At 42.7% G+C, this 72,089-nt stretch overlaps 1 protein-coding gene across 1 annotated transcript; it reads right to left on the bottom strand.

Moving 5' to 3' along the window:
• Nucleotides 1-16,746: 16,746 nt before the first annotated feature.
• Nucleotides 16,747-67,900, bottom strand: LOC147450798 (D-xylose-proton symporter-like 3, chloroplastic). The gene is made up of 14 exons (XM_086519832.1): nucleotides 67,653-67,900; nucleotides 67,400-67,500; nucleotides 67,122-67,200; nucleotides 62,778-62,837; nucleotides 62,589-62,655; nucleotides 62,385-62,509; nucleotides 62,158-62,259; nucleotides 61,713-62,084; nucleotides 61,577-61,624; nucleotides 61,414-61,476; nucleotides 60,475-60,555; nucleotides 18,683-18,781; nucleotides 17,319-17,456; nucleotides 16,747-17,222 (listed from the first exon to the last, which is right to left on the bottom strand). The coding sequence occupies exons 1-14, from the start codon at nucleotides 67,854-67,856 to the stop codon at nucleotides 17,085-17,087; spliced, it is 1,677 nt and encodes a 558-aa protein (XP_086375958.1). The 5' UTR covers nucleotides 67,857-67,900; the 3' UTR covers nucleotides 16,747-17,084.
• Nucleotides 67,901-72,089: the final 4,189 nt, after the last annotated feature.

The following is a 72,089-nucleotide window of genomic DNA, read 5'->3' as shown; positions in this document are numbered from 1 at the left end:
CTTTTCATCACCGATTGAGGGAGCACATTGATAAAGCTTTTGTGGAGCTTTGTAGTAAGATCAACACAAAAGAGTCGGATGAAAAAATTCCAGAGCTTATGGAATCTTCGAGGAGAGTGTTATTCAGGTAATACAATTGATATCTTTATGGTTGTTATTCTATTTTGTACTTAGAGTTTGTATAATAAATAAGTCACTTCGTAAAGGAGCTCAAATAAAGTTAACTACATTTTATGTAGATGGCTAATTCAACTTTACGATCAAACTTTGTTGGAGAAGTTTTCAGTTGTTGTTGAAAGTTGGAGGGACCTCTCTTGTGAGGAGTGTATGTATCCACTATGGATGAGAGATTATGGTTTGATTGCTTGGTAAATTGAGTATTGCCCTTGGTGGATAGATTACACTCGAGGCACCTACCCACGTGAAGAAGGGAACTTATATAAAGGTTATTTTTTGGCATTCATAAAAACTACAAAATTGTTAAAGTTCTCATACTATTTAGACTATGTTTGTGAGAAACATTTTTTTGTTTGCTTTAGAGCACGTTCTTGAAAGAAATGAAAATGGTATTGAGGAGAAATGGTACAATCTCCTCTAAAGAAGCGATTGGATTTTGTAAAATCCAAGAAGTCCAAGAAGTCTCCCAAAAAGAACAAAAAAGGTGTTGAAGGCTCCACAAGTAAACTTGCTTGTAAAGATAGATATCTACCTGTCACTTTTTGTCTACTCAACAATTCTTAATGTAATATTTTATTTTTTGATTATGCAGTGCCTTCCATAGATTATGATGTGACCATTATTGGCAACATGCTAGATGTTTACAAAATTTCTCTCGATGATGAGAAATGGTAAACACATGTGAGAAGAAAGACTGACTATGTGTGGTGTGTATTGTGAATGTTTGAAATACATGTATTTGATCGTATGCAGGATCTTGGATTTTCTTCATTCAGTTCATGTTGATGGGGAAAAGAGAAGTGAAGTGGCCTCTCTTTTGTTTGCGGAATTTCCAACAAATTTTAAAGTTGAAATTTTTTTGGAGAACGAGGTATGCATTCTTCAAAACCACAATGGGAAGTCTATGATAGTTTTGGAACTTTGATTAAATTAACAATGCGTAATATGTAGGTCCCTCCATGGAATCAATTCTCTCGAAAATTAAGTAAGAAAGTGGCCATAATATCTTCTAAGTATGTGGCAGACAATGGGTGGTACATCACCTTAAGCTCCATTGATCACTTTGGCATTGTGTCTAGCCATGCCATTGAGATGGGATTCAAAAGGATGCACACCATCCTTATTTTGATCCCTGATGGTTATGTGCGAAAGACCATTGAGATTGAGAGAGTAAGTAAATTTATTTGTTGATTGAAAATCATGCTCGTAGTTTTCTTCAATTAGATCACATTCTAACTGTACTTTTTAGGGGTCGATGTGAATCGTATTAAGGCGTTGATTTACATGCCGTTGTTTAAAGAGTGCTGAGGAATCAAAAAACTCTATCCATGCAACAAGAGAGGTAGCTTTGCTTTCTACAAGTTTTAGAATTTCATCTACGCTATTCACAAGACCATCGAAAATATCAATATTCCCACCACATATCTCAATATTCATTCTTGTTTTAAGCTCCAAGGTTGAGGCCAAGCCTGCATTGTTTTGTGGATTGTTTGGCACGACAAGTTTTTTTAAGCAAGTTTTATGGTGGTTGTCCCTCCCGTGGATGGTGTATGCGTGAGTAGGCAATTTGTCAAAAGCAAGGCAGTTATGTGTGTCTTTCAAGTTATTGGTGAAGTATAAATGGGGTGTTGTCAATTTGTCAAAGAATTTATTGTTATGGTTGGTATTCAAGAGCGACAAGTCCTCGTTTGTGTGTTTTTCTTTGTGTATTCTATTGAGAATAGCAATGAAGTCATTGTCTGATTGACGTATTTTTTTGGTAAGTTCATGACATTTTATATGGGTGTGCCAAAACGAAGGAGCAATTGTAGAGAATCTTGTGGCTCGCTAAATATCCAACGATCATGAACCGGTCTTGCTTGACATAAGTCACCGCCGCAAAAGATAACATCCAAACCACCGAATGGCTCTACGTGATTGTGCTTAATTGATCAAATCCTTTTTTCTATGACATGCGAGAGTCTATTTCCAATCAAAGATGCTTCATCAACACAACTAGCTTGAGGTTTTTATAGAGTTGTGACATTTGGTTAGAGGACAAGGGGCAAGTGCAATGGTGAGTGAATTGTTGTGCCTTCACGGTTGAAAGCTGCTTTTCCCGTGTATACCATCAATAATGTTGAGGGAAGATCAACATCTAATTCCAAAGAGTCATTGTAGTGGTGGATCAAGCCTTGCACAATTGCTTGTAAAGTGAATTTTTTTCCTGTTCCCGCACCCTCAGTCAAAAAGAGATGGATTGGTTGAGTTGGTTGCAAGCGTTTTCTAGTCATCAAAAAGGGAGCGTTGCTCGATGTTCAACTTGGATACAAGTGAGTGGTACTCCTCTCGTTACACAGCGTCAACTTTTGAAATGTTGGCAAGGATGTTGTGGTGGTCTTGCTTGGTTGAATATCAAGGGACAACTCATATTTGTAAGACTCATTATGTTCAGATCTTTAGGATGAGGGCAATGAGAGTGTTTTAGTGCTTGTTGCACCAAGTTCCAACTCGCAATATTTTTGGCAATTCTCATCTATAATTGCAAATTTTGTGGCATATTTGTCTTTCCAAAAATCCACACTTCTCTCAAAGGTTTTCTCCATTTCCAATAAATGGAAGGAATAGCAAACAAATCTCATGGTAATGCTTCTCTCCATCTCTCTCTACAATGAAGTTAGCATACCAAATCATTCGAGGCTTCTTAGATTTACGAGTAGAACTACGTACACATTGATAGTTACTTGCATAATCAGCCAAGCATAAGTGTGCAAGATTATCTAGACGACGAGTGTATTTGGTGACAAGATCATCAAAAAAATTACTTGTATCATTACGATTCAAAGTATCCAATGTAGCTCTTCTTTTCAACAATATTGTGCGTTGGCTTTTGAAGTCTGCATTGATAAACACAAATTGTCTACTCGCACTATGCAAGGGCAATGAAAGAGAAATAATGTGGCTTGTTATGATGTCATCTCTTGTGTATTGATCAAAGCATGGCCAATTTTTCTCAGCCGATCCAATGTTGGCATATTTTTTTTCTTGCAATCTTGTAGTATGTGCTTGATTGTGTTGCTTGCAAGTGAGTCACTCTTAGTCATGTATCATGTGAAATATGCAGCAGCGCCATGGCCATTGAATATAAATTGAATGTCAATGTTTGCATCCCATAGACTACAGAGCTCTTTGTTGAAGTTGTTTGTGTAAATGTCCTCTGGATCTCTTTTTAAGAGAAGTGTTGGCGGCTCTATGATGATTACAAAAAGGGACCGAATGTATACTTCAAACATATCCAAAGAGGTCAACCATTCATCATATGTTGCATTTGAATCATGCCCAAGAGCAAGCAATCCTTCGTCAATGCATTTTTTATTGGCCAAAAGTGTTTCCTTCTCTATTTGGGGTAACGTGATTTGATATAGCACCAATGTTTATCACGAGGATGGTCGTGGAAAACCAAAGCGACAAAAACTTTTTTGCTTTCTACATGTCTTGCAATGGTAGTGGTACTAGTGAGTTTTCACACCTCTTAGATACTCATTTAACAAATTCTTGTCAATAGTAATATGTGTGTTTATAAAACGTATCGTATCATAATCCAGTGCAACCTCAAAGAGAGGTGCATCTTTTACCCAAACCAATCCATGATCATGCTAAATTCCTCTATTTTGAAATCCCGTCACAAAACAATATCCATGTGAAGCATTGTCTGCTGCTTGCAAGGAATTAGCAGTCACATTTGGAACTTTGTTTGCATCATTAGCTTGGTCTATTGGGAAATTCCTTTCCACATAGTCTCCTTGACATTTGAAAATAGGTCCTAGGGTTCCTTGTTGTCTCAATTGATGGATAGACGATACCTAGGGATATACGTTTTGTTTAGCCTCTCCTTGATTGGCTATGAACATTAGTGTTCTGTGGCTCTATGTAAGTCCTTTGATTAGAGATAGGCTTTCTATTCTTGACAGAGGATGAAGCGACATTCTCATGGTCATATGACTCCATAAACATTGGTGGGTTAGGAGTTGTCGTAATACCTTTAGGTCAAGCTTACTCTAACATCTATAGAGCATTTCTTGCAAGCTACATTTTGATTTTTTAAAAAATCAAGTCAAGTCCGCATGTAAAAGTTATGGTCGTTTATGTGAAAACTAGTTTTCACTTGCAACACAAAACTGCTTGTAGCTTGAGCTCTCCTAGGTATCTCTGGCCTAAACTTGATCACTACAATTTAGAGGTCATGCACAACAAGGTCACCAAATCTTGTCAAGCTCTAACCCCTAGCGCGGATGGACACGAAAAATTCCAATTTTTTTCTCAAAATATTTTTTTTGCAACTTTTTTCAATTTTGTTGAGTTCGCTGGGTTCCCCACTCTCAATAAACCATGTGTATCAAGTTTTGTCTAAATCTGATATTTTCTTGTTAAGGAAAACATAGGAAATTACAGTTTTAGCATGTCTTGGTAGACTATTTTGCTTGTATCTTCCACTCCCAATGTCCAAATGACACCAAATTTTGATTCTGCACTTGTCACATCATGCACTACAAGCACACCAAATTTGAGCTCAATCTAAAAACTTTTTGGGATACTTGGAAAAAAAATTACGACTTTTTTCTCAAGATGCTCTCTCTTCAACTTTTTCAAAGTTTTTCACTTTGGCTGGGTTCCTCAGCTTATGAATAGCCTACTCACCAATTTTGGTCCAATTTGGAGTTTTAAAAGATCCACTAACCCTGTTTTGGTAGTTTCACACTCCATTTCTGACTATTTTGAGCTTAACTTATGATTTGAGTGTCCAAATTTGACTTTGGAAAGATCAATGAGGTCCTCACATCAAGGCCTACAACACACCAAGTTTCAGTTGTTTTTGACGTTTAGCAAAAAAATATGATATTCTTCCTAAGATCAACACAAAGTTGTCCAAATGAAGAATTTTTAGTTTTGTTGGGTTCCCCACTCTCTGTAGATCTTACCTGCCAATTTTGGTTTAGTTTTGACCTCTTTTGAGCGTTCCAAGCCAATTTTAGTGTTTTTGGTACTTTTTGACTAGGGTTTTGTCTAACCTCATGTGCAAATGTCCAATTTCAATTTTTTCTTGATGAGTGTGATCCTTGCATCAAGATCCCCGTCTGGTCCAAAGCTTGTAAAAAAATTATTCTTCAAGCAGGTAGCTGGTGCAAAAATTCTCTCTTCCCTACTTTTGACAAATTTTTTTAGATTTGACTTAACAGGGGTGATCCTTGCATCAAAGCCTACCACTAAACCAAATCTTGGCCAAAAAAAAAAAAAATTGTTTGGCAGATAGTTGGTGCAAAAACCGTGATTTCCTTCTCACCTTCTGCTTTGGGGCATCCTTTTTCAACTTTTTCCAATTCTCAAGTGTTTTACCCTCTTTCAAGAGTACACTCACCAAATTTCATAGTATTTGGTCGATTAATTTGAGTTTAATCCCAATTTTAGCAAACCTCACTCTCACACTATGGGTTCAAATTCAGTTTTGATTTGATGGCTTGCTTTCTTAGGTCAAGTAAAACATTTGTCCCAACCCTTGTCAAGTTTTGAATCCTATAGCTGGTAGTTGAGAAAAAAATGCGATTTTCTTCCTCTGATGCTATTTCTCGCAACTTTTTTCAACTTTGACTTGATAGGGGTGGGCCTTGCATCAAGGCCTACCACTGACCCAAGTCTTGGCCAAAACAAGACTTGTTTTTCTAGTTGGTAGCTGGTGCGAAAATCGTGATTTTCTCCTGTAAGTCAACATAATCACAATGTTTTCTAGATTTCACTTTTCCACAAGTTCTTGCTATCACTTTAGATCCAATGTGTCACAAGAAATCAAAATTTTCACAAAAAGATGAACTCTCTGGGTGAAATTCCCTCTTCCCTCACTGCTTTCTACTGATTTTTACTTGAAGCACATGCTAACACAAAAACTCAACCAAAATGCAGATAAAATCTCATCCAGAGATGCATCTACTTACCCTACTCCTAAACAAGAGAAAAGAACGCTAAAAAACAACAACTTACTACCAAAACTCTAAAATTTACATTTTTTAGAAAAGCCTAGTGCAAACTTCATTGCTCTAATAGCCAACAAAGCCACACACCAAGCTCTACTTCTAATCTCAACACTTTACTCTATCTGCCAACTACTTTTATGGCAAGAAACTCACCACTTAGACAACACAAAGACCAAGGATGCCTCAATCTCCACTTCTACTCTGCTTTATCTAACTAGTCTATCTAAGGTAACTCTGCCAGATTTGAATGTGTTCACACTAGTTTAGGTACTCGATCCCCGACAATGGCGCCAATGTCTGAGGGTGGCTTTCACAACATCTGTCACATCTCACAAAGAGACGGTCCCAAGAGTAAAATGTAAATCCAAGGGAGAAAGTGACTCGACTAGGGCATGGAGGCATGCCAAAAGGTTGTCAATCTCTTGTTGAACACAATACACTCTGTGGAAACCATCTGTAAACTCTCTAACTGTGAAAAACCTAACATCTACCTCTCCAATCCAATCATACAATCACATGCAAAACCAATAGCAAATCAACTCCAATCAACGCTAAACTTGGTAGGCGCATTCCTTATTAGGTCAGAAACACTTCTTGATCAGAAAACCTAAAATCTGCACACTGAAAAAAATCACAATTTTCTCCAGCAACAAAATTTCAAGTCACCAAATCTGATGTCGGACACGCCTACTAGGTACTCCTAAGCATTGGGAATCATATGCAAATGACGAAATCTCAAAACAATGCTCGAATAGTGAGATATGTCACCTGGAATGTCGTGGGAGTGGGAGTTGATGCTTGGATCTCGCCAAACACTTGCAATGTAGATATCGACGTGAACGCTCCTTGAGGCTAATGCGTTGATGATCTCAGCTTGTTGATACAATTTTCGTGCGGTGTGGTGCAAAGAGATGAAATCCTGACAGTAAGAGGGAGCTCACGACGTTCAGAGAAACCTTATCTCTTTATTATGAATAGTGAACTGTGTCCTTCAAAATCTTTAAAAATTGCCTTTTATACCCATGCTAAGGGTTTTATATATACAAGGGCAAAATTGCTTCAAAATGAAGTAACCTATCGGGGAAACTTGTCTAAATTATGATACAGCTTGGAAGCTCATAGCCTTGGATTTCACATAAATGAAAAGTGAACAAAGATCTAAGGGTAAAAGACCTTTTGAGCGTTTCCTTCTCTTGAAAAAGCATTTGTTTTTGAAATCTTCCAACGCTCATAAAGTCATTTGTAGTTAACATGTTATCTTCAACGAGTCAAAGATGCACAAGGAGCATATCAAAGAGGTTGAGGATAGAAATGTCGCATTCAAGGATATTGCCTCAAATTCATTGAAAACATAGAAGATTGACTAGTGATACACATTCCACTAGCAACCCTCCAAATGAAAGAATAGAGAACAATAGTATCATCTAGTAGATCCTTGCATCCACTTGAGCAATCACAGGTAGAGTTGAACTATGTCATGCTAATTAACTATTGAACCATATTGTTACAAAGAAACCATGCAGATGGATGACAAGGTCAAGTGGGAGCAGGCCATGCAATCAGAGTATCATGAAATTGTCAAAAATGAGACATGGAACTTAGTTGGCTTGCAAAAAGGTAAGCAAGCCTTACCTTGCACACGCTTTTACAAAAATAATTTTACATCGAAGAATCCTAAGCCTACATTTACAAGGTTAGATTGGTTGAGAAGGTGTTCAAGTAGTAGAAGGAAGTTGATTTTGATGAAATCTTCTCGTCTGTGATAAAGATGACTAAACACATGCAATGCTTGGACTACTAGCCATTGAGGACAAGAAGCTTGTCCAAATGGATTTGAAGACCGCTTTTCTTCACAGGAATCTTGAGGAGGATGTTTACATAAAGTAACCCAAACATTTTGAGCACCCTAGTAGGGAGGGGCTTGTATATAAACTCAAGGAAGTACTTTATGGATTTATGCACGTTTCAAGGCAATCATATCAAAACTTTAATAAGTGTATTAGGTCCGAGGGGTTTAGAAGGAGTCAAGAGGATCAATGCTTATATACACATAAACTCAGCAATGGTTCGCTGCTCATTCTCATTGTATATGTAGATGACAAGCTAATTGAAAGAAAACCCATTGAGAAGATTTCCAAATTGAAGCAAATGTTGAGGAGAAACTTTGTTATAAAGAATTTGAGAAGAAAAAAAATCATTTTCTTGGTATGTGTATCAAGAGAGGCAGGAAAAATGATATTCTTGCTTTGTCTCAAAAATGTTATATTTACAAGGTCTTGCCAATATACAGAGGGGTAAGGAAGTGAGTACCCCACTATCTTCATATTTGAAACTAAGTAAAGAAGACTCCCAAGTCAAATGTTGAGCAAGTAGAAATGGAAAATGTGCCATATTGTTTAGTCGTAGATAGTCTCATGTATGCTATGGTAGTTATGAGGCCAGACATTGCTTTTGCAGTAGGAGTAGTTAGTTGAGATATGGTTGATCCTAGAAAAGTAGCATTGGATAGTAGTGAAACATGTCATCGGGTACTTTGAAGATTACAGCAAACAAGTACTTACGCTTTAGTAATAGGGATGCATCTATTGTTGGTTACAAAGAGAGCAGGAGATCGACATCTAGCTACGTATTCATATTTGCAAGATAAGCCTTTTCTTGGAGGTCGTCTCTCCAACATTGTCGGTTACATAATGTGTATTATGCAGGTTACAAAGAGAGCACGGGATCTACACCTAGCTATGTATTCATATTTTTAAGAGGAGACATTTCTTAGAGGTCGTCTCTCAAAGATTGTAGGTCTTCTTCCACTATAGAGATTGAGTACGTTGCACTATCAGATGCCAACAAGGAAGCTATATGGTTTGAACATCTAGTGGGAGACTTAAGACTTTTAGCGGGTTCCAATTTTGCATTGTGATAAGGCCTAGTGTCATTGCTTTGGCAAGGAATCTCGTGTTTCACTCCAAGTCAAAGCACACTGAGGTGAGGTATCATCTCACTCGCGATATGTTGATGGATAAGCAGTTGGAGCTTATCAAGGTCCACATTGATGACAACCCAATGGATGCTCTTACTAAGAGCCTAGCTACTGAGTGATTTGCATATTCATCAAGTTAATGGGTGTAGGGTGAACACAATTGTACAAGGGTGGAGCACGATAGCCACTTACGGCCACATTGGCAAAGATTTTTGGGGTAAAGTGCCATATTGGTCGTCTATCCTCACCATGACCAACCCCCACGCGAGTTCTACCAAACATCGAGCGAACTTATCCGAGCAAACTCAAAACCGAGCAAAGTTATTAAGTGAGTTGCTCAAGTTTTTGTCTCCTCAAGATTGATAAGGTGGTATAGAAATCTTGATATAGAAAGGGAGAAAGGGCCAATTTCTCTCTCTCTCTCTCTCTCTCTCTCTCTCTCTCTCTCTCTCTCTCTCTCTCTCTCTCTCTCTATAAAAAAAGAGAAACAATATCACTATCACCGGGGCAATAAGCAATATGTTTTCAACAGATACAAAATGTCTTTACAAGAAAATGTCCAACTTGGAGAATCTCCATGAAAAAGTCTTTGCACTTTGAGAGACATAGCTAACTCAATCTCTCTCTTATCTTTCTTCGCTTTCTCTTCGACTTGCGCATTCTCCGCTTCATAGGATTCTCTCTCTCTCTCTCTCTCTCTCTCTCTCTCTCTCTCTCTCTCTCTCTCTCTCTCTAGAAAAACTCTCTAAAAGAGTCTGTGTCGGCATGAACTCTTTCCAAGAGTTTTTTTTAGAAAGAGCTCTTTGAGTTTTCCGAGTTCTATGAGCCAGTTCACATGAAGGCTCATTTCCCAATTGGTTGCCAATCAGAGGAGAAATTGAGAAAAAAAGGGTGCAACCACTTGCGACCCTACGCCTCCTAGACACGCGATGGAGCAGATTGGGAATCGAAGACCATGACAAGTAAATTAACACTCGCGATGTACTTTTTTAGGTTCCCACAGATTGAGACACTATATTTTCTTAATTAGACAACTGCTCGTAGTTATCACAAAAAATAATACGATCAACTGCCAGTTGCGCACAAACAAGCAACCAATGAAGTATGTGAACTGGCTCTCTCTCTCTCTCTCTCTCTCTCTCTCTCTCTCTCTCTCTCTCACACACACACACACACATTTCTTGTTGCTCACCAACTTTATAGTCATAGTGCTCTTTTGCGTTATGCCTAATGCAGGCAGAGCAGTGAGCGACGATGTATGCACTGATATGGTGCTAGTGATTATAAACATGTGAATTGGCCCTTTCTCTCTCTCTCTCTCTCTATTAAAAAAACTCTCTGAAGGAGATGCACTCCTCTCTCTCTCTCTCTCTCTCTCTCTCATATTGCTATATGAAAAGACAAGTAGCAAAAGTTGAAAAAGCAGTGTTCATCATCTAACAATCCCATGCCTTATCCTTCATCAAAAATCAGTCACCATTTGCATGTGCATTACTGGCTACAGACTACACATCTTTCCAGGATATAGTATAGCCGTCTTTTGTAACCGTGTGAAGCAAAACCTTATTTATGCTCCGTGCGAAACTCTTCCACAGTTGTCAAGTCTCGACCGGCTGGCAGCATGAAACTTTCCTTCCACATAACCAAGTCAAAGAGGGTCAGGCAACAGCAACATCGCAAACTACCCAGGCAGAGGTAACTAGCTCGAGCCTAGCAATTAACAGCAAAATCAGACTTGATGAAAATGCGTAGTAGCTTGTAGAGCACTACAATAAAAGCTCCTCCCAAATTTTTCAATCCAGCTGCAATTCTCCTGTACAAGTTTAGGAAATCTTTCGTACATTTCAGCAAAATCAAGAGAATCCCCTGACTCCTTGCCAGTAATCAGAAGGTTTTCTGTGTGTAAAACTAACTACGTTCTGAAGTGCATAGGTACAAAGAGACACCAGCCCCTTCACCACTTCAAAGAGACAGACATAGGTACCTACGTTCTGAAGTGCATAGCTCCAAAGAGACACCACTTCCAAATCCACCCCCAGCACCTCCAAACCCACCACCACTTCTAGAAGGGGTACTCGATGCATAATCAACTCTAATTCCACGCCCATCAACAACGTTCCCATCCATTCCTTGAAGAGCTATCTTCAGCATCAGCTTCTGATCCAAAAGTCACAAACCCGAAACCTCTAGATCTTCCAGTTTCTCGATCTGTTATAATTCTCACATCTTGTAGCCCGCGACGTCAATATTCACATTAAAATACTCTTCTTCTTCTCTATATAAAAAAAACTCTCTGAAGGAGTCCGCGCCGGCGCGGGCTCCTTCAGAGTATAAAAAACTCCCTGAAGGAGCCCGCGATGTCAATATTCACATTAAAATACTCTTCTTCTTCTCTATATAAAAAAAACTCTTTGAAGGAGTCCGCACCGGCGCGGGCTCCTTCAAGGAGTTTATATATATATATATATATATATATATATATATATATATATAGAGAGAGAGAGAGAGAGAGAGAGAGAGAGAGAGAGGAGTGCATGAGAATAACTGGCGGCACTTACGGCACTGAGATGTGCTTGGGTATGTGCAGGGAGGGCAATGGAGGCAGATGGAGCACCTGTGGGGCGCATACTGGTGTTTGAACATTGAGACTCTTAGAGAGAGAGAGAGAGAGAGAGAGAGAGAGAGAGAGGCACACACATAGCTGAGATAACGCTAGGCCACCAAGGAGGCTAATTGAGGAGCACACATAACTGAGATGACTCTAGGCTGCCAAGGAGGCTAACTGCATGCACAACGTTCTGAGCTGATATTGCATATAGTACAATGTGTGAGAAAATGCGTTCGTGTTGCTGCAAAAAATGCTTCTTTGCGACAAAGCCAACGTTTTCTTCATTAATTTAAGCTTGAGATAACGGTTGTGAGCGTGTGGTTGATTAAAAAACCCTGTCCGTGCAGACTCTTCTAGAGAGTTTTCTTTAGAGAGAGAGAAAAGCTCAATGAGAGAGAGAGAGAGAGACTTCAACTTCATTCTATAAGCGCAATCCTTGCTTTCATGCAATGACTTCGCATTTACCTCGGCCTCCTTCATGTCGGCAATACCCGCTTGACGTCATCACCGCTCTGGCCCTTGCCCATGAAGCCCTCGTTAAATAAGGGTCCCCTCTTGCCACTCGCCCTGAAAATTCAAAAAGAGGATTTTGAAAATTCTCAAAGTGAGTCCACGTCGACGCGGGCTCATTTATCTGGTCACTGACGAAAATGAGTAAATTGACCTTCTTGCCTTAATTAGTCCGACTCCAACATGCTTCTAGCCCAACCTCATCGCTACATGCAGTGGCAAAGAGAAGGCATCAATGGTGGAGGTTTAATCTACCATTGATCAAACCTGGTCTTGCAAAAATATTAGGGCTCTTCTTGCATCAAGAATGCCCTTCAACCCCTGGACGTCCCGCCTCGAAGCACTCTGCCTTAACCATCTAGGCTAGCAGGCATCACTATGCATGATGCAAGGTCGTATGTATAAAAGTCTTTAAAAGTCTTACCTCCCCTGTTGCGGCGATCCACTGTCCCGGAGCCCGCCCCTCTTGCAGATTGAGGTGCAGTTGTTGATCCCTTTACTCTGCCGCGTATCACTAATAGACAAGTCTTGCCCAACCAAATCCAATGAATAGGAACATTCATATTAGCCGTTCCTAGCCAACACTGTTGTATCAAATTTGTTTGTTGTATTAGCCAACAATCCAGACACCCCTTGGAGGGGGTACCCTATGGGTTGCTCAGGCAAGTGCACACTGGGATTTCACTTTGTTCATATTTTGCAAGACAGAGAAAAACCTAATAGGGGTGGGACAACTCCACAAGGTAGTGGAGAGGTTGCAGCATGAGGACAATGGACATGTTAAAGAAAGATGCAAGAGTGGAGTCTACTTATTGCATATAATGGGGTCACAATCTTCTAAGAGTCTCACGTGAGGGAGGGGAAGATGTTGAAGCCCTCTGGGCATGGCAGATTATCCTACGGTCAAGAAGGTAGAGATACTGACGATGGTGACTCTGTTGATCAAATTACCGTGGATGCTACTGCATCCAACTCATTGAACCTTTTGATCACACGAACTGCATGTGTGCTTGTGTCGCTACTGGTGGAGGGCGTCTTCGTTCACTTTTGTAGAATATCAAAACCTTCCTTTGGCATTCACAACAAATGTGGCACTCTTCTATTTCTTCAAGCTGGGCCATTGACGACTAAGTGTATTGGCAGATGGAATGATGCGGCAATCGCCTTGCGCAAGTTTTTATGGTTTAAGTTCTATATGTATCTTGTTGGGTTTTGCTCGTTTTTATGATTGCTCGGAAAGGTTTGCTCGGAGTTTGAAATTCCTCCCCCCACGCTATAATAATATATTATTATTATTTCCTTCAAGGGAACCTTAAGCACACTTCCTTGCAGTGTGGTTCCACCCCATTCCTCTCCTCTATGTCTCTCATCTTCCCTCTTTGCACACACGCATCATGTATGCATCGCTCAACATAGGATCACTTCCAGGTGTCCTATTTTTTATTTGCCTCCTTAATGCACCTAGAATCTTCACAAATGGTATACCAAACTCCTTGTCAAGACTGCCCATTGTACAAAGCATAAGAGTTTTCTAGACTACCAATATATACTTTAATGGGTTCTTAATAAAAAACCATGGTTGTTCATTCCCTATTACTTTTTTCCTAGACATATAATTATGTACAAAAAATCAATTTTTTCTTGTTCTTTTGACCTATCCTTGATGTTTCTTTAACTACACTCATCCTTGCCACTAATTACACATCTTGTTCATAGCCTTTGGTCCTTTACCTTCATATTCATGTACAAAAGCCATCAAAAGGTGCCTCCCTACTACAATTTAAGACACAAGTATGACGTATCAAAAATGCACAAATGAAAAAGCTGGATTCCATAATGTGCCATTTCAATCTCATTGAAAAGTAGCAACATGTAGCCAAAATTAAGAGTTTAGAATTAGATTTGGACTTTAACAAAAATCTTATCATGCTTGTTGAGTGACATCAACAATGTTGAAGGGACTAATACTTCTAACTAACAATAAGCCAACTCTCATAAAATAGAAAATCCCCTCAGATGTGTTTTAGTGAAATGGTATATTAGGTGACCCAAAGCTCAAGAAACAAGAGTTACATACTATGCAATGCATGTGCAAACTCAAACAAGCCCTTGGATTGATAACTCCACCAAAAAGTTTATCATAGTGTAATTTTTGTCATTAAATTAGCATGGTCAAAGCTTCATAAATAGGCCATAACACTATTCCTTATCTAGAAGCATGTAAACATGGTGAGAACTACAAAGGCTATCAATGTAGCACTCTAGATCTTAGTAGGATGATCTCTAGGGTGAGATATTACCAGTTTTATGAAAGATGGCCAAAAACAACACATGTTTTTTGTTCAATTTAAGTTGAAAATTGCTTTGTAAACACCACTTCAAACCAATGAACTAAACAAATTATTCACCTTTATTTTTATCTTGGTGTTTTCCTTAGCTAACGACTTCAGTTACTCCATTTTCCTTGCCATCTTTTGTATCCTTGCTCCAATCCCCTTCTTATATGTTGAAACTGTGATTGTTACAAAGTTCTTGTGGTAATTCTTAACATCAAGTAATCCAGGCTTCTTATTAAAGACTATTGGATGTCATTGTGGCATGCCCTTTACTGATAAAAGTGGATACACTTACTTCCCTGGAGGATTCACATGACAGAGAAATGCAGATAGCTCTTGATTCTCGTGTTGCTACTTTAGCATATGAACATGCATGGTTGTTGAAGACGGTACACAAAAGACAAGTGATATGATAAACCTTTTCTAGTTATACATCCCAGGCACGAAAAAAATTCAATTTAAGTTTATATCGCATATATTTTATAGACATGTGAGTGAGCAGTGTGTGATAAGCACATGATGATCACCCGATGGCTCGAAAAGTCAAATAAGAGAAGAATGTGTTGCATAGAGTTTTTTGCTTTTCCTTATGTTTTTGCTTTTATTTTACGAGTTGATGGTCCAAAAACACATTGTAAAAATGCTCCATTAAAAGTATGATTTGAAACCTTATCACAAAAAGTTCATTTTGCCCATGATGCATTTCTTCGGTGGAAGGTAACATGCTTGTAAGGTGTAAGGAATCAAGGTTGATGTGATTTGAGTTCAAAAGATTAGCTTATAAAATAGCAGCAAAAGCAAAGTTATCCCTAGCATGTCCTCTAGAGATCCATAAGCTTTTCTTTTATAATTGAAAGCTTTCTATCTCGCTCTGTTACATAAGAAATTTCAAATTATGCAAACAGCATTAATGTGTGCATGCAATCTTGTTTACCAAAGTATACTAATGAAATTTGTCCAATATATATTGATATCAAAAGAGCCCTAGCGGCCAGACAAATTTATCTCTATATCTTCGGAACGTATATGAGAAAGTAAGCATTCTCTAAATACTCTATGCAACTCGATGGTAGCATCAATCTAGGGCAAAGGCCCGAAAGGTTGGATTTCTTATCATTTCATGACAAAATCATTATGAAACTTCAGCATTGCATGATTGAAGGTTGGTCACACTACTTGGATGGCATCATTGGGTGCTAGAGACTTTTTAGTGGTGGTAATCCACTCAATTGGTTTGGTTTTACTTGTCTTTATACATGTGGTATGGATGATAATGTTAATTGAGATGTCACATGTTTTTTCCTCGAGCTTTGGATTGGGTCTCCACCCAAAAGCATGCTATTCCCATGTGCGCATATCCCTCCTTCACACGTAGGAGGCGCTTATGCACCATTTAAAGGACATCGATAACAATTTCAGCAAAACAACAAGCCAAGCATCACAACTAGTTGGAATTGGGGCAATGGCAAGAGTCTCAAATTGGGGGAAAGCAACTTGGAGCTCTGCAAGTTACATCACAACAATGTTTATTCCTTTGGCAGGATATGTTTTGAGCACTTGTTGCCTACAAAAAGGTAGATTCAAGTATTCATTGTAACTGACCCATGCTAATTCTGTTTATTCCAGGTAGGAAGCGCCTTACGTGAGCCGTGGAGTTGTCTACAGATGCAACACTTTTGCTCAAATGCAAGAGTTTCATTGTTTTTCCAGCTTTTGGAAGCTCTTTTGGATAATTGAAATTGTGCCCAATTCCATGGGTTAGTTTTCATGTGACCTTCCTATGGTGGAGACTGATGGGTTCATTAGCACACCTCAAATCAAAAGTGTTTTGACCAGTTTTGCCTGGACTTTGTTTGATGTCATTGCTTGCTACTCAATGCTCCCAAAAACCCTAGGTTCATGCAATTCCACCTACAAAATTTCAAAATTGCCTTGAATTTTGAATTTTAAAGTGAGATTATAGAAACTTAGCATAATAACCTATGTCCTGCTTGTCAGGTAATGGATGAGATTAATGCTACACCGCTCATCCATCTTCTACATTCGCAACAACACAATGGTTTTTATTTGGGTCATGTGCACACGCATGCACATGCATGTGAGTGGTGTAAATAACTGGTCAGCCCATTACTCTCAAGAAACAAGCCAAATCCTGCAATTGCTTGAAATTCATTCTTACAACATCCCAAGCTTCTTTAGATTTCTGTGGAGGTTACTTCAAATATCTTGATGGAGCTTGCAGCTATAGATAGCTTCACACACAAGAGGGTGACTTGTACCATCATCCGAACCCAAAAGACACATCAAGTATCAACTTTGCACATTTGCAGACCTGCAAATGCATTATCGATCATGTGTAATGGCACAAAGAGTAGATTATCCAGACGCATTGTCTTGACCAAGAGAACCATGTTCTCTTCTCTTCTTTGACGCTGCGACAAGCTCCAGCAAAAGTACTTGTCAAGAAAACATCAACCTTTCGAAAGCTTATCTTCAATCTCTTCCAGACTTAGTCCCTTGGTTTCTGGTACTGATGATATGATGAAAAGTAGCGAAATTATCCCAACAATCCCAAACGTGAAAAATGTCGATGCCGCGCCCAGTAGATTCTGTCGATCACAGTTTCCATATCTCTAATCATCAACATGTCTGCTAAAATCTACGAGACTCTCAGAAATCGCACCCTACTAGAAGTCACATTATACCTGAATTGGCGCAAACAAAAATGTAACAAGAGCATTGGAGGCGAAATTGACAAGGACTGCAATGCTCAATGCACGACCTCTTGTTCGCAAGGGGAAAATTTCTGATACCATAAGCCATGATATGGGCCCAAAAGATATCTGAAAAGAGAAAAAATCAAGAAGATATCAGAAATGCTGATAGCAGAACCATCTTTTTTCACAAATGTTCACTGCTTTTTATTTTCAAGATCCTTCTTGCATTTTTTACCAGGGGGTCCACCCTTCAAAAATACCAATAGCCATCTATTCAAGAGGTATTTCATACACACACTTCACCATGAATTTTTTAAAAACCTTTACCTTCATCAACCTATAACATTTTGAAAACTTTCATTTTTTAACCCCTCTTGTACGCATAATTCTGCAACCCTCTGAAATATAAAAACTGCTACACCTCTGCATATTTTGAGGTGGATTTTCAACAGCACTTTATCTTTTCTTGTTCATCTTCACTTTATGCAAGCCTTCAATAAAACTTCTTCCTTGCTTGGCTCCAAATACACTCCAACACCAGCACCCATCTATTGCTTACAAACTGTTTACTTGAAAGGATTGTCAAGCTAGCCTGCTGCTACTTTGGACATGCCAAAAGGTTTTGAAGTTTGTGTCGAGAATACCTAAAGGGATACATGCATTTATGCACATGGTTACATACAACACATGCATAGATACTAACATATCATCAGTAGAAGTCATAAGACTCATGATAGTCATCCACAAGATATATACTCGTCAGGATCAGTATGCACAACATTGACTACATACCACTACACCCCCTCCACTAACTCAATGCATGTGTCGATACTGAGATAGCAAATCAAATCGACCATTTTGTGCCCTCTTGGAAAGGCAAACTATGTTGACTCTGGAGGGGAGGGAAAATACACAACCGAAACTCTCTTAATCAAGCTGGGACCGACTTTTTGGTGGGTAAGTGAGCCGGCAAAACATACATCAGAACCATTTCAGAGTGCTGGTAAGTACCCTGTGTTGTTGGTCTAAACATGCATGTTTCTGGTCTTGAGGGTAATTGGTAAATGCTTCCTCAAAATTCATATTGCTCATGGTAAATGTTTCTAGTCTTGAAACTAATTGGTAGATACTTTCTCAAAATTCATATTGCTCATGGTCATCGTGTGCATACATCGCCTTTATGGTCTTTCTGAGTGACAGGCCCCCATGATATTATCCCAAGAACAAATTATCAATTCATATTACACCCTTTTGAATTAAGGCTTCAATTTACTTTGACTATTCTATATCACTAAAACATATACTAAGAAAGTAATATATTGTTATGTGAATGAGAGAGAGTAGTAGTTCACCTGGTAACAGCCGACATAAAGAAGCAGCGAAATCACAGCCAACACTGGATAACTTTGCCCAACTGAATAATATCCCCCAAGAAGGAAAAGAGAGAGAATCTGCAACCAAAAAAGCCAGCTATCAGTGACTAACTTAGAATCTCTCTCTCTCTCTCTCTCTCTCTCATAATCAAAATTACAAGCCCAAAGGCATTACATCAGCCCGTAGGAAACACACATTACAGATCTGATAGTGAAAGAACCCCTAAGATATTCAATGATCACAAACCCTAGGGGAAAAACTACCACTGATTCAAAGTTACAAAAGATGGGTGATACAACGAAAGCTAGGAGCAGGGGAGTGAGGGAAGAAAGTAGAAGAGAGCTGAAGCAGTACCACGCCACCCTGGGTCATGAGGAGGCCAAAAACCCCACCAAAGAATCTTCGATGGCCAACTCCAAATCTACAAGGCCATATACAATGGCGCATCCCAACAGACAAGATGTCACCGCCACAAGAAGACTCTCCACCAAAAATCCGGGATAGCGATAGCCTCTAGGGCTATGACATTCTTCAACCTGCAAGCAGAATCGGTATATGATGCAAATCTAAAGGCGAGGTGGGAACTGCCCAACACACCAACCAGCCCACACCCGCCAAACCTAAATCACCCATCAAACAGGAGAAAAAGCAAAAAAGAACAAGCAATAAATGGGCAGAACACGCAAACGTACACGCACACACCCTTCAACCACAAACAGTCATGCAAAACGCACTCACCCTAAGTGCATGCACATCCACAAGTACAAGCATCACACACAAAAGAAAGAAGGTGCATACAAGCAAGCAAGCTAAACAGACAGAAACCATGAGAAACAAAGAAAAATACTTGCATAAGATCAACAAACAAAACGAAAGGAAAGAAACCATCGCAGGCAGCCCAAGAAACATAGGAGGGAACAGATATCTGGTGAAGGCGGCCAAGTAGAGCACCTGCGGTTCTGTAAACCTTAAGCGACCATCGTAGTTAAAAGTAAGGTGGTTGCTTAAGGTGGGGAGCCGTTCGTCACAGTGGAAAATCAATCCACTACGTCCAAGGCCCACCATGTGGATCTGTCTCTCTCTCTATCTCTCTCTCATTGATCAAGCATTGGAGCTGGGGAGATCGAGACACCCATGACCGAGGAGAGGAGCTTCACAACATTGACGGAAACTACAACAGAGGATTCGAGCCATACTATCTCAACATCCACAGTACAGATAAGGATGGATTCATCACCCATTATATCACCCTCTTGTATTGGTTACCCATTGTATCAGTGATCACACATAACCCCCATAGTTCCAGGTAGTAGCACTTCTAGATTCATTTTAGTACCTCTTTTTTCGTACCCAGACATGGTATCAGATTCAACACTTTGTAACGGACTCGTCTCAAAGGTCTTTTTGGCCTTTTGAAGACTTTAATATATTATTTCATCTCTCTCTCTCTCTCTCTCTCTCTCTCTCTCTCTCTCTCTCTCTCTTTGCCGATCGACTCAAGTCTGTGGCAAGTGGCTGACCAAAGCATATGGAATCTCCCGAAAGCCATCCCTTTACTGCCTCAATAAATAGCCAGCATGCAGATCTGTGAGCAGCGAACAGCTGTGCGAGCCGGTTATACTCAGCGCGTAGGTTATCAGCAGGGCCTTTTAAAGTTTGTGAGCAGCGCACTGGTTATCAGCAACGCGCAGGTTCTCCAACAGGTCTGTAGCGCGAGCAGGTTCAATAGCTAGTCCAGCAACGCACTCAGCCCAGCAGCAGCGAAGCGGAGTATGGACCAATCAGTTGACACCGAAGATGCAGGTTTCTATGAAGACCCGCCTAAATTGAGGGCGGCATGTAGGCATAGGATTCATGATAGCACATTTTCGCCAGGTTCTGTGAGAGCCAAGAAGCTTTCTAGAGTCAAAGATGACCTAATGTATGAGAAGGCGCAGGTGATTATGGCAGAGCTAGGCCTTTTGAGGGGTACTATTGAAAAAGAGTGTATGCAAATGCAGAGATTTACAAAAAAGCTAGGTATGCAGATACAAGGAAAGAGTTGGACTAAGAGATGCTTGGCAAGCGTGACGAGATGTACACATTATTGAAGGCCGAAATGCAGACTACAGTAAGGCAGAAGTGAATGTAATGGAATGTGTGATGCAAAAAAGGTTAGAAGATGCATTCGCTACTTTTGAATCCTGGAAATCAAATGTGGAAGAATGCATGAATGAAGGATGCATTGATCAAAGAACTTACGGGAGAACTCGTAGCTTGCAAAAGTATCCTTGCAAAGGAGGGAGAAAATCAACCCTTAGTGATAAAGGAGCTCAAAAGTATTAAGGAGGAGGTGAAAACTCTACGTGAAGAGGAAGCACAAAAGTCACAAACGGCCTCTTCATGGGCGGAGCACCTATTCAAAACACAAGAGAAGATTGATAAAGCTGATAAGTGGATTGAGAGCGCAAAAAGAGGAAAAGACAAGATGCAAGAAGCCACACCGACATCCACTATCATCAATATGACTATTGAGGAGGAGCAGAGGAGGAAGAGTAGAGCCCTTCATGTGCGTGTTGCAAGTCTCAAAGACGCTGGAAAAGCGGAAGAAGTGAAGAACTCTTGAAGCGCATGGGCATTTTGAACGCACACACACAGGTGCTTGGAGAGTGGGAAAGAAGGGACGTGATGAGGAAGGAAAAACCAAGGAAAGAGCACTCATTATACGTTTCCCTACGATGGAAGCTAGGAAGGAATTCTTAAAGAAGAGACCAGCACTCTAGCAAACTGGGATATTTTTGGGTGATCACCTTACCCTAACACAGGTAGCACACATGCAAGAGTTGATACCAGAGATCAAGGCAACAAGGGAAAAAGGGAAGATTGCTTACTACAGAGGGGGAGAGTGGTGGTATTGGAAAGACGTATCACACGATGGTGTGAGACCTATGGGACCAACCCTAAAATGGCAGCATGGAATTGTAATGAATCAATGAAGCTAGATGTAGGTGCATTTGAGGATAGCTTCAAGGGAAGAGACATTATTCTTTACTCGGAAACACATCAGACTCCGGGTGGCACATTACCTAGAGTGACAGGATATCATTGGGAGGCTGACGTGTCAAAGCCCTGAAGAAGGGAGCCAACTTACAGATGTCGGCCGAGAGGCCTAAACCCTAAGAAGAACAAGTAACAAAAGAAGTCGTCCTACCAACTTATGGGGACCCCGTTCGATGGGACCCCAAGTGACATAAAGGATTAAAATAAAGCAAGACCCGCACACACACAAAAACTGATGACGTGGCAGATTTTCGAAAATTGTGCTGGCATGATGACGTGGCAGGCTATACGGATTTCCGCGTTTTGCGATGGCTGATGACGTGGCAAGCTGTACGGATTTCTGTAGATTGCTCTAGCAGCTTTTTGGCTTTGCTTTTGGACCAGACGCTTTTGAGTTTGAAGGCTTTTCACTGTAGTTGCTTTGTAGGCCAAGGGCCTTTAAATATGAGGTTAGGGCTCATTCTCTGGCATGCTTCCTGGAGAAGGTGCAGAGTCTGGAGTACCGGCTTGTACTGTGTTGATGCAATATAAAGAAATACCGAAAGGGGCGCCAAGGTTTGGGGCCATTTACTCTCTGGGGTGGAATTCCACCAACTCCATGTCACATGTCGTCTCTCTTTCAGTTAAGTTGTTATTGAAGTGCTAAAAATCTGTTCAGTCTGTTCTTTTCTATTGGCACGTGGTGCCCGTCTTGTAGACAACAGGTGAGATCAGCGCATAGAGGACGTGGGTCAGGAGGTGTGGCAATCTTATTCAGGGAGGAGCTTCAGCCCCTCATTCATATAGTTCGAAGAGATGAGCATGCCAGATATATGTAGGTCAGATTGGGAGCGGAGATAGGGACGCCACTCTACATTGCAATATGCTATGTTTCCCCCGGCATATCTCATCATGCATCACCCAAGGGGCAGTCACCCTACATGATACTGGATAAGGACATATGGGAGTTCTCTAGGGATGGAGATTGTCACGTGTCACAAAGTGATGACGTGGCTACGGGCAGTGGAAACCCTAAATTCTGCCAGAAACCCTAAAATTCCTGCAAACCCTAATTTCTGCTAGAAACCCTAATTTCTGGAAACCCTAACCCTAACTGCTGACTGGAAACCCTAATCAGGCGGGGCAGTGCCACGTGGCAGCAATGTACGGAGGCTTCCAGATTTTACGGCGGAAAAAAAGCGGGCTGGAATAAAAAGCAGCTAGCGACGCTTATTGCTGGCTTTTTTGCTATGCTTTGAGAGAGAGAAAGAACATGCTTTATTTTATGGTTGCTCTCATTGAGAGAGAGAGAGAGAGAGAGAGAGAGAGAGAGAGAGAGAGAGAGAGAGAGAGAGAGAGAGAGAGAATCTGCTTTTGATTTTAAGCTTCTGGGGCTCTGCTTTTGGGCATCCCTTGTAACATTTAAATATGCAGTGAGGGCCTCACTTCTCAGAGCATCTGGACGCAGAGTCTGAGAGTGAAACCCTAACCGCTCTTGTACTCTGACATAGATTTTTAATACAAAAAGCGCCAGTCTTTGGGGCCAATATCTCTAGGCACGGAACTCCGTCGGCCAGTGCAAATGTATTGTGATCTGTGAATTATTTGAAGTGGTTATTTGGTGCTGTCGCGATTGATTCTTGACTTGGAGTGTCCAAGTCTGTTACAGTGGTATCAGAGCAAGGCCGATTTCTCTTCTATGGGTAATCCGGTCCCCAATCTTTTTTCCGCGGCACCTATGGCTTCACGCAAGGATCAGTCGACTCCCTCTGCATCTGGAGATGCACGCAGGGATCACAATGAAGATTCCGACAGAGTATGGCCCACCTCGACCTACTCAGGCGGAGCAAAGAGAGATAAAGCGTCGTCAATTGATCGGCGATGCAACAAAGATGATGCTCAGTTTTGCGAAGGATCCGAAATTGGCAAAATATATGAGCGAGACTTCTTTTCAAGAAGTGCATGCGCAGTGGCAGAAAACCACTACACCACCCTTGAAACCCGCTCTCAAGAAACCTTCTGATAACAAACAGTATTCAGAGAAGGAATGACAAGAGGTGGTTGATGCACGGATTGCTTTTTGACGCGCAAAGGAAAGCCAAAAAGCACGGCAAAAAGCAAAAGAAAAGCACTGACTTCCCGGGATATTTGGGTCGTCAATTGACATTTGACAAGGCAAAGAAACAGAAGAAGCGTGTTCGATTTGAAGGAGTACCCAGTTCTTCTTCTTCTTCTTCTGACAGTTCTTCTAGCTCTTCAGATTCGAGCGAAGAAGACAGAAAGGTAAAAAGCAAAGCAAGAAACAAAGCTTCAGAAAGGGCAAGAAAAAGGCAAAGAAGGCTAAATCTCGCCCAGAGCCTGACAGTTCTACTGAGGACTCGTCTACAGACAGCTCAAATTCTGATGATAAAAACTTTTATGCGAACAAGAAGAATTTTTACAAAGCCAATATGACTTTCTCGAAGATAAAAGCAAGAAAGTCCAAGAGTTTAAGGAAGGTGGCCACTCGATCAAGTTTGATACGTTTTCAGGATATTCAGATGCTTCGAAGGCTTTGTCTTTTATACAGCACTTTGACATTGCTTTCGCGGGAGGACGCTATTCAAAGCACTCCAAGATTCGGAGCGCTACCTCTTACCTTAAGGGGAATGCTCGTACTTGGTGGTCCACGCTTCTTTTAAACAAGACTACGCCAATTAAATGGCTGAAATTTAAAAAGCTTTTTATTTCTTCTTGGTTGACGCAAGAATATGAACGAGATATACGAGCTGCTTGGAACCATCTTCTGATGACCAAGAAAGATACAATCAATGCTTATTGTGAAAGATTCTGGAGCTCTTTTCTACCCGCCTCTTCATCCAAGAAGATCTCGTTCAGAGAACAGATTGAGCGGTCCACCGTGGGTCTACCTACAGAGATCCGAGATCACTGCTTCGAGCAGAAGTCAGCTTCTATTCAGGAGTTGATGAGTCATGCGAAGCGGGGCTTTGCCATTCACTCTTGCAGTCTGACTTACCCCACAAATGAGAACATGACACAACGAGCCGAACAAACTTCTGGGAATGAAAGTAGAAAGAAAAAGAGCAACCCAGAGAAAAAGGATGCACGACCCAAGCTTACTCCTCAGGAGCAAGCTCGATTCATCAAGGAGGGGAAGTGCTTTGGATGCGGGGAACAGGGACACATCTCCGCGAAGTGCCCTAAAAAAGCACAGAAAGAACAGAATGATAAGGACGACGACAGGCCTGAGAGTTCGAGAGCAGCTGAGGAACGTGGCAGAAAAGGCAGATAGAAAAGCAGAACGGGTACCACATGGCGTGGGACCTGCACCGAATCAAATGACTGAAAGTCAAACTTTGCCGCTTTTGGGGCAAAGTGAAGGATCAGGAAGCTCTTTTGAAGGAGCCAAGGCCAACTTCTTTTCACTTGGAATTGGCGGCTCGATTTGGAATTACGCCCGATAGACTGACGCCACAGGCGGAGGTAGCGACTGGCACCCGGGTGGGATGTTGCCATTACACCGAGCATTGGCAAACTTCGTTTTGCAATGACAGGGGTGTTCAGGGTACGCGAGTGACGTTCTACTCAGGATCCCTTGGTACCACAAGAACTACGCCGTGGTTGACTACCAGGACAAGAAAGCGACTTTGATAAATGAAGGGCTCAGAGATTGTATGAACTTCAGTTTCTTTACTCATTCTTTTGGGAGAGAACTGAACGATGGATAAAGGTTGAATATGTTTTAACCTGAACAAAAGAACACCAAGATTTTTCTCCACTCATGCCGATTGCTTTTTAGAGGGCCTGAAGATCAGACCATTGACCTGATATCTAGAAGCACGTCACCAAACTGGCCACCTTACCGTGTGAGCCGAGTACAGAATGAAAAGATTATGAACCCAGTGAAAGACCTCTTGGAAAAGGGTCTTGTCCAGCATAGTACTTCACCGTATTGCTCTCCACTGTTGTTGGATTTGAAGAAAGACGGATCTTGGAGAATGTGCATTGATTATAGAGCTCTCAACAAAATCACCATCAAGAACAGATTTCTGATTCCTAGGATCGATGATATACTCGACAGGTTACAGAGATCATCGTGCTTTAGCAGGATTGCTCTGAAGAGTGGATATCATCATATCCGAATCGCAACGGGAGACGTCTACAGGACAGCCTTCCGGACTACTTTTTGAGTTTTTGGTGATGCCTTATAGCTTAACCAATCTCCTACAACATTTAACCGGATGATGGACGGGATTTTTCGAGAGTACAGGCTATTTGTTGGCACTTTCTTTGATGATATCATTGTTTCTCCAAGAATGAGGCAAAACACAGAGATCATCTGCTTCAGAGACTATTTGGGACACTTTGTCTCAGCAGCAGGAGTGCAAGTGGATTCGGCCAAGATAGAGACTATACGTGATTGGCCCGATTTGAAGAATGTGTTCGTACTCTACAAGCGGTTCATACGAAAGTTTGCAGAGGTTGGCTTCCCCTTTGCATATCTTGATAAAGAAAGGAGTCCCTTTTCTCGTGGAGAGGTGACTGCCTTTCAGACATTGAAAGAGAAATTGACTACAGGACCAGATTTGACTTTGTCGGACTTGCAGAAGTCATTTGAAGTACTTTGTGATGCTTGTGGTCGTAGTTTGGGTGCGGTCTTGATGCAAGAAGGCCATGTCATTGCTTACGAGAGCCGATTGTTCTCTAGGCCGGAGATGACAGCACAGATTTATAAGAAAGAGCTTTTGGCAGTTATCCATGCTCTTACTCAGTGGCGGCATTACCTACTCGGAGCGGATTTTACTGTCTTTACAGACCATCAGAGTTTGCGCTACTTCTTGTCACAGAAGCAGCTTTCGGAAAAGCCGATGCGGTGGACGAACATCTTGTCACAGTTTCACTTCCAGATTGTCCATGTGCAGGGACAGACGAATGTGGTGACAGATGCTTTATTTCGGGAGACGTTGGTTCGGGCTTTTTCCGCGATACATCATAGGAGCTTCGAGGATATGGTCGACCAGTATGCCACAGATACAGATTTTGCAGATATTTTCACACGGATACGGGATGGGGAGACAGTAGCAAGATACTCCCTTCAGGAAGGCTACTTGATGAGAAAAACCATGTTGTGCATTACACAGCCGTTGAGGGAAAAGGTTATGACAGAATGCCACTGTCCACCTTTTTACGGGTCACCGCGGCATTGCTACCACCATGAAAGGGGTAGAGAGATACTTCTTTTGGCTGAGACTCAAAAAGGATGTGGAAGAGTTTGTGCGCAGTATGCCAGAAGGTCAAGTTTGACAGGCATAAGGCACAGGGATTGTTACAGCCTTTATCCATACCCATCCACCCCTGGGAAAGTATTGCAATGGATTTCATTTTTGATCTCCCGAGAACACAGAATGATCACGATGATTTTCCGATTACATGGCACGTCTGAGACGATCGACTCCGACAGAGACCCCAGATTTATGAGTTTGTTTTGGAAGGCAATTTGGGAGAACATTAGCACGCAGTTGCAGTTCTCGTCATCATTCCACTTGCAGACTGACTGGCATTCTGAGATTGCCAATTCAGTGGTTTTAGATTTATTGAAGTCTTGTATCTCGGATCAAAAGACTCAATGGAAAAGAACTTACCTTTGGTGGAATTTGCCTACAATAACAAGATACACTCTTCGACGGGGAAGACGCCATTTGAGATTGTTGAAAGTGCTGCGAAGGTTCCATCCTTCCTGAGCACGAAAGATTAGATATTTGAAGCGGATGAGTATTCGCGAGATTTGGATACGGCTTTTGCCAAGGTTCGCGAGACTTTGCAGAAGTATCAAGAACGACAGAAAAAGACAACGGATCGCCATCGTCGCGACTTGAAATTGAAGGAGGATGATTGGGTGCTCCTACCTTTTGAGAAGGCACGCCTAAGAAAGAAAAAGGGAAAGGAGAGGCTTTTTCCAAAGCTTAGTATGCGATACTACGGACCTTTCCAGATTACTGAAAAGATAAATGATGTCTCTTTCCGATTGAAACTGCCAGATACTTGGAGGATTCACAATGCATTCCATGTGGGTCTCTTGAAACCTTTTAAGGGTGATGTGCCTGATGATGGGGAGCCTGATGAGCAACCCGAGCTGGAAGAAAACGAGGAGACCCTTGTTCCTGAACAGATTTTGGCACATAGGGATACGAAGAAAGGTAAAGTCCGAAGGCGGTTCTTGGTTAAGTTCAAGAACTTTCCTGCATTTGATGCGAAGTGGATGGAGGAGGAGGACCTAGCAGATACTCCTCGGATTGTGAAACTTTACCTCGATGCTTTGGTTTAGCATAGTCTACTCCAAACGGAACCCGGAAATTCAGCTTCGCCGAAGATCTGGTGCAGTGGGATGCACAAGAGGGGAGTTACTCCGATCCTTTGTCAACAGATGCCTTGATTTTGATTCTAAAGTCACTGATGTCTCTTTGAGCTTCAGGGATACTGAGAGCTGACAATATTCTGTTGGATGACTTTATGAAATGGAATTCCTGATTATGATACTGATTTATTCTCGACTTCCTTTGAGTGCAGAAACTGATAGACGAAATGACTGCAGCATTTTGGTCTGATTGATCTCGAATAGACATGGTTGCAATAGGGGTTAATCAATCGGACATCGATGAGAACCCGATTAGACCTAGATGTGATTGCTAGCTACATTGCCGATAAATCATGGTCTAAGATCCGAATGAATGTTGAATGTCATGTGATGTCCTGTGATGTCGTGTGATGTGACTGTCGATTTGGTACATGTGCTAGATGTGTGTTCCTAGTACGTAGGTACTAACAGTCAGTGTCTACTAAGACGGTTTATGGCTTTTGTCAGTTTTGCAAGCGTAATCGCGGTCGATTACAAGCTTTCAAGAGGGGGGTATGTCACAAAGTGATGACGTGGCTACGGACAATGGAAACCCTAAATTCTGCCAAAAACCCTAAAATTCCTACAAATCCTAATTTTTGCCAAAAACCCTAATTTTTGGAAACCCTAACCCTAACTGCTGACTGGAGACCCTAATCAGGCGGGGCAGTGCCACGTGGCAACAGTGTACGGAAGCTTCCGGATTTTACGGCGGAAAAAAAGCGTGCTGGAATAAAAAGCAGCTAGCGACGCTTATTGCTGGCTTTTTTGCTACGCTTTGAGAGAGAGAAAGAACGTGCTTTATTTTATGGTTGCTCTCATTGAGAGAGAGAGAGAGAGAGAGAGAGAGAGAGAGAGAGAGAGAGAGAGAGAGAGAGAGAGAGAGAATCTGCTTTTGATTTTAAGCTTTTGGGGCTCTGCTTTTGGGCATCCCTTGTAACATTTAAATATGCGGTGAGGGCCTCACTTCTCAGAGCATCTGTACGTAGAGTCTGAGAGGGAAACCCTAACAGCTCTTGTACTCTGACATAGATTTTTAATACAAAAAGAAATACCGAAAGGGGGGCCAGTCTTTGGCGCCAATATCTCTAGGCACGGAACTCCCCGGACCAGTGCAAATCTATTGTGATCTGTGAATTGTTTGAAGTGGTTATTTGGTGCTGTCGCGATTGATTCTTGACTTGAAGTGTCCAAGTCTGTTACATCACGTGACACATCCAACCCTATGTGTTCGTGGACAAGCTACAACATGACAAGGGTTCAGTTCAGTCACGTCAGTCTAGAATAGGAAGTGATCTGGCACTTTTGTGAGTCTGTTCATAGACCGTGCATGTGCAGACACTTAGAGTAGATGCATATCCTCTGGTTACACACAGCATGATCATCAGATTTCCATCAGAACCCATCAGGAGCATTTTTACAGTGCATAGATCTATTTTTCACATTTTTCACTTATTACTTTTAAGTGACCTTTGTTGGAAACTGGGTAGGGAAAATTCACTAAGCAAGTATATAAAGAAACCTAGCGCTAGCACTTTCTGGCAGAAGAGGCTACAGGAGCACTTGCTCAACATGCACCTTCTCAGCAAGACCCCCAGCAAGGCCTAGCGTTTTTTGCAACACAGCATCAACACTGGCGTTTTTGCACCATAGACAGCCCTAGCGTTTTTACACAGCAGATCAGCCCCGACGACCACAGCAGACAACAGATCCACTAGCGTTAGTAGATTCTACAGCAGTTAGCAGATTTTCACCGCAACATAAGATTTTCAGGCCTAGCGTTTTTGCATCTACAAGACACCTCAACGTTTTTGCAGATCTTCGCGATGGTGTTAGGTGCAGCGGAATGAATGTTGTATTTTCTCAAGATTAGTGATCTTTATTGCTCAAGGTTCCTTTTAGTTCTTTAGGGAAAGAGAGAGCTTTCCGTCTTGTAGAGTGTTGTGGTCACGAACAAAGTGAGTGGATTGTGCGTGCAAGTGAATGAGACTGAGAGAAGGAGAGAGAAGAGATACGACACCCGAGAGGTTGTAAAACCCTCCTCCGAAGGCCCCACTCTCGTCGGCGAGAGTGGTCTATTCTTTGATTGCACAAAGGTGTACAATGCGTATGCAATGGACTATGCAACTTGGTCTATGCCGATGACGACGACGACGATGGCTGAAATCTGAGATCTTCTTATTGCTGAATTTCGGGACTGTTTCAATGGCTGAAAATGACTGTTTTGGCTGCGTTTTCTTGGCTGAAAAATGAGGTTTTTTAGGGCTGAAAACTGATGGTCTTTACGGGCTGAATCTGCTACACTTTAGGTGAATAATGCTGGTCTTAATTTGCTGCTGAAATCCAAAAACGCCAGGGGCTGAAATTGGTCCTTCTGTCGCCGGGGTTCTGCAAATGCAAAAACGCTAGGCTGATCTGTTGTGTCGTAATGACGCCGGGGCTGATCTGCTGTGCACAAATTGCCAAGGCTGATCTGATGCAAAAACGCTAGGTCTTCTGTGGAGAAAACGCCAGAGTAGTCGCGGGGGTTGGTCTTGCTGAGAAGTTGCCTGTTGAGCAAGGTGCTCCTGTTGCCTCTTCTGCCATTTAGTGCTAACTTGGGTTTGCTTATATATTAACTTAGCAAAATTACCCTACCTACTTTTGTTGGAAAGTCACTTAAAAATAATAAGTGAAAATACCAATAAATAGGAAAATAGGCTAAATGCACTGGAAAATTCCCCTAACTGATACTAATGGATTCTGATGGGAATTCCGATGATCATGCTGTGTGCAACCGGAGGATATGCATGCATGCTAAGTGACTGGGCATGCACGGTCTACGAATAGACTCACAAAAGTGCCAGATCACTGCTAATCTAAACTTGATCGGATTGACTGAACCCTGCTGTGGTGTAGCTTGTCCACGGACACATAGGGTTGGGATGTGTCATGTGACATCCCCTCCGTTTCAAAGTGAGGTACTGGTACCGAACTGTATGGCGTCAAGGGAGATCGGCAACAGCATCCGGAATCCTGGAAGGGACTCTTCGCCGGCCCCACTCTGATGTGTGGGTCGTGCGGTACTTGAACTTCATGAATGTCTGCAAAGCCTTCTTCTTTGGGCCACGCCGAAAGTGACACAAAGTCTTCAAAGTTTCCTTTCTTGCTTCAACTGCGTCTAGAGTCCTGCTTTTGTCTTCTTCAAGAATCTCCATGGCTAAAAATTCCTGAAACCATCTCCAACACAAAACCATGAACATACCCATTCCATGTAAAGTGAAGGAAAACCATCTTGTCTTCTCTAAAGACTGTGTATGCAATGTAGATGAACATAGAGACGAAGTGACAACCCGTTCATCAAACACATGCAAACAATGCGCTCAAATCTTTTCTGTTTGATCGAAATCAATCAACTGTGGCAAATCACAATGGAAATGCCCATGCTTGGTGCTCATACACTCATGTGCTCCTTCGGAAACTGTGTCATGCCAAGAAAGAGACATGGAATGTGACTTCTTGACATACAAACTTTGCAGCTTTTCCTGAACAATCCGCATACATTCGTGCTCATCCATGAGAGAAACGTGCTCAACATGCAATATGTCATGCCTAGGAAAAGGGATCACATAACGATGCTGACTAAAATACCGGAAACATTCATGAATGAAACACTCAAACAATGTGTGCGTATCAATCATGCGAGCACATAATACTTCCTGTGAGGGTTCTTTGGACCAAGGCTCGAGAGCCAAGATCGCTTCTTCTTGAATGATCGAATCGTATTGTGGGGGTTCTTTAGACCTCGACTCGAAAGCCAAGATCGGATCTTCGTGATTGATCGAATCTACAACGAGGTTAGCTTCGCTAGGAAAAGCATTAACTAACACATCATCCTTGTGAACAATCACATCTTCTTCATGCAACTCATCATGCTTGTGAGAAATCACATCTTGATCATGCAAATCATCATGCTTGTCATTGTCATCCAAATCATTATGCAAATCATTGGCATCCAAATCATCATGCTTATCCTTGTCATTCAAATCATCATGCAAGTCATTATCATTCAATTCATCATGCTTCTCATCACGCAATTCCTGTGTCATGCTGTGGAGAAGAAGAGACTGAGAGAGTCTCCTTTTTCCGATTCTGTTGCATCTGTGCCTGAGCTTGAGAAAAGAGTCGCAATAACTCTTGCATTTGTGCTTTGTTCTCGCGATAAAATTCTGCTTCTATGGCTGCCCTTCTTTCTTGGTACTCACGCTCGATGGCTGCCATATCTTCTTCGTAGGCTTTTCTTTCTGCTTCTCTTTCTTGGTCCAACTCCTCCATAGGAGTTAGTGCAATCGTTGTCGTAGATGGGGAAGGGTCGGAAAAACCTCCTGGTGGGGAAAACTTCGCCTCTCTCATGCTCATCACTTCCAAGAGAAGTATCCATTCCGCTTCGAGTGATGACCATTCTGCAATCGTGGGTTCTTGTGGGTTCTTGGGGGTCTTGGGTTCTTAAGTTCACGAGGAACTTGGGTTCTTGGGGGTTTGGGGTTCTTAAGTTCACGAGGAACTTCGGTTCTTGGGGGTCTTGGGTTCTTAAGTCCACGAGGAACTTGAGATTCTTGAGGTGTTCTTTCGCTTGCAAATCGCGTTGGAGAAGGATCTTCTCTTCACCCGAGTTCTACCCTTTTCTGCGGGCGCACCCCTTGGCGGCCTTGCACTCACACCAAGGTTGCTTTTTCCCACCTCACGTCGATTGGCCGACCGCTAAGTGCATGGTCCACTCTCAATGAGTGAAAAGAGACACAAGGGGAGGCTGGACAAGCCCTTCTTTCTTGGGATTCCTGTCACTCTTCAACAAAACACGATTAGGAATCGCGACGCCCAAGAAAACTTGGGTTCGTGCAATCGCAACAAGCAAAAAAAAACTTGTGGTTCTTGTGGTTCTTTCCTTGAGTAATGCAGAACACTTCCAAAGCTCTCATACCAATGTTAGGTGCAGCGGAATGAATGTTGTATTTTCTCAAGATTAGTGATCTTTACTGCTCAAGGTTCCTTTTAGTTCTTTAGGGAAAGAGAGAGCTTTCCGTCTTGTAGAGTGCTATGGTCATGAACAAAGTGAGTGGATTGTGCGTGCAAGTGAATGAGACGGAGAGAAGGAGAGAGAAGAGATACGACACTCAAGAGGTTGTAAAACCCTCCTCCGAAGGCCCCACTCTCATCGGCGAGAGTGGTCTATTCTTTGATTGCACAAAGGTGTACAATGCGTATGCAATGGACTATGCAACTTGGTCTATGCCGATGACGACGACCGTTACGACGACGATGACGAAGGTTGAAATCTGAGATCTTCTAATCGCTGAATTTCGGGACTGTTTCGGTGGCTGAAAATGACTGTTTTGGCTGCGTTTTCTTGGCTGAAAAATGAGGTTTGTTAGGGCTGAAAACTGATGGTCTTTACGGGCTGAATCTACTACACTTTAGGTGAATAATGCCGGTCTTAATTTGCGGCTGAAATCCAAAAACGCCAGGGGCTGAAATTGGTCCTTCTGTCGCCGGGGTTCTGCAAATGCAAAAACGCTAGGCTGATCTGCTGTGTCGTGATGACGCCGGGGCTGATCTGCTGTGCACAAATCGCCAAGGATGATCTGATGCAAAAACGCTAGGTCTTCTGTGGAGAAAACGCCAGAGTAGTCGCGGGGGTTGGTCTTGCTGAGAAGTTGCCTGTTGAGCAAGGTGCTCCTGCTGCCTCTTTTGCCATTTAGTGCTAACTTGGGTTTGCTTATATATTAACTTAGCAAAATTACCCTACCTACTTTTGTTGGAAAGTCACTTAAAAATAATAAGTGAAAATACCAATAAATAGGAAAATAGGCTAAATGCACTGGAAAATTCCCCTAACTGATGCTTATGGATTCTGATGGGAATTCCGATGATCATGCTGTGTGCAACCGGAGGATATGCATCTATGCTAAGTGACTGGGCATGGACGGTCTACGAATAGACTCACAAAAGTGCCAGATCACTGCTAATCTAAACTTGATCGGATTGACTGAACCCTGCTGTGGTGTAGCTTGTCCACGGACACATAGGGTTGGGATGTGTCACGTGACAGATGGAATCAGCATTAGACTCGGCGCTTTCAATTTTTAGCAGTTAGAACCCGCAGAAGAAGTCCAGAACCTCGCAGACCTCAGCTTCCGCAGCAGATCCTTGCTACACGGTCAGATCCTGTGAAGTTTGCAGTTTCAGCCCGAAAAACGCAAATTTCAGCATCTACGTTTTCGATGCTTTCCTGTATTTTAGTCAGCGTCTTTATGTGATCCCTTTTCCTAGGCATGACATTATACGTTGAGCACGTTTCACTCATGAATGAGCACGGATGTATGCGGATTGTTCATGGAAAGCTGAAATGTTTGCATTCAAGGAAGTCACATTCCATGTTTCTTCCTTGGCCTGACACATTCGTAGAAAGAGCACAAGAAAGTATGAGCACCAAGCATGGGCATTTCCAGTGTGAATTGCCACAGTTGATTGATTTCGATCAGAAAGACAAGATTCGATCTCATTGTTTACGTGTGTGTGATGAACGGTTTGGCACTCCGTCTATTTCTTCATCTACATTGCATGCACAGTCTTTGAGGAAGACGAGATTTTCTCGATTCACTTTACATGGAATGGGTATGTTCATGTTTTTGTGTTGGAAGTGGTTTCAAGAATTTTCAGCCATGGAGATTCTTGAAGAAGGTAAACGCATGACTAAAGACGAAGTTGAAGCAATGAAGGAGCCACAGATGCCTTTGTGTCGCTTTCGATGCGGCCCATAGAAGCAAGCTTTGCAAACCGTTATGAAGTTCAAAGTATCGCACGACCCACACCTCAAAGTGGGCCGCCGAAGAGTTCTTTCGAGGATTCCGGATGTTGTTGGCGATCTCCCTCGACGCCATACAGTTCGGTACCAGTACCTCTCTTTGAAAAGGAGGGGATGTCACGTGACACATCCAACCCTATGTGTCCGTGGACAAGCTACAGCACGACCAGGTTTCAGTTCAATCAAGTCAGTCTAGATCACTTTCGTGATTTTTGTTCACAGACCGTGCATGTCCAAACAAGTAGATGCATATCCTCTGGTTGCACACAGCACGACCATCAACATTACCATCAGAATCTGTTGGAATCCATCGGGAGCATTTTCCAGTGCATTAAACGTATTTTTCCTATTTTTGACATTTTTCACTTATTTATTAAGTGACTTTTGTTGAAAACTGGGTAGATCAATTCCACTAAGTTAATATATAAGCAAACCTAGCGCTAGCTTATCTGGCAGAAGAGCAAGGAGAACACACGCACAAGTTGCAGCAGGTTCCTCCCTCTCTCCCTCAAGCAAGATCCCTAAGGAATTCTAGCGTTTCCCCCTCAAGGTCAACCAGCGTTTTCAGCACTGCATGGCAGCGTTTTCCAACCCTGCCTTGTAGCGATTTCAGCCTCTGCAAGTCAGCGTTTTTAGCCTTCATCTCAGCACTTGCAGAAGCAGCGTTTTCAGTCAGTGGAAACCAATGTTTTGGATAGCATCAAAGCAGCGTTTTTCAGCCAAGCTTGCAACAAATTTAAGTAGGTAGGGCAATTTTGCTAAGTTAATATATAAGCAAACCCAAGTTCACACTTTTTGGCAAAAGAGGCAGCAGGAGCTCCCCGCTCAACAGGCAACTTCTCAACAGTACCCCCCCTTCATGACCCCCATCGCCACCGTGATCCCTTCCCTTGGCGTTTCCAAGACAGCCATCGCCAGCCCAATCTAGCAGGTCCCCCTTCATGACCCCCATCGCCACCATGATCCCTTCCCTTGGCATTTCCAAGACAGCCATCGCCAGCCCAATCTAGCAGGTCCTTGGCGATTCCTATCAGATCAGATTCCCGCTTGTTCCCCCTTACATGATCGCCGCAAAGACCATCCTCAGTAGCGTTTTTCATTTGCAGAAAAGCCCTACTTCAGCCAGCGTTTTTCATCCAAAAACGCCAGCAAGACTTCAGCATTCTCAGCGTTTTTCAGCCCATCAAAAACGCCAGCAGATCCACAGTTTTCAGCCATTGGAAAACGCAGGTTTTCAGCAACAGCAGAACATTAGCAGATTTCCCCCATTCAGTTGCAGATGATCCCCCAAGTTTAGCCCAACAAAATGCAGCCAAAACAGTCATTTTCAGCCACCGAAACAGTCCCCGAATTCAGCGATTAGAAGCCTACAGATTTCAGCCATCGAGTTGTCGTCATCACTGTCGTCGTCATCGGCATAGTCCCATTGCATCAGTCCATTGCATTAGCAGTGTACACCTTTGTGCAATCAAAGATTAGACCACTCTCGCCGACGAGAGTGGGGCCTTCGGAGGAGGGTTTTACAACCTCTCGGTGTCGTATCTCTTCTCTCTCCTTCTCTCAGTCTCATTCATTTGCACGCACAATATCCACTCACTTTGTTCGTGACCACAACACTCTACAGGACGGAAAGCTCTCTTTCCCTAAGAACTAAAAGGAACCTTGAGCAATAAGGATCACTAATCTTGAGAAAATACAACATTCATTCCGCTCCACCTTACAAGTGGATCCCTCGTTTTTCGCTCATTGTCTCCTTCACATCTCCCGGTTCATCTTGCTGATTGTGTTACTGGTGTAGTCACTAGGTGGGGCCTGATTATACCAAATTCACTGGCTACGAAGATCAGCACACCATGGATATAGGTCTACGCATCTAGAGACACCCATTTATCGGATATAGTATGGCTCCGCGATCCCGTCACAGAGAAGGTCCGTCTACATAGATTGGTGGTTAATGGTCACCTGGATCAAAGTCTCGGGTGCCATCACTTTGGGCACATGATGAGAGATTACTCTTCTGATGCTTGCCGTCATCCTGAGCCACAACATCCGCCATCTCAAGGCGTACCCGAGGGTTGACAGAAGGCCCCTCGTCGCTACACCTTTCGGCGGGCACAACATCCTGGCATCCTACAGCACCACAACCACCACCTCGATAACCTGTGTCCTAGACAGTATCACAGGTTTTAGCTACCCAACCAGCTGAGCCACTACCGCTATACCCTCTACTTTGTTGCATCCGCCCAAGGTTACCTCACATTTAGCTATGGCGAGTGACTTCCCACCTTTGTCATCTTCACTAGCCCCTTCTCTTCTTCCGCCTCCACCCACCGACACTATTGCACCATCATCCCTTGCCACCTACCCCAACCTACACACCCATGCCACTCCATCCTCTCCACCTCTTCCGTGTGCCCCATCATCCCCTCATGTTCCTCAATCCTTCATAGCTAGTGTGTCAGCCACTTGAAAGTTTTCTGGAGTTGTGTACAACGATGATAGCATTGGTTCATTATTCGTTCGACTGTACATTTTACGACAGAAGGCACTCTCTCTTCTGAGTATTAGGCCTCTGAGTGCCATGCTCTCCTTCTCCCTACCTTTTTCCCAACCTTGGAGGCTATCTAGAATTGGGTAGGTTGCATTCCATCATGCATTGCTACAGACAGTCTAGCACAAAGTATAGAAGCTATATAGTGGTTACATAGAGAGGATTGCTATTGTTTACCATAGGTGTTGTCTATGGACCATACTACCTGGATCCCTTGCATTAGCAAGTATGGTCGGAGTCAATAGTCATTTTCGCATCGGGATGCACTTTTGACTACTTTGGTTCTTGGTTTACAACTGCTTGCTCCCTTTCCCCAGGACAGCTCCTACGACCACTACCACATGATAATGATGGGCTTCCATTAGCTCTTGATCCGTTTCAACTAGGGATCAAGAGGGCTCAGCATTGATCCTCAGTCTTGTAGCCATTGACAGGGTTGATGTATGCCTTTGAGGTTTCAACTTTCCGCTTCCTATTTGGTTGACACATGGATTTACATATTGTCACTTGGAATGTCAATGGCTTACAACACACTAGTATCAATGGTCCCAAACGGAATTTTCTTCGTACAGATTTGTGCTCTCATGCGGATCGAGATGTGGATATACTTCTTGTGGAAGAGCACAAGTTATGTATAGATAATTATTGTAAATGTGGGAAGTTGTTACCTGGAGATTCTCATATATTTTGGGAAACTGCGATTGGACAATATTATTTTAGCAATGGTGTATGCAATTCTGTGGAACCTTGTTGGCGCCATTGTGTATGTGACCTGTTGAAAGCGCGAAGCAGAAGGTACCAGTAGGTGCACGTCGCGATCTAGTGCAGGATTGGGGCAAGAAGCAGGAGACGGAGTGCAGTAGAGAGGAAGCGCTAGGGATCGAAGCAGGGAGAGAGAGAGAGAGCTCACGTTTTTTAAGAAAACTCAATAAGTGAGTTTTGGGTTTTCCCACTTTTATTATAAGTGACTTTAAAAAAATGTGTCCAGGTTCATATTGAACCTGAACAAAGTATAAAAATATACAAAAAGGGATTACTTGGGCTTTTAACCTAACAACCTCCCACTTAAAGACATAAATGACGCCTTTAAGTTAACCAACTCCCACTAGCTGTATGCAATGCTCATGTTGAGCCTTAGCAAGACTCTTGGTTAGAACATCTGCAGGGTTATCTTGTGTATGGATCTTAGTCAAGGTGACTAGACCATCCTCCAATACCTGTCGTATGAAGTGGTACCGCACATCTATGTGTTTGGTACGCGCATGAAACATGGCATTTTTGGCTAAATCGACAACACTCTGGCTATCACAACCCAACACGGGTGTATGAGCAAGCATGCCAAGTTCTTTTGGAAGTCTGCCCAACCAAATGGCCTCTTTTGAAGCCTCTCTGGCTGAAATATATTCAGCCTCAGTAGTACTCAATGCCACAATTTTCTGTAACCTAGAACACCAAGAGACTGCACCACCAGCAATGGCAAATACATATCCACTGATAGATTTCCTGGTATCCATGTCACCTGCCATGTCTGCATCACAATATCCCTGCAACTTCAAGTCACATTTTCCATAACAAATACACTTTGATTGTGTACCTTTCAAATATCTCAAAATGCATTTGACAGCTTCCCAATGCGCTTTGCCAGGATTTGACATGTATCGACTAACAACTCCCACTGCATGAGCAATGTCAGGACGAGTGGCAACCATAGCATACATAAGAGAACCACAAGCTGATGCATAAGGGATTCCCTTCATTGCTTTCAATGCCACCTCATCCTTTGGGCAATCTGCTTTGCCAAGCTTAGTGTATGGAGGTAAAGGTACCCCAAGAGACTAAGCATCAGCCATATTAAATCCGTCAAGTACTTTTGCAATGTACCTTTCTTGAGATAAAAACATCAATTTCAGCTTTCTATCTCTTTTAATACGCATGCCCAAAATATGCTCTGCATCACCCGAATCCTTCATAGCAAATGTTGAATTTAGCTTACGTTTCAGAGCATCAAGACTAGTCTTATGTTTCCCAGCAAGCAGCATGTCATCAACATAGAGAACAAGTATGATGAGACTATCATCTTCATCCCTTTTCGTATACAAACAATCATCTGCATGGCTGCGTTTAAAGCCTTGAGACAGCATAAAAGTGTCAAACTTCTTATACCATTGTCGTGATGATTGTCTCAAACCATACAGAGCCCTTTTCAGTTTGCATACAAGTTTCTCGCATGTAGGAACTACAAAACCTTCAAGCTGTTTCATGTATATGTCCTCTTCAATGTCACCGTGCAAAAACGCTATCTTTACATCCATTTGATTCAATTCCAAATCAAGCACCGCAATGAGAGCAAAAAGGACACATAAATTTGTAAGCTTTACAACAGGAGAAAAGATTTCTTGAAAATCACTTCCTTCTTTCTGTGCATATCCTTTTGCAACCAATCTTGCCTTGTACTTGGGTTTTTCATCAACTATCTTAATCTTGTATACCCATTTGTTAGGAAGAGCCTTTCTCCCTTTAGGCAATGGCACAAGATCCAAAGTATCATTTGCATACAAGGATTTCATTTCCTCTTGCATCGCAAGCTCCCACTTACTGCTTGACTCACATGATTTGGCCTCTTTATATGTAAGAGGTTCACCCTCATCTGTCGACATTACATGATCCAAAAAGGGGTTAAATCTCTGCAGTTGCCTTCTCAAACGAGTTGACCTGCGTACCCAATGATCTACACTCTTAGGCAACAGTTCTACATCATAAGGCAACTCATTTTCAGCTCTATCATGCTGCTCAAAATCATTTTCAGCCAATTCAGGTGGCTGTCCATCCTCATTAGGAGCATCAAAATCATATCCTACCTCTTCAGGCTCAAGGTTAACCGGCTGATTATCAATTTCAGCTTGCGGTAATGCATCATAAGGCTCTTTTTCAACATCAATGGGTGACACGGAAGGCTGAAATCTGACTGTTTCCTTGTCAGGATCAGATTTTGTAGCATTCTTAAGCAATGTTGCCTCATTGAACACTACATCTCGGCTGCGTAGTACCTTTCTAAATTGTGGTAACCACACTCTATAGCCCATTTCACCTTCTTCCCCATAACCTAGGAAGACTCCTTTAATGGACCTAGGAAGACTCCTTTAATGGACTTGATATCAAGCTTTGTTCTCAAGTCATTGCGTACATGAACAAAAGCTTTGTAGCCAAATACTCTCAAATGATCATAAGAGGCAGGTTTGCCAGAACAAACCTCCTCTGGAATGTCATTTTCCAGTGTACTATTAGGAGAGCGATTGCAAATATGAACTGCAGTTTTCAATGCCTCCCCCCAAAACTCTTGGGAAAGATTAGCGGTGGACAACATGCAACACACTCTCTCGCATAAAGTACGATTATACCTCTCAGCCACACCATTAGAAGACGGATTATAAGGGGCTGTCAACTCCTTTTTAATCCCATTTTCATCACAAAAACCCTAAAATTCAGCAGATACATACTCTCCTCCATTATCAGATCTGAGACATTTAAGCTTAGTACTCTTTTGCGTAGTGACAAAAGCATGAAACTTCTTAAAAGCATTAAAAGTTTCACTCTTACTTTTCAACAAATGCACCCATCCTTTCCTAGTACAGTCATCAATGAATGTAACAAAATACAATGCACCACCAAAAGACTTAACAGGCATAGTGCATACATCGGAGTGAATAAGATCGAGAGGATTACCTTTGCGAGAGACACCAAAGTAATAAGAACATTTCTTTTGCTTTCCATAAAGACAATCGTTACAAAAATCCAAGTTTTTGTGTCACAAAAATACGGAAGCGAAAACTGACTGTTAAATGCAATTTATATACTCAAGAGACTTTGGAGAGAAAGAGAGAAAGCTTGACACATCATTGGGGACCAGCAGATGGGCTGGTCCCCCTCCATAAAGAGAATATCTTTATTACTAAGGGAAAATTCTTTACAAGCACACGAACGGGGCGAAAAGCCCGTCCTCTATTCTTTCTTGTCCTTCTTCTTCTGACTGAGAGAGTAGAAGAACTGCTCTCCTGACTACTGAGAGGATCTTTCCTCTTCTGTGAGATTTTGGAAGCTCTCGTAGATGAGAGTCTATCTTCCACAAAACTCATCAGAAGCTCTCAAAAGCGAGAGTCTATCTTCCGCTAACTATGTCTCTTCGGACATAATCATTCCTGCAGTCAACCCACGAAGGAAACATGCAAAACACACGCACACACGCTTGCTGTAATTTTCTGCACATAACCAGAAATTGTTATCTGAGCGCGTTCCAATGCCGAAACGGAGGTCCTTTTCGCGACGGAAACGCTCCAAACTTTGTGTATGTGTATAGTAGGTAGAGAGGAATAAGATCCTACTAAAGCTTTGCTGAAATTCACCCTAATACAGGTGATTAGGGGCTGAATACAGAGAATTTACAGAAGCTAGTAGAGAGAGAAAGAGAGTTTTCTACTACTTTACGCGATGAAACTTCTCCCACAGCTGCCTACGACCATGAGAGGCCTTGTTCTAGGTGATGGGTGCACAGAGGCTCCACATACACCACAAGTTGCTGCTCTCAAGCTTCAATGGAGAGCTTCATTGCGTAGAGGACGTTCAACTTAGGGGGGGTAGTGCACTGCCAACCTGGCAAGAGGGGGATAGCCTCACAGAAGAGGGGACGCTAGCATGAAGAGAGGGAGTGAGAGTGAGAGAGAGAGAGAGAGAGAGAGAGAGAGAGAGAGATTGCATGGGTAAGTGTGCCAAGTGGCACACTTACTTCATAATTAAAAAACCATTCAACTTTTGACTATAAAAATTAAAAGTCCTATGTTAATTAATGAAATGTGCAATTAAGTGCACAACTGCACCCATAGATGCAACCAATTAAATTGTTAGCTGCTCCCCAGCACAATGCCGTACCGACACTGCTCTGGCATTACCTGTTCACACTTGTCCGGCCATTTGGTCCAACGCAAATCATTTAAGAATACTTTAACTAACTTATCCTAAGGCCGTAAAATAATCAGGCCTAAGGGTTATTATTCTAAGGACCCCGTCTCATTCCTGTGCGTGTACTAGCGCGTGTAATTTTCTGAGCCTGAAATCTGAGGCTACTATCTACCCCTTTATTGAAGACCCGATTTCCCAATCACTAGGGCTTCAAGGTATTTTTCTGCTAGGGTCTCCCTGAGGTGCTGTGGCCCAAACTTGGGCGCACCTGAGGCCCCAGAAACTGCCGGATCTATTCTGATGTGCACACAACTAATTAGATAATTCTTTTTTCGTAAATAAATTAATTATTTACAAAGTCTGACATAGTTACATTTTGCCTTTTACATCAACACTCTTCAGAGAGGAAAGCACATCAATACCCTTTTGGCTCATATGGCCAAGTCTCTTATGCCACAATTCCGTGTGTGAAGCAACTTCAATAACAGCAAGAAACTTGCCAGGCAAAGCTTTACATCGAAGATAGTACAAAGTATCTCTTTTAGACCCTTTTGCAACAAGCATAGAGTCCTTAAGCAACTTCCATGAACCCCAGCAAAGATGGTAGTATAACCATGTGCATCTAATTGGCCATACAAAACTGACATCATTCAACACAAGCTCTTGACCATTGTTAAGAGCCAAACGCATAGTACCCATTCCCTCAATATTGCAAGCAAAATTATCACCAAGGTACACCTTGTGTAACAAACTGCTGACGTGTCGACCTACTGAAGAACGAAGCTACCAACCGAGGGGCCTAAACCCTAAGAAGAACAAATAACAGAAGAAGTGTCACAAAGTGATGACGTGGTTGCCCGAGAGCACAAACCCTAATTTCTACCAAAAACCCTACCTGCTGAAACCCTAATTTTGAAAACCCTAACCCTAAAACTTGCAAACCCTAATTCTGGAAAACCTAACCCTAAAACTTGCAAACCCTAATTCTAGAAACCCTAAGAAGAACAAGTAACAGAAGAAGAAGTCCTACCAACTTATAGGGACCCAGTTCGATGGGGCCGCAAGTGACATAAAGGCATTAAAAATAAAGCAAAACACGCTCAAAAGACTTTGCACATCAAAATATGATGATGTGGCACATGTACGGATGTTCCAAAATTCGCGGCGGATGTTTAGGGAAATCCTGAAATTTTAGGAAAGAGATTTTTTTGGAATCAGCTTTTCATATTTGATGCTTTTCGGCTTTGGGCCTTAAATATGAGCCTTGGGGGCCCTCTCTAGAACTTTTTAGCACGCAGATTGCAAAGCAGGTGCTCCCCGGTTGTTGTACTTCGCGAATCAGCAATAATATAAAGAAATACCGAAAGGGGCGCCAAGGTTTGGTCCAATACTCTCTAGGGTGGAATTCCGCCACTCCGTGTTGCGTGTCGTCTCTCTCTATTTCAATTCAGTTGTTATTTGAAGTGCTTAAAGTTGTTCAGTCTGTTCTTTTCTATTGGCACGTGGTGCCCGTTTTGTGGCAGTGGTATCAGAGCATCAGGCGTGTGCTTTTCTGAAAGCATACCGGTGAAAGTATACCGGTCCTACAAAAGATGCCCGTTCTGTGATAGTGGTATCAGAGCATCAGGCGTGTGCTTTTCTGAAAGCATACTGGTCCTACAAAAGAGCAGACAAAGCTATTGATGGAATTTTATTGGAGAGATTTTCAGCTGCCAACCCTCAGCTATTAGCCACTCAAGCTATTGATGGAATTTTATTGGAGAGATTTTCGGCCGCCAACCCGCGGCTATTAGCCACTCCCACCCTTACTTCATCGCGCATCGGGCACGCTCCCGTCTTCACCGCTCATGTCTTACAGGGCATAAGCCAATTAAGATCATTTGCAAGAGAAGGATCCAAGATTTGTTTCAAGTAACTGTTTTTTTCGCAGAAGCAGTGCCATGCAGATGTTGATGTCTACAGCTACCAAGCAGCATACTCCAAGTACTTGGCAAACTTTCAAGAAAATTTTTGCCCGAAGTTATATGGTTTCTGACATCTTCCTTCGGAGTGCAACTTCTGGCAGAGTGGGGTATCCTAAAATGCTTGCCATGGAAACCCTAGCAGATTATATCTTGAAATTTCTTGACATCTCCAGTAGATGTCTCTTCTCAAGTTGATAACCTTGGAGGTTCGGTGTAATTTCTATCTCTTGGGACTACCATCGCCGCCAAAGAAACAGTGTCTGTCCAAGAGCTGATGGACCATGCTGTGCTTGGCTACGACCTCATGGAAGAAACCTAACCCTAATTTTTGGTGTAGGTTTCAAGATGGAAAGTCAGTCGACTTTTCGAGCTCGACTTATGTCAAGATTGCTTTTTAAGTTTGAGTTCTGTTTGATCTTGTTTGATGATCCTGTTTGGAATTTGTTTGAAATGGATTGTATCTGTTTTGAACCTGTTTTGGTGCCGATTTGAATTGTTTGACTCTAGTTTGATACTGGTTTCAATGATTGGTGATTTTACTCCCGGGTGGAGAAGTGAGAAATACTGTTTTGGTATTGTTTGAACCTCGGAACGACGCAGGCCGATGTCTGGGGAGCGTTTGGTTGTATGCTTGTAAAGTAATTGTTGTTGTGACTCGGCCCGGACCTGGATGGTTATGCGGGAGGAGTATTAGGAAGTCTGAGTAGTGCTTACTCTCAGCACCTCCAAACGACGCAGGCTACGGTATGGGGGGCGTTTGGTTGTAAAAGGCCTCTATATCTCCCGGCCCGGACCTTTTTAAGTTATGCAAGAGGAGTGATGAGGGAGTCGTTGAATATCTCCCGACCCGGACCTTGTTAGGTTATGCGGGAGGAATGTTCATCAGAGGCTTTATGTTTCTATGTCTTGTAACATGCATATGTAAGCATTTGTGTTGCATTGTGATGTGCCAACTACTGAATATTCCTAATTGGATGAGATTGCCTGGGTATGTAATTTTAGTGCATCACGACACCTGTGGAAGATCAGTACGGTCTGGGTGTGATGGCTAATTTTACTACACCGGAATATCAAGAGTTCCGATCTGGACGAAAGGAGAAGCTAACTCCTTCATCAAAACAGCCGATAGGAGAAACTAACTCCTTATCAAAAGAGCAGAAAGGAGAAGCTAACTCCTTAATAAAAAGAGCAAATTGATTGTCCCTCAAAATGTCCCTCAGAAATTTTTGAGCTAACTTGAGTTGTTTTGCAGATATGTTGTAATCAAGGACGATTACTCTCTATCAAGAAGGAGAGATGTAACAAACTGCTGACGTGTCGACCTACTGAAGAACGGAGCTACTGGCCGAGGGGCCTAAACCCTCCTAAGAAGAACAAGTAACAGAAGAAGTGTCACAAAGTGATGACGTGGTTGCCCGAGAGCACAAACCCTAACCCTAATTTCTGCCAGAAACCCTAGCCCTAAAACCTGCAAACCCTAATTATAGAAAACCTAACCCTAAAACCTGCAAACCCTAATTCTAGAAACCCTAAGAAGAAGAAGTCCTACCAACTTATGGGGACCCCGTCCGATGGGGCCCCAAGTGACATAAAGGCATTAAAAATAAAGCAGAACACGCTCAAAAGACTTTGCACATCAAAATATGATGATGTGGCACCTGTACGGACGTTCTGGAATTCGCGGCGGATGTTTAGGGAAATCCCGAAATTTTAGGAAAGTAATTTTTTGAGGTCAGCTTTTCATATTTGATGCTTTTAGGCTTTGGGCCTTTAAATATGAGCCTTGGGGGCCCTCTCTGGCACTTTTTAGCACACAGATTGCAAAGCAGGTGCTCCCCGGCTGTTGTACTTTGCGAATCAGCAGTAATATAAAGAAATACCGAAAGGAGCGCCAAGGTTTGGGGCCAATACTCTCTGGGGTGGAATTCCGCCACTCCGTGTCGCATGTCGTCTCTCTCTATTTCAATTCAGTTGTTATTTGAAGTGCTTAAAGTTATTCAGTCTGTTCTTTTCTATTGGCACGTAGTGCCCGTTTTGTGACAGTGGTATCAAAGCATCAGGCGTGTGCTTTTCTAAAAGCATACCGGTGAAAGTATACCGGTCCTACAAAAGATGCCCATTTTGTGACACCTTGCCATAATTGCCTGCAAAGATGGAGTCGCATGGAATGAAGCACCAGAATCCACTATCCATGACTGGAATAGGCCATCATTAGCACTGAGCAATGCATCAATGACATCTTTCTTCGAGATAAGCATGTCTTCTGCATTAGCTATCACCAAATCTGAGGGGCATGAAGCCGCAACCAAGATTTCCTCAACATCTGACAACTCCTCAATGACCACACTAGAGGATACATTTTCATTCTCAGCATCCCTGGAGGAATCACCTGCTGATTTTTCCTCTTTCTTCTCATCTTTCTTCTTCTTATCTTGCGTTTCCTTCTTCCTTTCCTGCTCTTTCTTGAAATACCTGCAATCGGGTTTCTTGTGACCCTTTCTGCCACATTGATAACAAGTGACATCCTTATCCTTTGTCTTGCTCTTACTTCTATTTTGAGTCCTGTTGCCCGCATCACGCTTTTGATTTCTACCTCTTGCATTGTAGGCAGAACTGCCACCTTCCCCGAAAGACTTGCATCTAATCTCTTCATTGAGAATAGACCCTCTCACACCATCATATGTGAGGGTGGGACTATTGCTTAAGGAGACAACCAAGGTTTCCCAAGTATCTGGCAATGTCATAAGCAAGAAAATAGCTTTCAGCTTATCATCGAATCGTTGAAGCCCATTGTCTTGCAACTGACTCAATACACCTGTAAAAGCACTCAAATGCTCAGAAGCTGACTTCGAGTCGTCAAGCTGCATATTCACCAACTTTCGCATCAAATGCACTTGGTTCACAATGTGGTGTTTTCATAATTGGACTTTAGCTTTTGCCATATTGCATAAGCAGAGTCCAAACGCTTGATGTCCGTCAAAATGTCATCATTGATAGCCATTTTGATGTAGGCCATAGCCTTCTTATTCGACCTAGCCCACTCTTCGTCAGACAAACATGGTGACTTTTTCTCTTCCAATGCATCTTCACCATCCTTTAAGAAAAGGATACCTTGCATGCGTTCTTGCCACAGGTCGAAGCCTTGACCATCGAACCGTTTGATTTTCCATCAAACTTTTAGTGTCAGATGCGGAAGAGGAAGAAGCCATTTTAATTCAACCACAAGTGTGTATACAAGAGAGATGCAATAGGCTGAAAATTTCAGCAAATAGGAGCAACCACAAGACTTTGCATACGATAGACCACAATTTCTTTACATGAAACTGTCCAAATCTGAAATTTCAGCTGAAAAGTGCAATTTCAAGCACCTGTACTCAGCTTTTCACTCAATTTGTCGCGACAAACATCAAAACATGTGATCCCACAACTTTGGTACACCTACGTATTGCTGTTTTGACCTGTTATAACCTGTAAATCACCTGTTTGGACCTAAAAACAGCCTGTTTTGGGCTGTTTTGGTGACCTTTTCGACTCCGGAAGCAAGGGGCTTCGCGATGGAACTCGCTGTCCAGCAAACTGCGCAGGGCTATTTTGAAACCCTAGGGTTCTGATACCATTTGAAAGCGCAAAGCAGAAGGTAGCGGTAGGTGCGCATCGTGATGTAGCGCAGGATTGGGGCAAGAAGCAGGAGGCAGAGTGCAACAAAGAGGAATCGCTAGGGATCGAAGCAAGGAGAGAGAGAGAGAGAGAGAGCTCACGTTTTTGGGGAAAACTCAATAAGTGAGTTTTAGGTTTTCCACTTTTATTATAAGTGACTTTAAAAAAATGTGTCCATATTGAACCTGGACAAAGTATAAAAACGTACAAAAAGGGGTTATTAGGCCTTTAATCCAACAACTACCCGGATCCCTTGCATTAGCAAGTATGGTCGAAGTCAATACTCGTTTTCGCATCGAGATGCACTTTTGACTACTTTGGTTCTTAGTTTACAACTGCTCGCTCCTTTTCCCCAGGACAGCTCCTACGACCACTACCACATGATGATGATGGGCTTTCATTAGCTCTTGATCCGTTTCAACTAGGGATCAAGAGGACTCAGCATTCATCCTGAGTCTTGTAGCCATTGACAGGGTTGATGTATGCCTTTGAGGTTTCCGCTTCCTTTTTGGTTGACACATGGATTTACATATTGTCACTTGGAATGTCAATGGCTTACAACACACTAGTATCAATGGTCCCATACGGAATTTTCTTCGTAGAGATTTGTGCTCTCATGCGGATCGAGATGTGGATATACTTCTTGTGCAAGAGCACAAGTTATATATAGATAATTATTGTAAATGTGGGAAGTTGTTACCTGGAGATTCTCGTATATTTTGGGAAACTACGATTGGACAATATTATTTTAGCAATGGTGTATGCAATTCTGTTAAACCTTGTTGGCGCCAATGTGTATGTGACCAAGGTAATTTAGTACACGATGTGGATTACTCTAGAGATTGATGACTCTTTGGTTGGAATGATGCGCATCTATGTCCTCACTTTAGCTCAGGAGAGAGCCAAGTTTTTACCTGGAGATAATTATTGTAAATGTGGGAAGTTGTTACCTGGAGATTCTCATATATTGTGGGAAACTGCGATTGGACAATAGTATTCTAGCAATGGTGTATGCAATTCGGTGGAACCTTGTTGGCGCCATTGTGTATGTGACCATGGTACATGGTAAAGCGATGTGGATTACTCTAGAGATTGATGACTCTCTGGTTGGTGTGATGCGCATCTATGTCGTCACTTTAGCTCAGGAGAGAGCTAAGTTTTGTCAGCAGGTTGTAAATGTATTGCCTACTATGGATTCGCGGGTTGTTGGCGGTGATTTCAAGTTTTTGGTACATATGCATGGCATATTTCATCTATGGCTCGCACTCCACAGTCATTGCAGTTTTCGTGGGGTGTTAAAAGGCAGTCAGGTCCTTTGCTAGAGCAACTATATAGATTTTATGTGGGTACATGGGTAACATCTCATGGTAGGAAAATTACAATTTGGCCTAGCACAATGCTCTCTGATCATGCCCCAGTTTCTTTGCGTTTGAGATTTGAGACTCCTAGGTGAGGATCGGGCATACTTGACTTGGTGTTAGAGAATGCTTCATTGTCTTAGTTGACTCAGAATGTGTGGACATGCATTGGCTTTGCTGGCTACATGCATCACTATAGAGCGGCGACAAGGCTTGTTTCGTAGGGAATTTGAGTTACAAGACTGTTTGAGTCGCATACGTTGGTAACTTGAGGAGTTTCCGACAAGTTCCTGGGTGAGCGCGAGGTTGACATTACAAAGACACTTAGTCACATTCAGATTAAGCAATCTGATTTTGCCTATCATCAACATGAATATCCAAAGCGGATAGGATGAATAAGGATTTTTTTGCACACTTCTGGGAGCTTCCCAAGGGGACTTCTATTAGAGCCTTACGTGATTTTGCAGACAGACCACACACAGATTTTGATGAGGTCCTTGACATAGCTTAAGATTATTTTGAGCGTTTGTTTACTACTGATGTTACAGGCTTGGACACTCCAAGCGAGAAGTCAATAGCAACACACGAACAAAAACCGCAAAATCATTGAACTTGATTAGAGAGAGAGAGAGAGAGAGAGAGAGAGGAGTCAACACGGTAGGGTGGCGTTATGAGCCAAGACGCACTGGCCCCAAAGATTGGCGCCCTTTCGGTATTTCTTTATTATTATGCTCGCAAAGTACAACTCCTGAGATCCAACTCTTTCGGAGACTCCGCGTCCAGATGCTCTACGAAAGAGTGACCCCAAGGGCACTTATAAACATACAGGGGTTGCTCAAAAGCAGAGTCTCAAAAAGAATCATATCAAAAAGCACTACACGCAAAAGCAATCGCCCTCAAGAGCGCAAGTGAAACTGCCCAAAATCTGCTATGCTAGCAGAGCAAAATGCAAAAATCAGTACAGCTTACCATGTTAACCCCTGAAGTGCAAATCATGGAATTCTGTGCAGCCTGCCATATCAACATGTAAGCGCATTTCATGGAAATCAAGCCCAATGTTCAAGCTTTTGATATTTGGGTTTTAGTCCCCTCAGTTGGTGCTCCATAAGTTGGGTTCAATTCCTCGTCCACCCGGCCATTTCTCTTCTATTTGGGCACGCTATGTCATCACTTTGCGGTATTCCTCTCTTGAGAGAATTGTAATCGCCCTCGATTACGCCTGCAAAATAACCAAAACACAAAACCTTCCTTCAATAGACACCGACTCTATGTACCCATGCACTGAACTCCAGCAATCCAACACTCATACAAAGACATTAGTCATTGGTCAATCATCTTTTTATCGAGGGTCTCAAATACAAACCCTGACCGTTGTAACCATTTAGCAATCCCATCCAAACCGTGCTCATCTTTTCAGAGATGTCTTGATCTACCAAATCTTGTTACTATCAAATTCATATCCTTTCTTTTCACATTTCAATCAGATTTATATCCCCATAAGACAACACTTTCAAGAAAAGGGGTTGTGTTCTGTGTACATAAGAGACCTCTGGAGATGCACATGCACAATGGCCAATCTCCCAAAGAAAGTACAAAAGTGGGCAGGTGTTAACATCAAGGTGGCCTATATGATAAATGTAAAAGAAACCATTGTGGGGGTGCGTAATGCCATGTGATGTGGCCATGATCTTGAAGAAAAATAAATGACGATCTCGCCCATCTGTGAAGAAAGACACATCGACGCTGCTCCACTGCCCTGGATGGGCCAGTTGAAGTGTTCCACTGATTGCGAAGAGTATGCAGCAACTTTGTCCAAATGGATGTCAAAACGGTGGACGTTGGGGAGGACTGAAGGCCTAGAATGTGGGCACAGCAAGCCTTCCACATGGTGCAAAGCGTGATGCTGCATATGCAGCATCATGCATGGTGAAAACTATGTCTCGGTGAGCCGGTGGCAACAATCCAACTCATGACTTACAAACTAATATCATTTGTAGAGTACCTGGTCTATATCCTAAGGGAGTAAGAAGGAAAACCGGATTTGTCAGCAAGCCCTGAAAAAAGGTGTGTGACCCCGGAAATTGCAACTGCCCCCCATGTCACAAATCCATCATGGATACCCACCCTAATCAACAAACAACAAACTGCAATCCACACTAGCTGCACATATAGACAAACCTAGAAACAGTAACTCAAAGACTCATGCTCCAAAGTACATCTCTGACAAGTCAAATCATGACCAATGATTGATGACCAAGTGCCTATAGGCAATCCAGCATGTGCTATCATCCATTTCATCGTCGATCAGCGTGATCACATCAGCTTTCCGGTGACAGTTTTGATCCTGCATCGGACCCTTCAAATCAGCCGCAGGATATGTTTTTTCATGTGTCTGGCTCCCTCTCGAGGAGAAAAGGGGCTATATCCTATGTACAAACAAGACCTCTAGAGATGCTCAATGGCCTATGACCCAAAGGAAGTACAAAAGCGCGGGAACAATGTCAAGGTGGTTTGTGTGATGAATGTAAAGTGAACCACTGGGAGGTGCATAGTGCCGAGTGATGTGGGCATCATCCCGGCTGAAAAGAACAGACGATTACACCCATGTGAGAAGAAACGCTACTCTGTTACCTTGGAGAATTTAAGTATCCCACTAGCTACAAAGAGTATGCAGCAGCTCAAGAAATGGCTGTCAAAATGGTGGATGTGGATGAAAGACCAAGGGACTGCCATGCCTAGTCCATCCGCCCAGCCTCCCTTTAATTGGCTCCTAGCCCCTTTCGGACCCCTTCCCATTGGCAGCCGGCCCTTGGCCGAGTCCGTGACCCCTTGGTTTGGCCCTTGGCCTGACATTACTCCCCCCTTGGAGAAGCGTTTTCGTCCTCGAAAACAAAAGTGGGGAATTTCTTCTTAAGAACACTTATGTTTTCCCAAGTGACACCCTCTTCAGGGCGATCTTTCCACTTGACTAAAGCTTGACTACGTACATGATGACGAGTACGGAGTTCATGAAAATCTAAAATGCGTTCAAGTTCATGCGGTTGAGTGGGAGGTTCAGTGAAATCAGCCAATATCTGCTGGCCGATAACATTGTCGTCCCCATGCAAGCATTTACGTAAACGACTTACATGAAATACCGGATGGACACGCGAGTGCGCGGGTAACTCAAGTTTGTAGGCCCTATCACCAACTCGCTTGAGTATCTTGAATGGCCCGCAATAACGGGGAGATAATTTGGGTGTCGGTCCAGTCTTCAGAGTTTCTGAATGCTCTGGCACACGCAAAAATACCTCTTCACCTTCCGTGAAGGTAACTTGCCGACGTTTCTCATCAGCATACTTCTTATACCGATCCTGTGCTTGTCGAACATTTTGACGAGCAAGTCTCAGCATTTCCATTTGATATTGGAGAAACTCCTTGACCTGTTGGAGCTTCTCAGTTGCCAACCCCACCGTCACTGGTGATCTAGGTTGAAAACCATACATAAGCATGAATGGACTAAAACCAGTTGTAACATGCTTAGCACTATTATATGCAAACTCAAGAATAGGAAGATAATCTTCCCAATCTGATTGCTTCTTGCTAACGTATGCTCGTAGCATATCCTCTAGCACTTGGTTGACTCGTTCCGTCTGACCATCTGTTTCAGGGTGATCAGCCGTACTTAAATTAAGTTGTGTACCCAATCGTTTAAAAACAGCCCTCCAAAAATGACTGTTAAACTTGGGATCACGATCACTCACAATGTTACTTGGCAATCCATACAACTGGTAAAGATTGTCCACAAATAACTTAGCTAAGTCTGGGGTCTTAATGGTTGACTTTGTTGGAATAAACCGACAAAGTTTAGTCAACCGGTCTACGACCACCCATACCGAGTCATGTCCTCGAATAGTGGTTGGTAAACCCACAATAAAATCCATGGAGATACTTTCCCATTTACCGTTGGGAATCTCTAAAGGATGTAAGAGTCCTCCTGCTTTCAGGCGCTCTGCTTTATTAACTTGACATTTTTGGCAATGCAAGACATAGTCTTGAACATACCCATGCAAACCTGGCCAGTAAAACTGTCATCTTACGAGTGCATAAGTTTTCTTAATTCCCGGGTGCCCTGCACTTGGACTATCGTGACATTCATAAAGAATTTGGCACCGAATGTCCGCGTCCGTCAGTACACACACTCTCCCCTTGTGGAGTAGGTACCCATCATCTATGGAAAAATTCTTCCATCTCTGCAGTTCATCACTCAATAGAGGAGAACTGGGTGTGGAGGAAACAAAACCACTACCAACATTGGAGTGAGAAGGGTCCCTCTTTCTAACATAGCTCAACACCTTGGAGTATGCAGTATCATGCTCGCACTTACCTTTGAGAGATTCCAAAGACTCACTCCGCAATTCCGTGAAAAGGAGAGAGTTGATCTCTGGCATTCGGCTGAGAGCATCAGCCACTACATTGTACCGCCCTTTACGATATCGTAGCTTGGCGTCATACTCCTGAAGAATCTCAGCCCACCTGGCCTTGCGACCCTTCAAATCACTTTGTTGTGTAAACCACTTGATATTTTCATGGTCAAACACAATCTCGAACTGTGCACCATACAAATAATGTCGCCATGTCTTTAGTGTAGACACTATTGCATAGAGCTCTCGTTCGTAAGTAGAGTAATTCTGTTGTGCTGAATCCAGCTTCTTGCTTTCAAATGCAATTGGCCTTCCCTCCTGCAGAAGGACTACTCCAATCGCACAATTACTAGCATCCGTTTCCAAAACGAATGGCTTTAAGGGATCCACAATAGCCAAAACAGGAGCTGTGGCTAATGTGTCTTTAAGTTTGTCAAAACTTTGTTGTTGTTCTAATCCCCACTGAAAAGTCTTGCCCTTGGCTTTTAGCTGATCCACCTTGGATTGATCCATGTGTAACCCTGCAGCCGAAATAACATGCCCCAGTGAATTTCCTCCTTGAGGAAATCACATTTGGATTCCTTGGCATATAACTGATTTTGGCGTAACAAATGAAACACTTGTTTCAAATGTACTAAGTGCTCTTCCTCATATGCACTATATACAAGAATGTCATCGAGGAAAACGATAACAAACTTTTCCAAGTATGGTCTCAAGACACTATCCATGAGTGTCATGAACGTAGTTGGAGCATTGGTTAACCCAAAGGGCATTACCAAAAACTCATAATGTCCAAACCTTGTTCGGAACGCTGTTTTGGGTATATCCGCAAGCCTGATGCGTACTTGATGATACCCAGATCTTAAATCAATCTTTGAAAATATACGAGCGTGGGTGAGCTTATCAAACAGCTCATCTACTCGTGGCAATGGGTACTTGTTCTTATCAGTAACCGCATTTAATCCACGGTAATCTACGCACATGCGCATACTACCGTCCTTTTTCTTCACCAAGAGAATGGGAGAGGCCCATGGTGAAGAACTTGGTTGAATAAACCCTCTACTGAGATAGTCAGCAAGCTGACATTCCACCTCAGCAGCCTCCGAATGACTCATTTGGTAAGGCGGTTTACTCACTGGCTTACTGCTTGCAACCACGTCTATGCCATGTTGCACAGAACGTGTCGGCAGTAGCCCTTGTGGCAAATCATCTGGGAACACATCCTTGAATTCCCTTAAAAGTTCCTTCAATTCCTTAGCAACATTTGCTTGTTTTGAATTAGTAGACATAGCTGGAAGAGGAGAGAGAGAGAAGAATACGGCGTTGAGGAAGTTGTATTCAAAACTTTAGCATCGTTAAAAACATCATCCACATTGGAAATAAAATGGCACAGTGAGTAACACAAAAAGAGTTCTTCTATTGCATCATCAGAAGCGAGCTTCATAAGCTCAACTGTACAAATAAGTGGTGAGGAAGGTACATCCTTCTCCCCCAACAACAATACGTGCACACCATTGGATTCGAGCATTAGACTATTATGCTCATAGCTACGTCTAAGTGATGATCCTAAACTATGCAACCACTCACGACTAAGAACCACATCCGCCCTCTCCATATTCATGACTTGGAAATCCAAAGAGGTACGGTATCCTTGAATTTCCAGAGGTACATCTTTAACCTAAGTGTCCCATATCTCAGCATCATGGCCGTTAATCATTGCTACCTTGTAGCGATGGGAACTCGGGGTTTGGGGCAATTTGAGTCGTTTCATCAATTTGTAATTGATGAAATTGTGCGATGCACCATCGTCTACCAAGATCCGCACCCTGTGCCCTTGGATAGAGCCATGCATACGCACCAACTCATGTGGTTCGAAAGTCTGCTACCACATGGAGGCCGTGATACAGCACTCATGCACCGCCTCGGTGTGTTACTTCCACATTAGCAAACTGGGAAGAGGACTCAAGAGGTAAAAGCTGCACCATGTGTACTGCTTTTTCCTTCCCCTTGTCTTGAGCAGCAGATTTCCCCTTGGGACAATCCTTTTTGCTATGTCCAGTTCCCAAACATTTAAAGCACAACTTTTCTTTTTTGGCTTTCTCAAACTCTTCCGTTGAGAGAGGACCTCTAGACCCCTTGGGCTTTTTGGAGGTCTCTGATGCAGTAGAGACATTTTTTCTTTTATAATGCACATGTTGTAGACGTGTTAAAACAGGTGTAGTGCTGTGCACATGCGAACTATGCAATGCCCGATCATCGAGATCATCATGGATGTGAGCTTGCACTATTGCGTCCTCAAGTGTTTGTGGATCCTGGGTTTTAACGTGATTCTTAAGCTCGGGAGTTAACCCACAGATGAACCCACGCACCTGCTGAAAGGTATCCATCCCTTCCAGCTTGAGGATCACATCCCGACAATGGGAAATATATTCCAACAATGTTTTATGCTGGCGCATAGAACATTCGTCCCAAGCGGTCCAATTTCTATCCTTCTCATTGGTAGGTAGAAATTCCTTCTTGAACACAACCTCAAAAGCTGCCCAAGTCTGTGGTAGCATGCCCTTCTGCTTGAGAGACATCCACCATTTGTAGGCCTTGCCGTCCAAAGTCAGACTTGTCTGCAACGCCTTGGCTGCATCCGGGGTACGTCTAAGGTCATGAATACCATCCCACTTACTTAGAAAAATATTCACGGTGTCCTTGTTTCGCTCACGCTCTTCTCCCCGAAAAATTGGTGGCTTTGTATTTTTCAACAAATCGTCCACCTCTTTTTGGGTCAGAGAGTGCAGCGGACCCGGAGGAGGGCCTTGCCCAGCAGCCGGCCCTTGGCCTGGTGTGGAGCCGTGCTCCTGAATTGACTGACTAGCAGGGCCCGTGGCCTGCTGCCGCATATGCAACTTAATCAAATCGGATAATGCTGTGACATTCTGATTTAATTGTGCAAATTCGTTTCAAGCACAGTCATGCGTGTTTGAAATGCACCGAAATCTTGCATGTCCAGCAACTCATACGCATCGTCTGTTGCCGTTGGGGCACGATTACTCTCCGTGAGAGAAACCGTTCGGGTGGCATCGGCAGACGAAACGGGTGCGGACTGCTCGAAATCAAATGCATGATACATATCTATGTCCGAATCCATGCTGTGGACGTACTGTGCGAGAAAAGAAAGGAGAATACCTGAATTCCAACGAGCTCGTAGCCGTATGCGATAAGGAACCGTATAATTACGTCTTTGAGAAGAAAGAACGCCGACTTCGAAAGCGTAGTTCAATCCATGACCACTACCAGCTTGACAACAACGAGCAAAACTGCAGTGGATGATTCACTTTAAGCACGGAGAAAATTCGAGGTGCTAATAGTCTGGTTTGCGTCGTATGCAATACACCAAATAAACTTGAAAGTTGCCGACAATTTAGGCAGCCGAGGAGGTAGTTGAAAACACAAATCAATGTATAGTCACTGCCGAGGTGGCTTGCATCGTATGCAACCACCAAATCGGTTGAAGCTTGGTGACCAATTTGCACTTTGTCGAAACTTCAAAACCTGGTGTGCAGCAGGTTCGGAATGCAGAAGTTGCAAGAAGCCACAACCGGTGTGTGTTGTGTATGCCCACCGACGAAAAGATGGCAGTGGAAGAATTAAGCGCGCCTTGCCAAGCCAAAGACCATGGGCAAAGGCTCTTCACTGGACCATTAGGGTAACCAAAGTGAAGAGGGAAAAAAAAAAAATTTGACGAAAATTTGGCATGCAGACAGAGCCGTCGACTGCGCGATGTGAAGAAGATGAAACAACTCGCAATGCAGCAGGCTTTTGGGGGCGGGCCAAGCACGAGATCTTGCTGAAATTGCCTTGCGCTCCAGCTGAGCCTAAGCGCGCGCGATTTGACGCAGGTCAACCTCCCGTCGACTCCCCGGCTTGGAGGCTCTGCCCACGCTGCGGCCTCGACCCTCTTCCTCCTCCACTTTTTGATTGCATGCAACATGCAACCAAGCAAAAAACGTGCCCAAGTTCTATGTTTAGCTCTGATACCAGTGTAAAGACCAAGGGACTGCCATGCCTGGTCCATCCGCCCAGCCTCCCTTTAATAGGCTCCTAGCCCCTTTCTAACCCCTTCCCACTGGCAGCCGGCCCTTGGCCGAGACCGTGACCCCTTGGTTTGGCCCTTGGCCTGACAGTGGATGTGGATGTGGGGGAGGACTGTGTGTCCATATTGTGAGTACATCGAGCCTTCCATATGGTCAAAAGCGTGATGTTGCATATCGGAGTGAAAACTATGTCCCGATAATAACCGTCCAACTAGTGACTTCCATCTCAGATCATCTGTAGAGTGCCTGATCTATATCCCAAGGAAGTAAGCATGAAGATTGGATCTTGTCAACAGGCCCTGAAAAAAGGCGTGAGACCCCGGAAAACCCCCATGTCACGAACCCATCATGGATCCCCACTCTAATCAACAAACAACAAACTACCATCCACACTAGCTGCACAAATGGAGAAACCCAAAAGCAATGACTCAATGACTCCGGCTCTAAAGTGCACCTCTCACAAGTCAGATCATGGCTAGTGACTACAGCCCAATTTCCAACAAGCAGACTTCCATACGCTATCATCACATGAAAAAACATATCCTGTGGCTGATCTTGAGGGTCCAGATGCATGACCAAAACTATTGTTGAAAAGTCGGGAGGATGCACCGATCTTGCCATACCTCTGACTAGCGTAGACGGTGAGGTGGACGTTAGGTCCGCAATAGAAGCCTCTTCCTGAGGGCTACAGTGTACTCAGAAACGGATAGAAGGGGCCCATCATCGTGTAACAAAGGCCACTACCACTCACCGAGATCCGAGTCCAATTAACAAGGGGCTTTCCCTGCTGAATCCACGATCTCCAGAGTGGTGCCTCCTCAATAGTGGAAACAGGGTCGACACATGATCTCAAAAGAGCCTACCACTCTAACAAGCTACTAATAAGCTGCCAACTGTTGATCAAAAGGTACCTCACCTAAAACTCAAGTCTGATCGATCTCTCCCTCTCTCTCTCTCTCTCCCTCTCTCTCTCTCTCCCTCTCTCTTGGGATAGTTTCCTACGACGTTAAAACTCTCTTTTGCTCGGGTGTGTGGGTGGGTGGGTGTGTGTGTGTGCGCGCGCGCGCTAATAAAAAGAGGAAAATGGTATAACCTTTCTATCACCCAAGTGTGGTAGATTGGTTATGCCATTTCCCTCTTGAATAACAAGTCTTGAGTTCAACTTTTCGTCGGCTAGATCTTTAAGGTCTCTGGGATAGTTTCCTACGACGTTAAAACTTTGTTCTGTGTGTGGGTGGGTGTGTGTGCGCGCGCGCGCTAATAAAAAGAGGAAAATGGTATAACCTTTCTATCACCCAAGTGTGGTAGATTGGTTATGCCATTTCCCTCTTGAATAACATGTCTTGAGTTCAACTCTTCGTCGGCTAGACCTTTAAGGTCTCTTGGGATAGTTTCCTACGACGTTTAAACTCTCTTCTTCTTCTCTTCTCTTCTCTTCTCTTCTCTTCTCTCTCTCTCTCTCTCTCTCTCTCTCTCTCTCAAATTATATACAATGAGACCCATACAAACCTTATGATACATCAAGGGATAAGATACTCTAATCACGAAGTGATAATGAAGCTCTTTGGCTGTAAAAGACCTACATAAATCTGCCAAAAGCTCTATCTGCCTCTCATGATGTAGCAAATCCAACATGTCTAGTGCTAGCTACCTGACAGAAACCTTGTAAGAAACCTTGTAGCATGTCATAGAAGCCAAGGGACTGCAAAACCTGGGCTGCACCTCCAAAATCATCCACATCCACTCTTAGCATGTCTAGATGTTGCACCCCAAAGAAGGATGCAGATCTACGATACAACCATACTGTAAGAGAGGCAGAAGGGACCCATTTTTCGTCCATCACAAAGGCCAAGCGAAGATACCAAGATGCATCTCTCTCTAACCAAACCAACTTTCTCAAGGTGTCACTAAACAGACCCTCAAACAGACTGTTTGATATCCATGATGGCCTCGACCATCGTCTGCTCCTAAATCATATCATAGACAGCCTCCCTCATCCAAACCATATCCTCATGCAAAACCTGAACTCTAAATCTGATCATGGGTGCTTTCTCTAGACCGAGAAAGATCTGATGTCCACCTGACATCAGTAAGAAAAACATGTTGACACATAGTGGCCCATTCCCCAAAAGAAGACAGTAGGCAAAGGAGCCATTGGCAAGGAGCCCACGGCTGCCTGTGGAGGGGCCATGCCATCCAAAACTGCAAAGGAAAAGAGCCGTTTGGTGACAAAGAGCTGTCTATGGGATACACAGCACTAGAAAGGAAAGGACGACTCTTGGCAATACAAGCTCAAGCACTGGCAAGTGGAAGGCTGCCAAAGAGGTTCAGATGCCATCAAATGAAAATGGTACTCACATAAAATAACAAAGAGTGACAATTAATAATCAAGAACCATAAATGGAAACTGCACAACTTAGTGTCACAAGGTAAAGCTACAAGAGGCAATTCAAAAGGCACAAAAATATTTAAACAGCAGAAGTCTGCAACAATTATATAGATCTTTGCGTATAAAGCAATTGAATTAACAAATTAAAACTTACAAGGCCACCAACACCAGCAATGAGAAGCGGCCTCCGTCCCAGCTCATCTACTTTGAACACTGCAACCGCTGTCATAAGCAACTGCAAAAATGCAGAAGTTCAAAAACCTATATAGTTAGACTGCAGAAAACAATACAGAACCTTAAGTAGATACTTGTAAGGTAATGTATGTATTTCCTTTAACAAGACCTTAATACCGGTTAAAACGTTGTAAAGGAGCAGCAATCAAGAAATGAAAATGCGACTCATGTTCGCGATGATGGTTTTGACTAATAAATTAAGCTATCGCTTATGAACCCTATCGGGATGCATTCCATCAACAAGATACCCATGAGTGTAAAGACATTGTGAAAGCCAGCTCTCTTTTTACTTAATCATAGTACATAGTACAATTGTGACTCCCTAGCCTTTGAACCCCTTGAATGAGCTTAAAATCTTAGCATGTACGTACTCCACTAGATATAGATACCCTTTTATGCCATGAGCTTTCGCAATATTATTGATTCCTTCCAGGATAAGAATCCTCTTCTCAACCCATGTTTCCTCTTTGATGATACTCAAGTTAACGACTGACCAACACTCCCACCAACTCGTAACTTCACAGGAGCTTCACAAGCATATTGGCAGGAATGATTTGACTGATTCGTTACAACTTTTACTCACGCTGATGTCACCTTTGCTTTCACCATCATCACCATGTCCACTGTTGTCATCATATATATACATTCATACATACATACATACATACTTTTGTGTGTGTGTGTGTATGTGTGCACGTGTGCGTGTATGCGTGCATGTATGTGTTTTCTAGTTAATATGTATAGTTGTTTTGTATGAAGAACCCCGTTGGGCGAGCACGCATCGTCATGCATAGAATCAAACCCAAAAGATGAATTGCACGTGCTTGGTTAAAGGAATACCAAGACAAATTTAGGTTACCTTGAAGATACCGATTACAATGGAAACACGTGTTGCATCAGAAGCTGCTGAAAAACCTGCACTCTTATGATGGCATCCAGAGTAACAACTGTTACAGAATGGACTAGGACGTCTCTGCAAATTATGATGCGTTAAAGGTACAGAACAAGATTTAAACAAATACTTGAAGAATAGATGCAGCATAGTACAGCACACTTGGTTGACCAGTTACCTGAGATCATGGGAAATATACACAAGTACTATTAGAGTCCAGAAGAAAGCAGAAAGAATAATACCAAATTATTTGAAAGTGATCATACTTGCTGAAAGAAAACAAGCCCTGCTCCCACTTTTAATGCCTTCAAACTGGTTCCTTCAAAAACCTCAGAAAACTTTGGCTCTTCCTTTACATTGGATGACTGGATGGATTCCAATGTTTTTTCAACCTGCACTTCCAAGGCCTCGTTGCTAACTTTGCCTTTCCTCAATCGAGAGAGAGCTTGAGCAGCATTTCGTTTGGCTGCCTGCAAGGTTTCCTTGCCTTGGACTGCACTTAGCAAGAGCCAACGCGGTGAGGGGGGGAGCCACCACATTCCAAGACCCATGGTAAGAGCCACAGGTGCTGCAAACCCATACATGATGCGCCATCCTCCCACTGCACCTATCTCCAAGTTTCCTATCAAATAACCAAACTGATAAACAGTAATTGGCAATTCAGTCAGAAAGCTAATTTATTTAGAAGACTAAAAACACTAGTCCACTTACAAGTATGCCCAACACTATAAAAGCTTCCTTTAAAGACACTAAAGTTCCGCGTATTTTAGACGGCGATGTCTCAGCGATATATAAAGGAGCTCCATGCATTGCCTGTTTCAGAGAAAGCATGTGATCAAACATTCTCAAACATTGATACACAAAAAAATATTCACATAACAGTCAAACATCATAGAAGCTGAAAACTGACTGCAGCCAACTAATAATAATCATTTTACCAGTCCAATCCCAAGACCATATAATACCCTCCCAATCAAGAGTAAATTTAAGTTGGATGCAAAGGAAGTAGACAGAGCTCCTAGTATGTACAATGAAGCAGCAACGAGCAGTTCCTTCCGCCTACCTGCAAGAGAACCAAAATATTTATGTCAAGAAACAAAATCAGAACGCACCTTTTTAACAAACAGATGCTTGAAAAGCACCTAGTGTGTCTGATATTTTGAAAGCCAAGATAGAACCAATCAATGCTCCATAAAGTGAGCCACTCACCTAAATCGTACAAAAACACCATTAAGTTCATCAAGATGTGGTGATCCTTGTTGTGTCATTTAAACCTCACTTTCTGAATCTTTGTAAACAAAGCATATCAAGATAAGGCAAGAGCAGCTCACAACAAGCCCAGTTTGAATTGGCGTTAAGCTGTACCAAGCTGTCCCACTTAACTCAGCAGACTGCCAAAGGGGGGGGAAAAGCAATATAAGCACAATTATCCAAATCCAATCCTAATATGTAAGGTGAACAAAGTTCAAGTGGAAACAACCTATTCAATAGAAAAACTCCAGTATCAGCATGTAAGAAAAGGCTGCAGTGTTAGCAAACCTCAGTGTTTCAATGTGCACCCAATTTCCCAGCTTCTTGGTCTGAGGTACATGGATCACGATCCATGTTCCTCCACAATTATCATAACACTTTGGCCATGCACAACCAAAACCAGTAGAAACAAGGAATACAATTGCTTTGCAAAGTCTGCTCTTCATTTATTCCATTTCCACCATGTAAGAATAGAGTAGCTCTTACCTTCGCAAATTTTACCTAATGAACCTTTACTTGAATTGCCAAGAGATCTTCTCATCTTTGCAACTGAGTAAACTTATTCCATTTCCACCATGTAAGAATAGAATAGCTCTTACCTTCACAAATTTTATCTAATGAACCTTTACTTGAATTGCCAAGAGATCTTCTAATCTTTGCAACTGAGTAATACACCATTGCAAAATATTTAACATCATTTTATCTTCTTTGTGAGAGACCTGTTGTAGTAGGCATGACCAAAAAAGCAGCTAGCCAGGGTGCATCCCCACTATTATACACTACAGCAGAAGTGAACCATACTACTTCATCAAGAACATAAAACCTAGGCATGTATATATGCTATACAAGTGCAACATTTGTCACCATTCGCCACACCAGGTCCTTTGTTGAAGATCTCTGGTAGAGATTAGGAGTTGCGGATTGTGGATAGTCTCACCATCAGATCAACTAGTTCACCAACTAGATCTGATGGCAGGCATTGCCCATGATGCAGCCAGTATCAGTGGTATCAGAGAACCACTTTTCCCTTGTGAAAAGTCCAATCCAGAACTGCAGCAATCGACAATGGAAGCAGTAACGCCTCCTAACCTCAGCAAGAGGAGTGCAAGGAAGTGGAAGAAGAAAAGGAAGTCAATGAATGAGCAGTAAATGAGGGTGCAGAGACGGCTGAAACGGATGTGAATGAAGCCAGGAACAGTCCACGACTCGGGAGTCGGCACGCTACTCCGCCCGATGTGGACCACGGTAGACAAGCTGAAGTCAACATGCTTATGGATCATCTTCTCATTGATCCTCCTTATACCAAGTACATGCAGGCCAAGCCTAAGAACACAGTAATCAGACAGTGGAGGACATGATCAACCCTCAATTACACGCAAAGCAAAGTTGAAGGCGACGAAGTCTTCTCGCACAAGAAGGGTTCCAACTCTTTCACCAGAGTGTTTACAAGCTTCAAGCAATTTCTGTTTATGGCTGAGAATGTATTTGGTTGTGTTGTGGGCATCATTCATTCTCATTGAGGGGGGAATACATGTCTAAAAAGTTCACTGCATTTATCACGAGTCGTGGGGTGAAATGCCAATGTACAATGGTGTATATCCCTCAGTAAAATGGTGGCGCTGAGAGGAAAAACAAGTCACTTATGGAGATGGCACAAAGTATGGTCGAAATCCAAGCTTTGCCACATGTATTTTGGCTTGAGAGTGTCACATGTGCTACATATGTACTAACTAGGTGTCCCACTAAAGCATTGCTATCTCTCTCCATATGAAGTTGGGCATGGCAAGAAGCCATCTCACATGCCTATCTTCTGGTGCTTGGCTTATGCGCATTGTGTTAGCACCCTAAGAAGCAACGTAGTAAATTGGATGAGAAGGCTGTGCATTGTAATTTTGTTGGTTGCAGTTCAAAAAGTAAAGGTTACAGGTTGTTCACCCGCAAACCACGTGTATCTTGATTAGTCAATATGTAGTTTTTGTGGAAGATGCCTTGTGTCAAGGACACATGTAAGCTCACAAAATGTGTATGATACTTCATCACCTTTGTTTAATGGGGAGTAAGAATGTAACTCCTAATGGGCACACATTCAGCCGATGCATGTTTCAAATGATATTATGGATCAATAACCATCTATTTCTAGAAGGCCAATGGCAGCAAATACTTGCAGTGCCAAGGCTAGACAAGTCAATTGAGTGTCAAAAGGTAGCGGTCAATGGGAGTGTAAATACGGCTGTAAGTGCATCTAACCTTGTACTAGCTTGCACTATGAAATCAAAGAGGATTTTTGGTAGAAGCCAGCACTATATCCAGGGCAGTCACTCTTAAAAATGTGCATCATATCAAGTGGGTTAAACAGAGAGGATTATACTCTAGAAAATTATACTTTATGTAAGACATCGATATTGTGAATATACAAGGTATATAGGAGTATTGTTAATAATACTTTAAATGCACGTGATATAGGGAGCTTTTGAAGCATAGTCACATAAAGACCAGTACCACGACCCTAGGGTCAGGGGGGACCAACCCCAAGTCGGGGATGAAGGGGGGGTCGGCTAGATGAGCCAAGAGTGGGGTCAAAAGGGAGTGTCCCAGAGATGGTAGGCTGTTGGGGAGGCAATTGAACATAGCAACGAAAAATTCTCAAAAAAGTGACAATTTTAGACCCTTTTTTCCCCATTTTTTGGGCTTTCTTGGCAAGGGGTGAGAGCCACAATGTAGCCACCTGTTCCTCAACCCATGTTTCTATGTTTTGAATATCGACTGCCGTGCAACACTATTGCACAATCTCATAAAGCACCTCCAATTGTACCTAAAGTATTGTACCATATCGGGATTGCAATTGCAAATTTTACTCAAATGTTGTCAAAGCTAGCACTCATCATTGCAATCACAGGCAACCACAAGGGGATGGGTGAGTAACAGCAAGGGATGGGCGTCAGCACAGAGAGACTCCCTGCCAGATTCGCTGAAAAGCTCTAATTATCCATGTCCATTTACACCTGATAAGTATCCACACTAAGACAACAATGTTTGTAACAAAACAAGATCAAAATGGAAGTTAGAAGACTACGCTCTAGTACTATCCCTCCGATAGTGAACGCTGTCCAAGCAATACATTTTGCAAATACTCCAACATCCAAAAGCGTACTCATCTCAAATCCTTGCACAAGTTTACACTCTCTAATCTGTCTTTAAAGGGTAACGTTTCAAAGGCTACCATAGAAGCCTTGACAGCTAATGTTCAACCGCCAATCAAAAGAACGTATATGTACGCATTGGAGCTGCAAAAAGTTATTAACCAACAATAACACAAAAAGATTTCTCTTATTGTGAATATACAAGGTATATAGGAGTATTGTTAATAATATTTTAAATGCACGTGATATAGGGAGCTTTTGAAGCATAGTCACATAAAGACCAGTACCACGACCCTAGGGCCAGGGGGGGACCAACCCCAAGTCAGGGATGAAGGGGGCTGGTCGGCTAGATGAGCCAAGAGTGGGGTCGAAAGGGAGTGTCCCAGAGATGGTAGGCTGTTGGGGAGGCAATTGAACATAGCGACAAGAAATTCTCAAAAAAATGACAGTTTTAGACCCTTTTCTCCCCATTTTTTGGGCTCTTTTGGCAAGGGGTGAGAGCCACAATGTAGCCACCTGTTCCTCAGCCCATGTTTCTATGTTTTGAATATCGATTGCCGTGCAACACTATTGCACAATCTCATAAAGCACCTCCAATTGTACCTAAAGTATTGTACCATCATGGGGATTGCAATTGCAAGTTTTACTCAAATGTTAACTGTCAAAGCTAGCACTCATCATTGCAATCATAGGCAACCACAAGGGGATGGGCGAGCAACAGCGAGGGATGGGCGTCAGCACAGAGAGGCTCCCTGCCAGATTCGCTGAAAAGCTCTAATTATCCATGTGCATTTACACCTGATAAGTATCCACACTAAGACAACAATGTTTGTAACAAATAAGATCAAAATGGAAGTTAGAAGACTACGCTCTAATACTATCCCTCTGATAGTGAACGCTGTCCAAGAAATACATTTTGCAAATACTCCAACATCCAAAAGTGATCATCTCAAATCCTTGCACAAGTTTGCACTCTCCAATCTGCCTTTAAAGGGTAACGTTTCAAAGGCTACCATAGAAGCCACGACAGCTAATGTTCAACTGCCAATCAAAAAGAACATATATGTGCGCATTGGAGCTGCGAAAAGTTATTAACCAACAGTAACACAAAAAGATTTCTCTTTGTGAAGCTATGTTGATGGAGCAGCTGTTGTGAATCTCTCTGCTTGTAAATCCCTGACCAACAGAGTTCTAAAAAACCATGCACCTTCTGCAAATAAGTTATTTTGTTCTGCTGTAGCACGACCTTTTGGCCTTTGTACATTGATGCAAAGAGGAACTCACCGTGAGAGAGATGAGAGCACCTGAGGTGGCTCCAATGTCGTAACCAAATAAGGCACCCCCAAGAGCAGGAAACAAGAACCTACACCATGGAAATTAACCAAAAATCCATCAAAGCCATGATTTGCAAGTAATTAAGAGAAATAAGCATCACATGGTTCTATTGACGGAGTTTAACTGTACGGTGAGCAGAAAAGAGTGGTTATGCAGTCTTCATGATGGTTGGAGATAGAAACATGATTTCAAGTCAGCTGAGGGCAGGAATAGCAGAAGAAAATTACGGGAGAATTGCAGCCACCCAATCCACAGACTCCTCCGATCCATCAGCAATGAAGGCGCTGCTGACACTAGTGTCATCTTCCACGGAAGCACGGCGCTTAGACTAGCAACAGAAAAATGAGTAGCTAGATCATCGTTCCGAGCTTTAAAAGAAGGTGAAACCATAAAGGAGTAATGGGAACTGATAGCTCAACGGAAATGCTGGAGCTTGCCCTAGCGGAAACAGACGAGGAATGAAGTGGAAAAGGATGTTACCTTGGAAAGGGAAAGTCTGTTGGAGACGAACTGCATGGCGGGTGGAGAGCGGATGGAGCTGAAAGATAGCTTACAAGAGATGGGCGGAGTGACAAGTGATGACGATGGCGAGTATAAGGTGCTTGGTGAGCATATTGATGCAGACGGAAGCACCAGAAGTGGCGCAGGTCGGGGTGGGGAGAGACTGAGAAGCCACTTTGCCATCGCCAACACTTGACGAGACTTTCATCATCACATCCCACATCACATTTTAATAATCGTGCTGGCATGTGAGATGCCAAATGGCTTAATTTGCTGTGGTTACACATCCAATTTCACCCAGTCGATCTCCCTTGGATCGAGTTGAGGCTCGTCGCTGGCAATTGCAACCCTTCCGGCCCTTCCTTGGGGGGTCTATCCCTGCATATGCATGGCAATTTTTTTTGTTGGCCTTCCCCACCAAAGGGAAGGTGGACAGAGGTCCCTTCCCATTGGACTGGTATAATAAAAACAAGACTTCATTATGAAGGGAAAACCTTAAAAATGCCTTGTCTAGATAAATATGTATGCAACATCATGTAGAAGATTGTGTACGTCATAATCGTGTCCACTTTGGTCTAAAAAGTTTATATATAAAAAACATTAAAACTCCATATGTGTGTGCAAAATGTCTTTCCTTAGAGTTCTATGAAGGATGTAATCTAAAACTTCAACTTGAATGGAAAAATCATGACAAGTTGTGTGAGATCCTCCTGGTCAATGCAGTTTGCAAGGGCTCTTGACCCTGGTCCTTGGGTGCTTCACAAATGGGGGCATTCTTTGTTATCATGTGCGTCAAGGTTACGCTTATCAATTCTAATAAGCAGCATGTAAATAGTGCATCTAGAATAATAGCAAAGTCTGTTGCTCACAAATATACCTAGTAAAAACCAAGCACACAAATCTGCCAATAATTTGTGAGCACCTAAACAAGATATCAATTTTGAATCTTGGAGTAATGAGATTTAGATTTGAAATTCATTGTTACGTTTAAGTAAGTAATTTATCTCTTGTTCAAAGCCACAAGTGATGAATTGTATTGTAGAGCCTAATGTATCTTTTTTAAAGCAATAATTTTGTCTTGTTTTGCAATCATGCCATTCTTTTGTGTTTTTTTTTTTGCAATCATGCCATTCTAATCTACATTATAATCTTCAATCTACCTTAAAATATTGGCAAGTCTATGGATGGAGATGTAACAAACCTTGATTGCTTTGTCATTTTGTGTGTAATATCTTGATAAATCCACTATTGTCCCAAAAGTTACCATCTACATCCCATTGCTCACCATATGCGATATTGTGTCAAAACTTTGCTTTGGTTTGCTCACCATATGCAATATTGTGTCAAAACTTTGCTTTGGTTTGGGTGAGTGAAGGGTTAGAACTTTCTTGCTTTGCATGATGAATGACAAAGCCTATGATACCCCTTCCTTGAAGAAGGGCAACTAAGAAAATTCCCCTTCCCAAGGAAGGATAGGGGCACCCTTCAATTTCCAGGCCTGGCTAGTCGAGTCCATGTGGGTAAATTGGAGGCAAATCAAATACAAGAGGTGTAAGTGCATCCTATAAAGTCAAAAGTCTTTGACTGGAAAACAATCAAGACCAAACTACAACCATCTGCATCCATGATTACCTAACAAGAATGCTCACACGAGGCGAATCCACATGGCAAGGAAAACAATCAAGACCAAACTACAACCATCTGCATCCATGATTACCTAACAAGAATGCTCACACGAGGTGAATCCATATGGCAAGGTGGAAAAACGATGCTTTCTTTAATTAGGATGCGACTTTTAATGCAAAAGCATAGCCTAAATAGCCTAAAAACAAACACTATCTATAACGGGGGGAGGGATTCCCCCCCCCCCCCCCCTCCACCACATGGCGTAACCTGCTTGCTCCACGCTCTCGTGCAAGTGTGCCCTACCCGAACTGTGTGTGTGTGTGTGTGTGTGTGTGTGTGTGTGTGTGTGTGTGTGTGTGTGTGTGTGTGTGTGAGAGAGAGAGAGAGAGAAGGTGATGTGTGATGCCGTGCAAGGTGTAAGTACACAATTCGTTGAAAGGGGTTGAAGGAAAAGGTAGGCAGCCTTGCATGGTGCAGGACTCAACTGGCAGATGGCCGCATTGTTGACAATATGGTGAGTGTGTGTGTGTGTGTGGATTCAATGTAGACTCTTGGTCGTCAGTGCTCCTCAAGTCCACAGAGAGAGAGAGAGAGAGAGAGAGAGTATAAGACCGCAGGGGACTAGATCGTGCAATTCACCTCCCAACTGTGTCCTATATAGGCCCTTGGCTTGGCTAAATATAGGAACCCCCTTAACGCACATCCGTCCTGGCCCTTGGCCTTGCTCGGTCCTACCCTTGGCATGACATTACTCCCCCCTTGGAGAAGCGTTTTCGTCCTCGAAAACAAGAGTGATGATACACTAATGTTTTCCATAGTGGTATCCCTCATGGATCCAGCTGTTTGTTTGACTGAAACATGGTACAATAGGAGGTCCAATGAAATCAAGAATAACATCTTGATTTTGCACATTGTTGTCCATTTGCAACCATCTTGTGTTACGGGTTCCAGTCCAATCATGGTGTGTAGACTCCATTTAGAACGCACATGAGCATGCTAAACAAGTTATCATAACAAAGATGTACCTGAAAGAGTATTGCTTTTCACTTTCTATGAAGGTAACTTGCTGACATAACTCATCAACCAAGTGTAAGTCCTTGACTTGTTCTCAAATTTCATCAGTAAACAACCCCACCATAACTAGTGTTCAAGGTTGAGAACCTGACTTATACATGAAGAGACTAAACCTAGTCGCAAACATGCTTTATCTGATGTTAAGCAAACTCCAAGTAGAGCAATAAATTCTTATTAATTGGAGTGCTTGGTGCTAATGTACATACTTTGCATATCCTTTAGCACAAGATTACACTTTGTAATCTTCCTATCCCCTTGAATAACTAACAGAACTGAAGTGTGTTTCCCCCACGGTTTATAGACAGTCTTCCCGGATGACTGGTAAACGGAAATCACAATATCGGACAACATTGCTGAGGAATCAACAATGTCCGAAATAACCATCGTGGTTAACTTAAAAAATCCACAAGCACCCAAACCGAGCCATGACATCTATTGGTGAGTGATAGACCCAAAAGTAATCTCACGGAGATATTGCACATAGAGTGCAAAAATGCTTCATAAGCAACAACTGGATGAATATTCATGCCATTCCAAATCAGCTTTTGCTAAACACTAGGGCCCATAACACCTAGTGTGCATGCATTTAGCAAAAAACAGATCCGAACCTGGATATCCGTGATCATCCTTGCCAATACTTATGGCGAATGTGATGTGCGTAGCACACAGTACAGAGAAATGTAGATAGTTTGGGAAAGAAACTAAATACTTTTAGCTGCAATCATTTTCAAGCCTTGCTGAAATGTTTGAACCATAATAGACGGTGAAACATGAAGCACTTTGAGGGACAAACAAGGAAACTTTTTCATTAACAACTCAAAGCCTTGCTATATGTATAAACAACCATCTGTAATGTTGTTTAGCAGTACTTGTACTTGAACAAGTCATTATAAGTATTCGATAATTTTTTGCCACCGAAATTGCTCTTGATACGTCGTGCTGAAAATGGTCTAGAAAACAGATTTGACCAGCACCTAGGGACTTTGTCGTGACACATACTTGAAATAGTGGGTGCCAGTGTCAGTCCCAGAGACATATTCGCCACATGTGGAATATGTCTCAACTAAGGATTGTGTGTGGAGGTAACTGCAAGCACTCTACGACGTGAGTGAGAGGGACCCTCATTAGCCTTGCTCCACACTGGCTAAACCGAACTCCTTGAGTCCCTAGACCATGTCGTATCCCATGTGACAATGTGTGTCAAATGAAACCCTACATGTGGATTCATAACAGCATAATGCAGAAAAATATATGGGACATGACGGCCCGAAATGCTTTGTTTTGACATGCCCTTGGCATGTCTCTGAAACATTCAAGCATTATTATACGACTTGAAAAACCCAAGCAAAACATGCTTAAAAATGGAATAACACCAAATCAGTAGATGCATACCTGGAGGGTTGAACTTAATGTTTACTTACCCGTATTCAGATGCAGACGAGCACGTCGCCCACCTGTAAAAACCAAGCAACAATGCACTAGATCCCTTGGATGTGGCTTTCGCAATCCAAACCCATTGGTTATAATCTACGTAGTCAAACCCATTGGTTATAATCTACGTAGTCAAACCCCTTGGTAAGATCTTGTGTAGGAACTGCTCAACTAGCAGGTAACGGTAACCAACATGGGCAACCGTGTACTGAATCAGAGGAATCAACTTAAAAAGTTGAATTTTTCCGCTACCGCGTGGTAGATTGCGGAATTCTGTCCTTGAAA

Source organism: Adiantum capillus-veneris, chromosome 9, assembly GCF_014529385.1.
Source record: "Adiantum capillus-veneris isolate H3 chromosome 9, ASM1452938v2, whole genome shotgun sequence".
Taxonomy (NCBI): Eukaryota; Viridiplantae; Streptophyta; class Polypodiopsida; order Polypodiales; family Pteridaceae; genus Adiantum; species Adiantum capillus-veneris.
The sequence above is the reverse complement of the archived record's forward strand: the minus strand, read 5'-3'. Positions and strand labels throughout refer to the sequence as shown.

Bases quoted from the DNA above. Each gene is read 5' to 3' on its own strand.
- LOC147450798 (XM_086519832.1), bottom strand. From the start codon at position 67,856: ATGGCAAAGTGGCTTCTCAGTCTCTCCCCACCCCGACCTGCGCCACTT. The intron at 60,556-61,413 runs GTAACCTAAATT...GCATTTTTGCAG, and splicing joins TTGTAATCGGTATCTTCAAG to TTGCTTATGACAGCGGTTGC. The intron at 18,782-60,474 runs GTAAGTTTTAAT...TTTTGGTTGCAG, and splicing joins TTGCTGGTGTTGGTGGCCTT to ATTCTCTCTCTTTTCCTTCT.